The sequence below is a fragment of the Schistocerca gregaria genome, chromosome 8 (genome assembly GCF_023897955.1).
Source record: "Schistocerca gregaria isolate iqSchGreg1 chromosome 8, iqSchGreg1.2, whole genome shotgun sequence".
Taxonomy (NCBI): Eukaryota; Metazoa; Arthropoda; class Insecta; order Orthoptera; family Acrididae; genus Schistocerca; species Schistocerca gregaria.
The window spans coordinates 98,949,467-99,021,555 of record NC_064927.1 but is presented as its reverse complement, the minus strand read 5'-3'; the positions used below and the strand labels follow the sequence as shown (position 1 = coordinate 99,021,555).

Sequence of the window (72,089 nt, the reverse complement as noted above, 5' to 3'; positions counted from 1 at the left end):
GCGCACTTTACACAGCGCGGGTCCAACCTGCAGTTTCGGCTGCCATGGTGAAACCTCTGGCACCGGTAGCATTGTTGTGGCCCTTCCTTCCTGCTGTAGGATTCTATAACGCATGTTGTGTAGAGGAGCCTATTTACCTTATAGATTTCGCCTGCGTTCTGTCCCCTGACAATGGTGACGATATAGATCGGCTTTTTAACCAGTGTTGGCACACCGTTTATGTCCTTCCACTCTTTCATTTGGATGACGCTCTGGACATTAAAGTTAAGGTCTTTGAGCGCATCGTGAATCTGTACTGGCTCTATAAAACTAGGGAGTTTCTTAATTACTACTTTCTGGAACTTTGACGGCTCCAGGTCGTAAGTGTGGTATTGGATACCCCGAATCGCCAGGTTGGTCAAGACATGCTGATAGTCCTCAGCATTGTCCAGTTGGTATTTTACTGTATCGCCCCTATAGGCGCACTGGATTTTGCTTTTGAGCCCGGGCTCTACTTCTTTTACAAAATCTATATAATCCTTTGTGCGGTAACTTATAATAGGAGGGATGCGAGTCTTTTTGCCCTGGGGTTTAGATGTCCCAGGACGGGGAGCGTCGGAAGCATCTTGTGGGAGTGCTTCAAACCTATTAGCTGTGGGGACAGTCACCACATCCATTTCTTCAGCGTCATCAGGTGGTAGAGGAGCAGCAAGTGCTGCAGCCTCGTCCTGCAAGGCCTGCCTTTTGCTGCTGACCGCAGACGTAGACCCTGGTTCGCCTGCGTCCTCGTGTTGTTTGTGTTTACGTGTCTGTCTGTGTTGTGGCATGATTAGGCTGTGGTAGCCCTTATAAGGGCTGCCACAGCGGTCTGGGGTGGTTAACTGCTCAGGGGCAGTAAGCTGAGACTTCTGGCACAAGGAAAAACCACCAGGCACCACGCAATGACTATCAGATGCACCTTCGTTAACACCGCAGGGTGTCCAGTGCAGAGCTGACCCTATGGTACACGACCGCGGGTTACCGGGCAGCGCCACGGGCCCTGGATCGGAAAAATCCCTATACTCGGAGGATGCAGGGAGGATGCCCCGCCGCGTGATGTCGTGGCAGTGGGAAAAACACGACAATTTTGCTGGCTACATATTCAATGAGCAGTGGCAGCCTCGAAGAAATTCCCACGTCGAGTCTCGGCGTATCGCATCGCACAAAGACGACGGCAAGTACACGAGCGTCCAAGCGAGTCGGCGTCTCAGCACGGAATGGCGGCCGGCGGCACCGGCGGCGGCACCCGCCGCACAGTCGAATTAGCTGGGTTTTCCCCATGTTTTAGAAGAACCAGTGCCTTTTGCACTCTGTCTACTCCTCTTTTCTTTTGTGTTTCGGAGCTTTAACTTATTTGGTAATTATTTTGGGGTCTCCTTCCTAATGAGTGATGTAGGTAAGATATTTTTGTGAGGGGCTTAGATGGTGGTGTTTGTAAGGAGGTTGAACTTTGTTAGATCTAGATCCTAAAGATTCGGTTGATGGTTGTTTTTGGGGTTTTAATTTGGGGGTGGATTTCCCTGCCAAGGGTGTTGATGAGTTGGTATCGTGATGTGCGTGCAGCCTCATAAAAGTTGATTGATTTTTGTTGGATGATATGATAGATGGTGGGTTGTCCTAACATGTTTCGGATTTCTTCATTGCTGGTATAGCGGTTTGCTTCAGCTATGATGCGAAATGCTTTGTTTTGTAACGTTTCGATTTTTGTTAAATTTGTGTCAGCGGCCATACTCCATGCCTCCGATCCGTATAGTATAACCGGTAGGATAATTGCCTTCCATGTCTTGATTTTCGTTGCTGTCGTGAGACCCCTTCCTTTTAACAGGGGGTACAGCTGGAAGAGGCGTGCAGCGCCCTTGTTGCACGCCTCATTTAAATGCTGTTTGAATGTCAGGTGTTTATCCAATTTTAGGCCTAGGTACTGGACTGTCTCTCTCCACGGTAGATTTTGGTTGTTTACTGTTAAGTTCCTAAGTGGCTGTTTGCGTTTGGTTGTGAATATTATTGCCTGGCACTTGTCAGGGTTTATCTTCGTTTTCCAGATGTTGCACCATTTGATCATATCTTCTAAGTGTCGTTGCAGGCTGGCCACTATGTAATTTAAATTTCTGCCGCTGTGATATAGCGCTGTGTCATCTGCATACAGCGCTATATTTCCTCTTGGTGCTTTAGGTACATCGTTAGTATATAAGAGGTATAGGAGGGGACCAAGCACAGAACCCTGTGGTACCCCTGCTTCTATTGTTTTCGGTGCACTTTCAGCGCCTTCTATTGTTGAGTAAAACTTCCTGTTTGTGAGGAAGGATCTAATAATTTTTACTATGTGGGTTGGGATGTTTACTTGGAACATTTTGTAGAGCAAGCCGCCATGCCAAACTCGATCAAACGCCTTTTCAATATCTAGAAATATTGCAGCTGTGCTATGTCCTTGGGATTTCTCTGTACAGATGTGCTCTATCAGGCGAATGGCCTGATGTATGGTGCTATGTCCAGCACGAAAACCGAATTGCTCGGGGCAGAGGATGTTGTTTGTTTGGAGGTAGTGCAACAATGGCATCTGTATTAAGATTTCTAGGATTTTAGAGAGGTGGTTTAACAGGGAGATTGGCCGGTAGTTTTGTGGGAATAGATGGTTTTTATTGGGTTTAGGGATTGAGATGATTTTTGCAACCTTCCAGGCTGAAGGGAAATAGTTTATTTTTAGGCAGTTGTTTAGTATGGCTGTGAGATGTGATATAGCGGGTTCAGGAAGATTTTTGAGGAAGGGAGGTTTGATACTGTCGGGACCAGGGGCTTTGGAGTTGCCGATTCGCCTGATGAGAGCGCCAACTGCACGTTCGCTGACTGGGGTGAAGAAGGTGTCTTGTCTCTGTCGAAGTTTTCTGTTGAGATAGCGGCGGACCCTTCTTTCGTTCCTCTCTACTTCCTCTTCGTCTTCATCCGCTATGTTTTCTCTGAATTGGCGCTCGAGCGTGCTCGACATGGCGTCTGCCTTTTCCTCTGGCGAGTACACGATACCATTTTCTCCGTGTAGAGGATTGATGGCCTTCCGGGGTTGCCTTCTGGCTCTAATTTTGCTCCAGAGGTGGTCCGGGTTTGTGTTTGCCTCCTGCAGGCTTCTTTCCCAGCGGGAATTTCTGAGCATTTGCAGTCTCTGCCGTATTTCTCTGGCCATCCTTTCCATGTTTCTCCTGTCTTGAGGATCTCGAAATCGTTGCCAGAGCTTTCGGATTCTCTTCTTGTCCGCAATGAGCTGGGCCAGGTCAGGTGGTAAATCGCCTCTTCCTTGCTCATGTGTGATCTTTATCGTTGCGATTTTGCTACATGAGGACACTATATGGGTGAATTCTTGAATAGCTTGGTCGATGTCCTTTTTACGGGGCATCTCTGGAGCAATGTTAGGTATGTGGTGGGCGATGAGCGTCTTGTAGCGCTCCCAGTTGGTATGGTATGTAACTCTCCTTCTCGTCTCCGGACCATCCCGATCGTCCTCGAATCTAAGGATAACCGGGTTATGATCCGAGTCAAGGGCATTCACTACTTCAGTTGTTATGGCCAGAGAGATGTTCTTGTGTAGGTAGACGTCCAGTATATCTGGCCGGCATCTGGAGTCGTAGTGGAAGTGAGTGGGCTCTTCTGGAGCGACTATTTCAATGTCTGGATCATTGTCCAGGTATCTTAAGAGTGTTCTACCACTGGTGTTCGTGGTGCGGCAACCCCAGGCTCTGTGCTTTGAGTTTAGGTCCCCCCCTATAATGACTCTGTGGTTTCCGTTTAATAAGGCGTCTAGATCTATGGTAGGGATGTTATGGTGAGGTGGATTGTATGCAGCGATGAGATGGGTGACGTGGCCTTCTATGAGGAGTTCGATTCCGGTTGCTTCTACGACTTGGAGCTGAGGCAGAGTTATTCTTTGATGGCATATCCTCTGTTTTACAAGGATTGCTGTCCCACCACCTGGGCGGTTTGGCCGGTCTGTTCTGTGTGTGACGTAGTTACGGATCTGGAAATTTTGGTTTGGGGTCAGATGGGTTTCATTAATGAGAGCTATGTCCACTCCATGTTCCTCCAAGAAGAGTTCCAGCTCGTGTCGTTGTTGGTAAATGCCATTGGCGTTCCAAATGGTTATTTGTGGGTGTTTGCTTCTATCCTCCACTGCAGAAGATTGGCAAGATGGTGGTGAAAAGCAGGGTGAATTTTGTCATCATGTCTGGGGCGGCCATGATCTGTGTGAAGGCGTCTTTTAGTTTGCCAAATATGACTCTGAAGTTTATTTTGGTTAGTGACTTGAGGAAGTCCCAGATTTGTTCCAAGATTTGCTTTGGTTCAGCATCTTGTGTCTGTTCTTGTGTCTGCTCACAGGTTTGTGGGGTGGATTGAGTTTCTTGTTCTGGGGTGGAGTTTGCTGTGCTCCCGTTTTCGTCTGTTTGCTCGGTCGGTTGCTCAGGTGTGGTGGTATTCGCCTGAAGAGTGGTTGTTTCCGTCGTTTCTGCCGTGTTACTGGTTGGGAGAGCAGCTTCTTCTTTTGCCTGATGTTGGGTGGATTTTCTTTGCTCTTGATTTGGGTTTGGGGGTAGTATTGTGGCTTTCGTCTGTGTAGTGCAGGTTTGCAGGGGTAGGGGAAGAACTGATGACGATGATGTGCTTTGAGCTATTGGTGGGGGGGCCATTTTCACATTTGCTTTCGCTTGCTGCTTCACGACTTCTGGTCTTGATTGTGGGCGCGATTGTGGGTGGGGTCTGATGGTGGGTGTGCAGATTGAGGTGGAAGCCTTTACTATTTGCGCCATCGTTTTAACTCCTTGGGGTGAAGTTTCATGAGCTTCGATTTGTGTCCCTGGCGGGTTTTCTTCTACTCTGGGTGGCAGAGGGCGGTATCTCTCCTCTGCTAGGCTTGGAGGCATAGGTGGGGTTTGGGGTCTGTTGTTGCTTATCCCCTGGTGAGCGATGGTTGGTGGTCTTTGCTGTCTTGAGGTGGGGACTTGGTGTTCCCTTGCAGTAGCTGCTGTACGTTGGGCTCGCGATTCGGCGATTTTGAGTCTAACTGGACATCCCCTGAATGAAGCTGGATGGTTTCCAGAGCAGTTTGCACAGACTAGTGGGTCACTAGGCTTCCTGGTGCAGGCGCTGGAGAGATGGGGACCGGCGCATTTTACACATCTTGGTGTTAGATCACATTGTTTTGCGCCATGGCCAAACCTCTGGCAGAGATAACATTGGGTAGGGCCACTTGGTTTCCGAAATCTTTCGACTGAAACCGTCATGTGCAGTAGTCTGTCGAGTTTAAAGATTTTCTGTGCATCTGCAGTGTTTGGCAGGTTTATTTGAAAATTTGCCATTTTATTTCGGGGTTGTGGGATGACGTCGCCCGTTTCTGTGGTGATGGTAACTGGTTTTGCCATCTGGTATACCTCCTTGACTGGGAAGCCTTTGGCAATAAGTGCTTCTTTAACTTCTTCTGTAGTCCAGTGGGGTGTGAGGCGTTTGATGACTACTTTTAGTGTGCCTCTCGGGTCATCGCTGTAAGTGAAAAATTCAAACTTTCGTTTTCGGAATTCTTGTTTTAGATAGAGAAAGTCTTCTGCGTTGGTCGCCTGGTAGACTATATGGTCCCCTTTGTACGTTGTGCTAAGAGCACCAGTTAGTTTGCTCTGAATTTGTCCTATTAGGGTGGTGTACCCTTTAGTTTCATATACCGTTATTGGTGGAACTCTTCTTCCTCGTTTTTGTAGTGGTCGTGAGGTTTGTGTGGTTCCTGTCCTTGTGTTTGGTGAAGGCGGCATGGATGGAGATTTTACCAACTGTTCAGGGGCGCTTGCTGGTTGTGTGGCTTGCAAACTTATTCCTTTTGGTTTAAGTGGTGCGCTCACTTTGGTGGTAATAACAGCTGTCTCTTTCGATTGCTTAGTTTGTGGCTGGGTTGCCTGCTGATTTGCCTTCGTGGGTGCACCTGTTGGCCTGTGGGTCGATTCTTTTGGTGTTATGGTAGCGCTACCGGTCCTTGATGGTTGTCTTGAGTCTGTAGTCGTGTTCTTTTGCGCTGCCTGCTCTGGTGCCGGCTTTGGTATGCCAGTGGCGCTTGATGATTCTTCTGAGTTGTATTTTAGGAGCCTGCGACTGCGTCGTGGGACCTTATACAGCGGTGAGTCGTGGGTCTCACCCTCTGAAGCCGAGTCGGCGTCGGTATCAATGACGAGACTGCACCCGCCGCACGCCGCCGCCGCACCTTTACCAGCTCGCCCTGCTGCGGCCGCCGACCAATGGGGCGCGCGCGCAACCGGCCGCCGCACCCGAGCCCATAAAGGACCCCCACCCCGCCGGCGCCGGCACGCACTCCGCTGCTCGACTCGCTGCGGCTCGCACCGTTTGGGGCGTTGTGCTTTTCTTTCTCGCTTCTTTCGAAACTAGCCCATCGCCATGTCCGGACGCGGAAAGGGAGGCAAAGTCAAGGGCAAGTCAAAGTCCCGCTCAAGCAGGGCTGGGCTCCAGTTCCCGGTCGGCAGAATCCACCGCCTCCTGCGCAAGGGAAACTACGCCGAGCGCGTCGGCGCCGGGGCGCCCGTCTACCTCGCCGCCGTCATGGAGTACCTCGCGGCTGAGGTGCTCGAGCTGGCCGGAAACGCGGCCCGCGACAACAAGAAGACGCGCATCATCCCGCGCCACCTGCAGCTCGCCATACGCAACGACGAGGAGCTCAACAAGCTCTTGTCGGGCGTCACCATCGCACAGGGAGGTGTCCTGCCCAACATCCAGGCCGTCCTGCTGCCAAAGAAGACCGAGAAGAAGGCCTAAAAGAGAGACAGCGCAATCGGCAACCGCCGCGTGCTCCCTTGGCACGCAGCGCGCCATTTGCCGCCTCGGCTCAAAAACAAAACACAATCGGCCCTTTTCAGGGCCACCACACAAACCTACGTCCAAAGCAGAATTCCAGTCGTTCGTCGCACCACTTTTTTTTTTTTCTCTCTCTCTCTCTTTCTGTGTACGGTTTTTCCTTCTTACACACACAGGCGCCGCCATCTTGTACACACGTACTTGGCCACCTCCTCCACTCCACTCCACGCACGCACAGTCTCGCGACCATTAACCAGCACACGTGGCGCACAACAACACACCTCAAAAATAACCCCTCGGCACTCAGCCGCGCCGCAACACACAGCCCATCCACCGACAAGAAGCATACAAGCAAAGAGGGAGGGGAAGGAAGGAAGGAAGGAGCTCACACAACGCAAGGGCACGCTTCCTTCCCTCCCAACCGCACCGCACACCACGTCAAAAAAACTCCAAACAAAACTAAAAGGCCAAGTAGACTAAAAAGGAAAAGAAAAACCAGCAACACAGACTCTTTCGCACTTTTCAACTTCCGAACACTGTGGTGGCCCTGAAAAGGGCCGTTTTTCAATCTCTCTTTCCTTCCTTCGGTCTCACACCGCCTAACCGCCGAAACCGTACAGGGTGCGCCCCTGCCTCTTCAGGGCGTACACCACGTCCATGGCCGTCACAGTCTTGCGCTTGGCGTGCTCAGTGTACGTCACCGCGTCGCGGATCACGTTCTCCAGGAACACCTTCAGCACTCCGCGCGTCTCCTCGTAGATCAGACCAGAGATGCGCTTCACGCCGCCCCTGCGCGCCAGGCGGCGGATCGCGGGCTTCGTGATGCCCTGGATGTTGTCGCGCAACACCTTGCGGTGCCGCTTGGCGCCACCCTTGCCGAGCCCCTTTCCTCCCTTGCCGCGGCCTGTCATTCTTCTTCTTCAAGCGTCTCAACCACAATAATATAAAAAAACAGAAAGCAAGGCAAGCTCCTCACCCGGCGCTAGCGAGTCGGCTACGGTTGTGGCGCCCAGCGCGCGCGCCGCCCCCCTATATAGACTCTGGGGCCCCGCGGCCCGCCCTCCCCTCCCCCCACCACCGCGCACCGAGGGCATATAAGCGCAGCACCGGGGCGAGTCAGCGATGCCGCGCGGAACGGACGTGCGTGCCGAGCGCCCCGCTCCCGAGGCCGCAAATGCTCCTACGACCGCTCCAGCGGACAGGGCCGCGTCCCTGCACGCTACCGGGGTCGAGTCGAGTACGTCAGTGGCGCTACCGAGCGTGACTGATAGTACTCCTCCCCCACCGAGCGTTGACGGCAGCAGTCTAAGCAGTGACAACGCGTACCGTGTCACCCGTGAAAGTGAGACGGTTCTCACAATCTCTCGCGAGTGTTGTGCACCGATTCAGCAACCGTTGGAGACGCCAGTGGACGTGCCCATCACACAGCAGGACAGTGATGAAGCTCTGCAGCTCCTTGTAGGACTCATGCCACAGGCAGCCGCTGCACCCCTCGGCGATGACACCGAGAACGAGGAAGACGAGATGCAGACGGAGCAGGCACAGGCTGACTCCCAAACAACGTCGTCGCGAGCCTCGAGGAAGAGGCAAAATTCGGACGACAACGCCTCAGCCCCGGATGCGCGCAAATTCCGCAAGGAAAGCGCGCACAACAATCCGAAAACGGGGACAGGAACGCGCCGCCGCACACGCGCCTCCAGAGTGGACAGGGACGGCTTCACAAAACCTACGAAAACCGCAAGAGCCACGCGACTACCGTCAACTGCACCAGTAGGCACGAGCAACAGTTTTGATGCTCTCAGCGACTCGGAAGACGAGGAACTGACATTGCCGCCACCGCAGCAGCGACGCACGCCGCCGCCGCTAGTGATCAAGTTTGATGGACATTTTCGCGAGTTTCAAAACGCGCTTAATCTACTAATTGGCAAGGACAATTACAGTGTGAATGTGTCAGGCGAAGACCTACACAAAGTGAAGGTGCAAACAACAGAGCACTTCATGAAGGTCAGCGAGGAGTGCACTAGGCGGGGCTGGAATTTTTACACTTTCAGCCACAACAGGAAGAAGCCATTAAAGGTTGTCTTCCGCAAGATTCCTCGCACCTTAAAACCGGCGGAGGTTAAAGAAGACCTGGAACAAATGGGCTTCTGCGTCGAGGAGGTCATCAAAATGAGACAATTCACCAAAGGACGCAAGCCGTTGTTCCTGGTAATAGCGAACAACACCGCGGAGAATCGGAAACTTTTCCAGCTAAAGCGAATCGGCAACCTGGAAGTGTGTGCGGAAGTGCTACGCAACAAAGAGGCGTACACACAGTGTTACCGATGCCTTGAACTCGGGCACTCCACGAAGTACTGTGGAATGCCTGAATTCTGTGTAAAGTGCGGCGAACAACACGCCACAGTAGGGTGCGAGAAGACGGGTGAACCGCACAAAGACTTTACCCCTAAGTGCAAGCTCTGCGGCCAAAGTCATTGCGCTAATTACAGAGGTTGCCCGAAGCATAAAGCGTTCGCGGCTCGCGCCCGCGGAGGCGCAACTCAGCAGCGGCAAGAGTCGGCAGGAACGTCGCGCCCACGTGGAGCCCCAGCTCCTGACCACAGCCGGACAAAGAGGAGACGCCGCCGCCGAGGCCGCACATCCGGTGGAACACATTCCAGAGCGGGCGTTGACCCGTCCCAGCCGCGCGGGAGCCCCAACGCTCACAACAAGGTACGGCAGCAGACACAAAGCACTGCCTCGACAGCTCCGCCCACCGCTGCTCTGCAGGGACGCGTCCGCCATGCAGCGGCCACTGCAGCAACCCAATGGCAGCAGGAACACGCACGCCATCCAGCAGCGCCCGCAGTATCGAAACAGGCCGCAGCCCCGCCGACGCCGCCACAGCGCGCGGCGCCATTGGCGGCTCAGCGGCAGGTAGCACCGCCTGTTACGCCTCAGCCCCGGCCAGCAGCACCACCGACCGCGCCTCGCCGCGCAGGAGCGGTCCAATCAGCGCCGCCCGCCCCGGACCACGGCAGCATGGCTGACTTCCCCGAACCGCGATGGCGCCGGCAGCGGCCAACCACGGAGCAGCCTACTCCCGCAGCCCTCGCCAGCACCGGGCAGCAAGATGGCGGCCAGAACGCTAGAAGCGGCCATGTTGTCGGCCCCCGACAAGATGGCGGAAGCGGCCATGTTGTCGGCCCCCGACAAGATGGCGGAAGTGGCCATGTAGTCGGCCCCCGACAAGATGGCGACCGCGTCGACCAACTGCTCGACGCAATGCACCTAATGATGGCTCGCATGACCGAGCTGATGGCCGCAGTACAACAGGTACTCGCCGTAGCTGCATCCTCCGCCCATCATGCCTGAACACCAAAGGGACATGAGGATCTGCGTGTTCAACGCCAATGGCCTGAGGACGCAGGACGGCGAATTCCGGCAGTTTCTGCGCGACGAAGATATAGACGTCTGCCTCGTCGCGGAAACTCACCTAAAGCCTGGAGTACGGGTCGGCGTGGCCAACTACGCCTGCCACCGGTACGATAGACCGACAGCAGGGGGCGGGACGGCCATATACGTCCGGCGCTCCATAAAACAGCACCGAGTTCCCGTGCCAGAACTCACGTCGACGGAAGCAGTCGCCGTCGCTGTCGATACTGGGCACGGCAGAATCACGTTCTGCGCCGTCTACAGGCCGCCGCGCGGACAGCTAGACATCGTGGACGCCAACAAACTCCTGTCCCTCCCAGGCAACCTAATACTGGGAGGAGACTGGAACGCTAAACACGCAGCCTGGAATAGCCGCGTCACGAACACCAGCGGCAGAAGGCTACTACGCGTGATCGAGCGCCACGATGCGGTCGCGGTGGGGCCGCACGACGCAACCATTTTTCCATCACGGGGGCGTGAGGACGTGCTGGATTTCGTCATCATGAAAGGCATCCGGCAGCAGGTGGCGGCAAGCACACGGACGGCACTCTCGTCCGACCATCTGCCAGTCATCGTCACGCTTCACACCGACGTCACACCAGTACAACGTAGAGGACTCGATCTCAGGGGAATCAACTGGGACGAGTACCGTGCGAACGTCGCAGAAGCGCTCACGACAATGCCTGACGTCGACGCCGAAGGTACAGAGGCTGCACTCCAACACCTATCCCAGGCCATCACGGATGCAGCTGCGTCAGCAACACCCGCGAGGCGCCTCGAGGAAGAGCACCGTCCCCGCATGCTTCCGCGTCACATCCGGGACGCCATAGCCGCCAAGAACAGGCTTCAACGGGAATGGCAGCTCACAAAAGACCCCAGGACAAAACGAGAGCTGAACAGGATGCGCCGCCACATCAGAGCCGACGTAGACGCGCACCGAAACTCTGAATGGGCTACCAAAATAGGCCAGCTCGACATCGAGGACGGGACGGCGTGGAAAACCGTGAAAAGCTTCCTGCGCCGCACGCAGCCCATCCCGCCCCTGCAAGTGGGTAACAGGACAGTAAGCGAACCGGACGCCAAGGCCAACGCACTGGCGGACGCGTTCGCTGCAAACTTTACTGTTATAGAGGAGCCCATCGACGAGGAGCACGTCCGATTAGTCGCAGACCGCCTCCCAGTATTCCTTCGCGCACGTGCTGACGACGACGAGATACAGCCCGTCTCGCCGGAAGAAGTACAACTAGAGCTTCGCCGCCTTCAGCGCAAAAAAGCAGGCGGACCAGACAATGTCACCAACGTATTGCTGAAGCAGCTTCCCGACATCGCAGCGCAACACCTAGCGGCGATCTTCAACGGGATTCTGCGCACCAGCTCGTACCCTGCCTGTTGGAAGCATGCGGAGGTAGTTGCCCTCCCCAAGCCAGGGAAGGACACTCGCTTGGCGAAAAACTACCGACCGATCAGCCTCCTTCCAGCAGCATCAAAGGTGTTCGAGAGGCTGTACCTAGTCCGCCTGCTGGCCCACATAAACGCTGAAGGACTTCTTCCCGACGAGCAGTTCGGGTTTCGTCGTGAACACGCGACGACACACCAGCTGCTGCGCCTGACGGAGGAAGCGTTCGGAGCCGTTGACCGACGTAAGTATTTCGGCGCTCTTTTGCTGGACGTGTCTCGTGCCTTCGACTCAGTGTGGCATGACGGCCTCCTGTACAAGCTACTTGTGCAGGGGGTACCTGTGTCGCACGTGAGGCTCCTGCAGAGCTATCTGCAGGAAAGGACGTTTCACGTCCGTGCAGCCAGTGGAACTTCCACGGAGCGCCGAATACTTGCGGGTGTACCTCAAGGCTCGGTCATCGGCCCGACGCTGTACTCCCTCTATACAGCCGACCTGCCACGCGCAAACCGCGTCCAGACGGCACTGTACGCAGACGACACGGCGATCTACACCACCAGCTGGAGCGTCGACGTACTCCAGCGACGACTACAGGCGGCCACCGACGAGCTCACAGAGTGGGCAAAGAAGTGGCGCCTGGCATACAACGGCGAGAAGAGTCAGGCGATCTTAATCACAGTCCGCCCTATCCGCCGCGACGCGCCAACAGTCTCGGTGTGTGGAGTACCAGTAGCATGGAACCACACCGCCAAGTACCTGGGCGTTACATTAGACCGACGGCTCACCTGGCGGCAACACGTGGAGGACATCAGAGGCAAGGCACTGGGTAGATTGAGGCTGCTCTACCCAGTGCTAAACCCCACAACAACGCTGCCGGAAGACGTCGGCCTTACCCTGTACAAGGCCGCCATACGACCGCTGCTGGAGTACGCCGCGGTCGTGTGGGGAAACACGGCCGACACCAACCTGAAGCGCCTTCAGACGATACAGAACAGGGCGCTACGACTGGCACTACACCTGCCAAAGGACTTCCCCACTGACGAGCTCCACAACGTCGCCGACGTCAAGCCTCTGCGTCAGAGGTTCAAGGACGCTGCGACAACATTCTATGGAAAAGCCGAGAGGTCGACCAACCAACTGGTCAGAGAACTCGGCAACAGACCACACTGGCGGGCGTCTCTTCGCTGGCCAGACCTGCTGCGTGTGTAAAACCATGCAGCAACCATAAACTCATAGTCCCCAGTGCAGGACAGCATAGACACTCAAACGCCTATCCTATAAACTAAACCTATCTTAATGTAGGAAAAATAGCGAAAGGCTATTAAAACCTACACCCATTACACGTGGAACACAGGAGTGAATGTTCCACACATGCATGCACGCTGGGCGCGGGCCCGTTGTCAAGGCAGCACCGGACGCCGTCGCGCACGCATATCCTCCACGCCGCATCCGCATCCGCAGTAGCCATGGCCCGGACAAAGCAAACGGCCCGCAAGTCCACCGGCGGAAAGGCGCCGCGCAAACAGCTCGCCACCAAGGCGGCGAGGAAGAGCGCGCCCGCCACCGGCGGCGTCAAGAAGCCCCACCGCTACAGGCCGGGCACCGTCGCCCTGCGAGAAATCAGGCGCTACCAGAAGAGCACAGAGCTGCTCATCCGCAAGCTGCCATTCCAGCGCCTAGTGCGCGAGATCGCCCAGGACTTCAAGACCGACCTGCGCTTCCAGAGCTCCGCAGTCATGGCCCTGCAGGAGGCCAGCGAGGCCTACCTCGTCGGCCTCTTCGAAGACACCAACCTGTGCGCAATCCACGCCAAGCGAGTCACCATCATGCCCAAGGACATCCAGCTCGCGCGCCGCATCCGCGGCGAGCGCGCCTAAACCCGCACACCGCCAAACAAACAAAACGGCCCTTTTCAGGGCCACTAACGTCTCTCCGTCGCGAGCAAAACTTTGTCGGTCGCAACGACTAGTTCCCCACTCACTCTCCAGTCCAGTCGTCCCACCCCCGGCCCGGCCCGGCGCCGCCGTTTCCAAAAAAAAAAAGCACCGCACCGGCCGAACCAAGTCGCAAGCGTCAATAGCGCCACCCACACAGGCCACGGCACAAAACGTGACGCCCGGAAAGCAAAGCAAAGCAAAAAAGACTATTCCAAAACCACCACCAAGACAAACAAACAAACGCGGCGCAAAATAAATAGGTAAAAAATAATAAAAGTAAAATACACTTTGTGTAACACCAACCGCGCGCCGCCGCCCACGCCCGCCAACGACCCCACAATCCAACCACCGCGGCACGCAAACACCATCCACACATGAAACAAACAAACGCCAGCAAGCAAGACAGACAGACAACAAGGCAACCGACCGACCACGACACGACAATCAACACCTTCCCGACGTGCTTTGATGGCCCTGAGAAGGGCCGTTTTTGTTTTTGTCCGGGACCGCGCGACAGCCTCTGGTTGCGCGCCGGCCACCAGGCGACGGTGTCAACCGCCAACCCTTCCCTGCCCTTTTTACATCTTCTTCTTGGGCGAAGCCTTCGCCTTAGACGGCGTCGCCGTCGCCTTCTTCGGGCGCGGCGCCTTCGGCTTCTTCGTCGGAACCTTGGCGGCCTTCTTCGCCTTCGACGGCGACTTGGCCTTGGCCGGCTTGGCCGCAGCCGCCTTCTTCGCACCCGCGGGAGCGGCCGACGCCGCAGACGCCTTCTTGGCGGCGCCCGCCTTCCGACCGGTCGCCGCCTTCACGCCGCCAGCCTTCTTTGCGCCGGCCGCACGGGCCCCCTTCTTCTCCTTGCTGGCCGGAGCGGCGCGCTTCTTCTTCGCACCACCGCCGCCACCACGAGCCTTGCCGCCCTCGGCCGCCCCGCCGCCGGCGCCGGCAAGCTTGAAAGAGCCCAACGCGCCCTTCCCCTTCGTCTGCACCAGCTCGCCAGCCACGACGGCCGACTTGAGGTACTTCTTGATAAAGGGCGCCAGCTTCTCCGCGTCCAGCTTGTAGTGCGCGGCAATGTACTTCTTGATCGCCTGCAGCGACGACCCGCCGCGCTCCTTCAGACTCTTGATGGCGGCCGTCACCATCTCAGAGGTGCGCGGGTGCGCAGGCTTGGCGCGCGGCTTCTTCGCAGACGACGCAGACTTGGCCTTCTTCGTAGTGCCGGTGGCGGCGGGTGCCGCGGCAGTCTCGTTCGTAGCCGCCTGGTCTGCCATCTTTTGCTTGTTCTCTTTTCTTTTTTCCCCTTGGTTTCGCTTCCTTCTCTCCTTCGACGACGCACAACAGCGAGGGGCGCGCAGCAGAGAATAGCCGCGCACGCGCCTGGCCCAGCCAGTGTCGCGGGCGGGCGCGGACGGCCGAGAGAGCGGCCGCCACTCGGCGCGCCGCCGCGCCGCCGCGCCGCGCCTCCCGCGCTTGCTACCGCCCAACGTCCGACAGCCTGCGCGGAGCAGCCCCCAACCTGCGCCGCAACCACCCGCGCCATTCAAACCACCGAGGATGGGGCTACACACACCGACACCACGGTCGCCAACCAGTCGCCGCGGCGGCGCCGCAAACCACGGCCAAACTGCAGCCACCGCGCGCCACAGCCTGGGTCGGCCCGCCGAGAATCGCCGCCCCCGCCCAAATGCCGCCCCCACAGCCCCAGCCGACGACCCGCCACAATGGCCAAACCTTCGTCAAAACTCCCACACCGTCGCCGCGGCAGCCCGGCCACCGCGGCCGGCGCCACAGCCACACGAGCCGAGTCGTGCGGCGATGACGGCCGTGCACAAACGCACCTCCGCCGCCCCATCGCCTTCCGCCGTTTTCCCGATCGGCCCGCAGCCGTCGGGCCACGGCCGCGGGCCGTCCTCCTCCTCTCGCCTCGCCCGCCAACACCCACAGCCCTTCCAACACATTTTTCTTTTCTTTTTTCTTTTTTTTTTACTTTTTTACGATCGCCGCCTGCGCAACATGGCACCGGCCGACGGAGCGCCAACCCCCCCGCCACAGGCGAAAACAAAACAACGATAAACAAACAAACAAAATAAATTACCAGCCAGCCCCAACTACAGACACACCGAATCTGCCCTCACAGCCGACCTTACACGCCTCAACGTCAAAACAAAGGTGGTTTCTTTCTTTCAACGGTTACCTTACCTTAGCTTACGTCAGGTTAGGCTAAGAAGGCGTCAGGGTTAGGTTAAGCGTTGACGTGACGTCACGTCTTAACGTAGGCGTTAAGCTAAGGTTGCGGTCACGTACGTTAGGTTAAGGCGACTTGGGGGTTGGCCTAAGAGCTTAGGTTAGGTTACGTTAGTTTAGGTGGCTGCGTTAAGGGGCTTAAAGAAGTTTAGGAGGTTAAGGCGTCGAGGCGGCCGCACCCCCTTAGCTGCTGCGGCTCGGCCACGCCACGCCACGCTTTGGGGTTTCATAAGGTCGCGCGGCGGGTCGTCGGCACGCCGCAAAGGACAAAACTGCAAGACGACGTCGAAAAACAAACAACAGGTAAAAAATAAATAAGTAAAAATAAACGACGCCGACAGGCGGGGATCAGCAGAACAAGCAGATTCCGGAGAGCGAACGAGACACACACACACGCACGCACACACACAAACCCCCCCGAGCCGAGAGAGCACAGAGCACCACCACGTGTCGGCCTCCGCTCACCCGACTCGGCTGGGCTGGGCTGGGCTGGGCTGGGCTGGCGGCCGGGCCGGATGCACGTACACGTACGGCTACAGCCACTACCCGTACACAGCCGCTCTTCACGCAACACCAGCCAAATGGCGCGCCCGCGGCTCGTCGCGGTCGCCGTCGCGGTCGCAACGCCACGCCGGCACACTTTCGGCACCACCGTTTTCGCGCGCACCGCAAACAAAACGCAGCCGACACACACAGAGAGAAAAAAAAAAACACAGAGCGCGAGACGGGCGGCGGCGCACCTTTCGCCAGCCGGCAGGCAATCGACTCGCCCAGTACGACAAACGCGCACGCCACCCCACCCACCAACCAACCAACCAGTCGTCGTCGTCGTCGTCGTCCCGAAATCAAACAAACTCTCAAAAGCACAGCCCCTGCTGCCAACGGACGCAGGCGCCACGCAGCTCCCTTCCCGCCACACTCGATTCGCAGCGCAACTCACCCGGCACACCGTCAAACGACGGGCTGGGCTCGCCGCATCGCCGCAACCTACACACCTTCCACGCCACGACGCACAGCCCCACCAGACGCCCGTGCCGCAACGACACTACTGCACTACCACTACCGCACTACTCCTCTCGCCCTTGCCATACACGACACAACACGCCAAAAAATGAAAATCCAAATACAAACAAAAACACCGCCCCCACGACCCAAACACATGCACGGCGCGCCAACACACGCGAGGCAAGGCACGCAGCAAACGGCGTCCCCTCCGCGTCGCGCCATCAACCTACACACACAAGGCAACCAACAACAGCCAGCCAGCCAGCCCGCCCCACTCTCACGCCGCAAAAACAGAAAACACACCGAAACCGCCAAACGCCGCACATTCGCGCTTCGCACTTACCACACACCTCTCGGCATCCGTTTCGCACACAACGACGCGACGCACAATACATCATCACGGGCTACGCACGCACACCGCGACCCACTTTTTTACGACGCCCTCGGCAGAGCACACGTGCCCACGCCCACACACAGTCGACACAACGACGCAGCGCGCAGCAGACGCGGCCGCAACACGTACCTCCCCGACGACGCGCCAACACCGCCAGCCACTGCTCACTCGCCCAAGCAACCCGTGCACACAACTGCCACACGCGTCCACCACGCCGCCGCCAACCACCCGCCCGCCAGGGGGCGCTCACGTCCGCGACAACAGCGCGGCACCGCCGGACCGGGCCGGGCCGGGCCGAACCGAGCCGAGCCGCCGCCTCCTCTCCACTCGGCACGCCACGTCCTGCTTGCAAAACACATGGCTCGTCCCTCTGTACACACAACGCGCCTGCCTGCGGTCGCCGCCGGCATCTATCTACCTGCGCATCGGAGCCAGGCCGGCAAGCCCACACTTAAATAATGCACTTCACCAGCCAAACAAACCCACTCTTCCTTTCTTTGCACAGCGCATGCAACAGCAGCCCCAGGAGCCGGGCCCGCCGCCAGCGTCTCCTCCTCCTCTGGGCACAGCCAGCCAGCCGTTCCCACCGCCCCGCCCCTGCTCTGCAGAACAAGAAAAAACGAAAAAGTACCAACACACGCACCCAAAGCGTAAGCCAGACAAGACCAGCCTCTCCAAGGCCACACACACGCAAAAAAACAAAAAAACAAAAACACTACAACAGAATAAAATGAAAAAGAAAAAGCAAGCTGTCGCCTCGCCCCCGCCCGTCCCCCCACCCCACCACATTCGCCCCCTCCGCTTGTTTTCCTTTCTACAATTTCCCTCTTTTCCACCCAATATCCCGCCGCGGTTTACGGGCACCGGCCGATTTTGCGCCCGCCCACATGTGTGCCTACTCCCCACCACCATTCCCTCCGCAGCCCGCAGCCCGCAGCCCGCAGCCCGCTTTTCCCCCCCTCCCTGCCCACACCACACCACACCACACCACACCACACCGACGGTGCTGACGTCGACACGCACCCAAGACAGGGGCCACGACCGTCTTTTTTCCTGGGCCCATCCCCGCACCGCACCTCCTTCCAATCAACGCTGTGGCGCCTGTGTCCGCGCGAGACGCGTGCGCGCCGCCTCTCTCAACATCCGTCCGCCGTCCGCCGGCCGGCCCGTTTTTCGGCCCCCAGGCCATCCGTCAACCACCACTGCCACTGCCCCTGCCCCTGCCCGCCCCGCACCACACCACACACCGCTGCTTGCCCCGGCCGTTGCCACCAAAGGCGCCAACCGCAGCCCGCGCGCGCCAGAAACTACAGGGACCCAGCCGACCGACGAAAATCAGAGCAATTGGCCGGGAGGATCAAAAAGAGAGGTCCGAAAACCACCGTAGCGAGGCGTGGGAGGAAACGTTACGAGAAGCAGAAAGGGACCAGGAAAAATTCTGGAAATTTCTTAAAACTCGTAAACTAAACACGAAACATCTACATCTACATGGGGAAGGAACGACCCCACAGACCGAGCTGAAGCACTGGCGGATTCACTAGAAAGGCAATTCCAAGCACCAGAAGCGGTAGATGACGAAACTGATGACCACCAGGAAATGGTACTCAGAAGGGTAAAACCGCATCCTAAGTGCCCCGATCAGAACATCTTTCACAATCCAATAAACGCAGAAACCCCGTATCTTATCACATCACAAACATACACACATCCTAAGAAGGCATCAGGCCCAGATTCCATCAAACCGCAACTACTACATCACCTACCTCCAGCAACTATCAATTATCTATCTAACATCAATATATAATGCTTGCTTCAGACTAAACTACTTGGAAACAGGCCCGAGTCATCACATTACCAAAGCCAAACAAGGACTTATTATTTCCGCAAAACTATAGGCCAACTTCCTTGGAAAGGTCCTCGGAAAGCTCATTCAAACTGAACTGAAGAAATTCAATTCTTAAAGGATAACAACATAATCATCCCACAACAATTCCGATTCCGCGAAGAACACAGCACCACCCACCAGGTGACCAGACTAGTCGAGCACATATGTCAGGCCAGAAACATTAGACACAGTACTGGAGCAGTCCTGCTTGACATTGGAAAAGCATTCGGATAACGCCTTATCTACAAGCTCCACCAGTACAACTGCCCCATCCACATTATTGCTTCTTTTCTCCGCAACAGAGCATTCTATGTCCATGTACCAGGAGCGGCAAGTAACACTAGATCCATAGAGGCTGGAGTCCCGCAAGGCTCAGTGCTGGGGCCCATTCTCTACTCAATATACACAAACAAACAGCTGGGAGGACACTTGTCACTATTTGCAGACGACACTGCAGTCTACCGCAGCAGTTCTAACCTGCAATATAGAGTCACAAAAATAGAGCAACACCTACAATCCATCCAGAAATGGGCTAACCAATGGAAACAAAAGAAAAAAACAATAAACGCGGAGAAAACCCAAGCAATACAATACGATTCACATTCAAAAAGAATACCTCCTAACCTGCATATACGCCTCAGAAATAACAATCTTCCATGGTCAGGCGCAATAAAGTATCTAGGCATCAAGCTGGACAAGAGGTTGACATTTAAAGACCATGTTACACACGTTTGTAACAAGGCTGCAGCAGCAATATTCAGACTGTACCCAATCATCAAAGGAAACAGAATAAATATGCGCGCCAAAAAGAAAATCTTCAAAACCGTCATAGGAACCAGCCATCACTTACGGCTCTGAAAATCTGGTCAATGGCCGCAGACACCAACATAACAAGAGTAAAAAAAAAGGGTGCACAACAAATACTTCAGAATTGCTGCTGATGCCGGCCGGTACCAGACAAACCGAGACATATACACAAACCATAACATACTCAAAATCCCGGAAATCATCCAAAGAAAAATCCATAAAGTTTTTTTTTTTTCCACCAAACCACGGATTCGAACCACCCACTCATCAGAAATCTGGGACAAAATCCACCCGACCCAAGAACGACATTTCCCATCACGACAAAACACCACAAACTACAACATACCATGATAAACAAAAATAAAATACAAACACCATAACACTCACTCAAACAACAAACATCTACACACACCCAAGAGACCCTATCATCCCATCATTTTGTTACCCAACATAATCAGACAGAAGGCAGGGATCAAGGACAGATCCGGTCCTTCGAGTACAGGGGGTAAAAAAATACCCATCAGACCAGCTCGCTCTCTCTCTCTCTCTCTCTCTCTCTCTCTCTCTCTCTCTCTCTCTCTCTCTCTCTCCGTGCCGACGCTGCCCCGCACACGCGTTCGCGTTCGCGTTCGGCCGACACCACACGACAGGTCTTTGGGGCCCGGCCACTGCGCACACGCACGCCTCCTCCTCTTCCTTAGTTCTTTTTCGCTTTTCTTTTCTCCCCCGCCCCCCGCTCTCACCGCCACATCATCCCGCAACCCTTGGGGGATGTTTCCCAACATCAACGCGCCCCAATTCCACTCTCTGCCCGTGCCGCACTCTCCACTTTGCTTCTCCCCGTCCCCTACACACACGACTACCGAAACCCCGGTTGACACACCTTCTCGTAGGACAGGGGTGCGTGCGTGCGTGCGTGCGTGCGTGCGTGCGTGCGTTGTCTTGACGGTGACAGCAACAGCAACGGATCCGTCCATCCCATTCCCCCCCCACTCGGTAAAGAACCATGTTCAACCCACACTACACAACAAGGGGGGCACACACGAACGCGAAAGAAAGGGCAGGGCAGGGCAGGGCAGGGCAGGGCAGGGCAACTATCTCGTACACATTCTTCCTCAGAACCCACATATCACATCAACGAACGGCAGGCCAATTGCGGACTCAGCCGTGTCAGGCAAATCCAACCCAACCAACACCTCCCACGGAAACCCTGACACTGATCCAGCAGTACGTCCACATACATCGCCACACCAAATACGGGTGACGAGTGAGCAACAAATGGAACAATACACAACAAGGCTGACCTAATAAAAACTGCACGTCACGTCATACCTTCCAGACAGACGCAGTTCCGACGGGACGGCGGAACCGTATACGTACCTTTCAGCCACAACAACCGACCGACTGGACACGCCCGCGTCTCCAGCCAGCCAACCACCAGGGCCACACAGCCCGCAAGTTTCAGCGTCAACACTTCTTAACGTACGTTGCAAACTTTTCAAAACATTGCCCCACACACACACCACGAAAAGCGTCAACCTCTCTCACACTGGATACACTCAACACTTTTTGTCGGCGGAGCTTGAGGCCAACGGTTGACACACCCCCACCGGCCACACAGGTTTCCCTTTGAAAATTGCAGTGACGGAGGAGACGCGGCATTACGAGAGGGTTGTTTCCGAGAGCGCGAGCTGGACGGAGCTGCGGCGCCGCCGCCGAGGGGTAATGAACGCACGCGATGCCGCATGACAGCCCATCACCCAAAGTTTCACCCACAACTGCACAGGTCGCACCCCCTTTTCGCGCCATACTAGTGTCGATCGTCAATTACAGCTCACGGTGTTCGCATTTGCCACTTGACGGGGGGGAAAAGAAAACAAAACAAAACAAACATCTGACACGCCATGTGTTTCTCTCTCTCTGTTATATCTAGGTCATTGGGCAGCCACTGTAAAAAAAAAAAAAAAAAAATATTTTTACGACATGGTTGGGTAAGTGATTTAAAGACAACAATTGTGGGTCACACACCATAGACCATTTCGATAGTGTTCTTGTTCTTCTCTTTTTCCTTTTTTTATCGCTCAATTGAAATAAAACCTGGGGATGATGCAATGCTGCGATATGGCACAACCGTCGTCCATTGTACACAACTCGGGAACAAAAAGAAACCAATTCAGGGAACGTTCGTTCCTTCACAACGTTTCTTTCAACGCACTTGGTCTTTACCATCCTGTATATTCAACACACATTTCCTTTCATCAAACTAGGGCATTTCCATAACAGTTTGTTTCCGTTTCTGTGAGCACAATACTGCTTCTTCGACGTCATTTCACCATCTTAACTAGAGACAGACAACAAAATAGGAAAACAGCCTTGAGAACCCCGTCCACCAAATTTCAGTTAGCACGGCATCCAAGATTCTTTTCCGGGGAGTGCAGTGCAGCTGACGCTGCTCAGACCATATACCGTCGCCAGTCTCACTCAACTCTTGCGCATTCCATTCTACGCTACGTGACAATGCAAAAATGAATGAATCAAACCCGCCCAGAGAGCGTCTTGTGCGAGGGGACACACGATATAGAGAACAACAAAACACACAGGGGACACCACCACAGTTGGAGAGAACGTTTCCACCACGGCAGCCGCGCCGTTACGCGCTTTTTTTTTTTTTTTTTTCCTCCCCCCCACTGCACACCTCCGACACCACGGGAACGTTCACCGTCCCGTTGCCCTACACTGGCGTTTCTTTTCAACCCCCCACCCTATTCCTCGCTCCCCGGACATTTGACCGATCACAAAGTGCAACCTCTCATTACCGTCGGGTGCCCCTCTTCATCCCCGGGGCGCCAACAACAAAACAAAAACACCACCGACGCCGTCGTCTCGCGTCACCTCACTCAACTGAGCGGAAAATACACGTACATCCAGAATGACGACACCGCCTCCACAAACAAAAACCAGACGTCAGGTCGAAAGAGGGCACCGTACGTCGTGGCGCGTGGTCTCCTAACTCACCTCGCGCGTACAAATACAATACAATGCAATGCGTGTCACCTCACGTTCACACACACCTCCACGCTCCACTTTTACGTCGCCCAACCAACCAACTAACTTAACGCACCCGCTCGGCGTAGAAGCAGCTGTAGGCGGCAACGTGTTTCTCACCCTCGCCACCAACGGTGTGACATCCGACAGTCGCGGTTTGCTTTCCGTGCCACACCTCCGGCCATACCATACAAAGGGGACAAAAAAAAATATATCAAACAAGCCAACTCCAGCGATCCGCCCCCCTAACACCAACACGTCTCGAAACACCCACGCCCACGACCCGGCTGTGGCTAAAGTGCGTATCCCAACGTCACACCAAAACCAAAGGCGCCGGCGCCGCACCACACCACAAGCTACAGCTACAGCTGTGCCGCCCGTCCACCCGCTCACAACAACAACAACAACAACAACAACAACAATTCCGCCCTTCCCGCAAAGGCATTTTGGTGGCCCTGAAAAGGGCCGTTTTTTTTTTCTTTTCTTCGCCGCGCCGCGGACGAGCCTCCCATTTCCAAGAGCCACCTCCTTACTTGGAGCTCGTGTACTTGGTCACCGCCTTCGTGCCCTCGCTCACCGCATGCTTGGCCAGCTCGCCAGGCAGCAAGAGCCGCACAGCGGTCTGGATCTCGCGGGACGTGATGGTCGAGCGCTTGTTGTAGTGCGCCAGGCGAGAAGCCTCGGCCGCAATGCGCTCGAAAATGTCGTTCACGAAGCTGTTCATGATGCTCATCGCCTTCGAAGAGATGCCCGTGTCAGGGTGCACCTGCTTCAGCACCTTGTAGATGTAGATGGCATAGCTCTCCTTCCTCTTGCGCTTCTTCTTCTTGTCGCCCTTCGAAATGTTCTTCTGCGCCTTGCCAGCCTTCTTGGCGGCTTTCCCGCTAGTCTTGGGCGGCATCACGAACAAACAGGCAGGCAGGCACGCGCAGTCAGTCAGTCAGTCAGGCGCTCCGCTCCAGTCAGCGTCTCCCCACACAGTGGCACCCGCCGCACGCCGCCGCCGCACCTTTACCAGCTCGCCCTGCTGCGGCCGCCGACCAATGGGGCGCGCGCGCAACCGGCCGCCGCACCCGAGCCCATAAAGGACCCCCACCCCGCCGGCGCCGGCACGCACACGACGCACGCACGACGCATACACGACACGCGAGTGCTGTTCGAGATGTCGTTGAGAGAGGTTGCTTTACCTGCGAAGGGTGTGGCGGATCGCCGCCCGTCGGGGCCAGCTCGGGCGACTGAGCTGATCCCGGTGGCGGCCCCATCCGGCCCCCCACTTATGACGAACCGGCTTACGACAACTGACCACGACAGGAATGACTCTTCGGATTCTGATGTGCTCTCTCGTGATCGAGTGTTCATCCTTATGAACAAACTCGCTCACGGGGGTTCCTACCCGGGTCGAAAGGACGACGAGGCGACTATACTCGCCTTCTGTCACATTCGGAAGGGTGCCACTCTGCCGTACACGAGGCAGCAAGTGTCGGGTGTGCCACCGAGAGCCCCGCCGGTTGAATCGCGCGAGTCTGCGGTCCCGGCGGTGGCGGCCTCGGCGGGAGTTGCGCCGCTGGCCTCGACCGCTGAAGAGGTCGATGTGCCCCCGGCTGCACCCCTGGTCTCCGAGACACGAGAAGAGCCCGTGGCTACGCTAGCTGCGGCCGCCGAGATGCAGGATATCGACCTGCCTGACGCAAATTTGGCTGAGGCCATTGCCGAGTCAGAGCGCCGTGACACTGACTCTGACGCTGCCCGTGCGCCCAGAAAGCGCCGGGCTATGACGCATGACGACTCCGACACTCCCTCTCAGACGTCCGACACAGCGAGGCCGCGGAAGAAGGCCTCGAGGGCTTCCCGCCCTTCCACCACGGAGTCTGGGACGACTATCGCGGGCTCCTCCGCGAGCGCCGCCTCGCCGAGACCGACGAAGACGCGGCGGCCCACTCGTCCACCTGCCACCTCCCGGCAGCCGGATGAGGATGGTTTTGTCGCCCCTCCCAGGCGGCGCACTGCCAGGGCTGCTGCGCTGCAGCAACCGACGCCGCTGCCGACCGCCAACGCGGGGGCCAGTGTGGACGCGACTGAAGATGGTGCCGCGCCTCCTGTGTCGGCCCAAAAGAAGCCCCCGCCCATCGTCATCCAATGGGCGGGAGGGTACAAGGAGTTCCAGCAAAAACTAGACAGGGCGGCCACGTCCGCCACTGTCAAGACTGCTGGCCGTGACCTCTACAAGGTCACGGTGTCCTCCAACGAGGAGTACCGCGCGGTGATGGACACCATCTCCAGAGATGGCCTCCCGTGCTACACGCACCCCTCTGAGCCGCTCAAACTTCTGAAGGTGGTGTTCCGCCACCTTCCACTCAAGTTTGGGGCGGACTATCTTAGAGAAGAACTCGAAGACATGGGCTTCGGCGTCCGGTCCACCGGACTGATGAAGTCCCCGCGCACGCACCGCGACATGCCACTGTACCAGGTTGTCCTCGTCGACAACCTGGAAAATCGGAAGATTTTCCAGGTGCAGCGAGTCGGCCGGGTCAGGGTCGCGGTGGAACCTCTCCGAGCCAAAGGCAAGAGGGCCCAGTGCTTTTCCTGCCAGAGGCTCGACCATGTCTCCCGCTACTGCTCTATGTTGCCCCGCTGCGTCAAATGCGCGGGACAGCACGAGAGCAAGTCTTGCGGACTTGCCAAGGAAGAGAAGCCGACGTGCTGCAACTGCTGTTCGGCCTTTAAAAGGGGCCGAAACCACCGGAGCGGAGGGGCTGCTCCCTCTCGTCAGGTGCACCCATCCACCAGCTTTGCTGCCGCCACCAAGGGCGGACCATCAACCGCCACCGCCCGACGTTCGGAACTGGCGGCGGGCGAGACGAGGCACCCGGCCGCGCCGTCCCCGGCTTCGCCCGGGGGGGAGGCCAACCCAACACCCACGCGGAGCGCGTGGGTTGCCGCCCCGCGCAGGCGTCGCCGGCGCGCGGGCCGGGCCACCCATGCCGCTGCACGCCGGACTGCCGATGACACACTGCCGCAACAGACGACAGCACCTCGTGCTACGCCGCAACCGGCTGCCGACGCTTCGCGGCAGTCGTCTACTACGGAGTTGCCGCAACCGGCCTCCCCAGTGGCGGAGGCCGCCCCAGCGGCCAACGCCGCCCCCTCGGCCACCGATGCAGCCGAGCTCCGTTCGCTCTTGCGGTCGTTGAGCCAGCTGCTAGAGCAGCTACCGGTGCTCGTCACCGCGGTCACGTCGGCCCTTCAGGCCGGCGTTGCAACCCCGCCGCGTCATGGATAATCGCCACATCCATGGCCTCACCGTTTGCGCTTTCAACGCAAACAGTTTGGTCCCCCAACAAGGGGAATTCAGGGAGTTCTTGCGCGACGAGGCAATTGACATCTGCCTCGTGTGCGAGACCTTTCTGAAGCCGGGGATACATGTCAAGGTGGCCAACTATCGGTGCTACCGCACCGACAGGTTGACGCATGGCGGGGGGACGGCTATTTATATCAAGGCGTCCCTCAAGCACCATGACGTCCCGCTTCCGCCCCTCACTGCAGTGGAGGCCACTGGGGTGGCTGTCACCACGACGGCAGGGGTGATCACCTTCGTTGCGGCCTACAGGCCGCCGAGGGGACTGCTTCAGGAGGCCGACATCGACGCCCTGCTGGCTCTGCGCGGGAAAGTCTTCATTGCGGGTGACTTGAATGCCAAGCACACGCAGTGGAACTCCCGCGTTACCAATGCCAGCGGCCGCCGACTCCTCCGCGCCACACAGCGGCATGGCGCGATAGTACTGGGGCCTTATGATCACACTGTCTTCCCCCATCGAGGCCAGTCAGATGTGCTCGACATCGCCGTACTCAAAGGTGTTGGGCACTTCACTTCGGCCACCGTTCGATGTGCCATGTCGTCCGATCACCTCCCGGTGGTCTTCGACATGGACGTCATCGGTGCATGTCTGCCGTCCGTCCGCCGCAACTTCCGTGGCATCGACGAGACGCGCTTCCGTGACGAGGTCCTTGCCCGACTCGAGGGCGCGCCAGATCCCGCTGTGCATGGGGCTGAAGAAGCGTTAGCCTTCTTCACGCGGCACACACTAGCTGCGGCGGAGGCGGCCACCCCCAGGCGGCCGGACCGGCCGCGAGACATGTCGCGCCAACTCCCGCCGCCTATCCTGGAGGCGATAACAAACAAGAATCGCCTCTTCCGGGAGTGGCAGCTCACACGGCAGCCAGAAACGAAGCGCCGCCTCAACAGGGCGCGACGCGAGATTCGGGCAGCCATCGATGAACATCGGAATCGGGACTGGGCGGGCTTGGTGGCCACCCTAACTACGACGGATGGTAGTGCCTGGCGGACCGCCAAGCGCTTCCTTCGTCGTCGCCAGCGAGTCCCGCCTCTCCATGCGGGCGCGGACGTTGTCTGCGAGCCGGATGCTAAAGCCAGCATCCTCGCGGACACGTTCGCAGAAAATTTTCGTCCTGTTGATGGTGTGCTCGATCCCGATCATGTTCGTCTGGTGGAGGATCGCCTGCCGGTCTTCCTCGCTGCAAGGGAGGCTGACGATGTGATCGAGGAGATAACACCCGAGGAAGTGGACCTGCAGCTCCGTCGCCTCAATCCGAGGAAGGCGGGTGGCACCGATGGTGTCACCAACCACCTGTTGAGGATGATACCGCCGGAGGTACACCAATCTCTGGCGGACATCTTTAACAGTATCCTCCGCACTGGGACCTTCCCTTCCGCATGGAAACATGCGGAAGTGGTTGCCATCCCCAAGAGCGGCAAGGATCCGCGACTGGCAGCGCACTACAGGCCGATCAGTCTGCTCCCGTCCCTCTCAAAAGTGTTTGAGAGGTTGTACGTGGAGCGGCTGCTGCGCATCGTGACAGAGCAGCAACTCCTTCCCGAGGAGCAGTTTGGTTTCCGGCGGGGCCACTCTACCACACAGCAGCTGTTGCGCCTCGTGGAGCAGGCGATGCGTGCGCTGGAGACGCGAGAGTACCTCGGGGCGGTACTTCTCGACGTCTCCAAAGCCTTCGACTGCGTGTGGCACGACGGCCTCGTGTACAAACTTTTTGTGCACGGGGTCCCGACGTCGCACGTGGTCCTGCTGCGCTCGTATCTCTCGGGGCGCACTTTCCACGTCCGAGCTGATGAGGGCACATCCACCGACCGGCAGATTCGGGCGGGAGTGCCGCAGGGGTCGGTCCTCGGTCCCCTGCTGTACTCCCTGTACACCGCCGACGCCCCGCGGGTGGCACGCGTGGAGTTGGCGCTTTATGCTGACGACACGGCGCTGTTCACCCGCAGCATGAACGCGGCCGAGATGCGCCGCCGCCTCCAGCTCGGATGTGACGTCCTGGGTGCCTGGTCCACGAAATGGCGCCTTAAGTTTAACGCTGCGAAGAGCCAGGCTGTCATCTTTAGCAGAAGGATGATGCCACCGGACCTACCGCCGGTCACGATCATGGGGGGCCCCATTCCATGGTTGCGGACCGGCAAATATCTCGGGGTGACATTGGACAGACACCTGACGTGGCTGCCACACATCCGCGACGTCAGAGGGCGGGCAGTGGGGCGCCTTCGTGCGCTTTACCCATTCCTCAATCCCTCATCGACGCTTCCTCCACGCCATGGCCTCACCATGTATCTGTCCCTCGTCCGACCGGTACTGGAATATGCGGCCGTGGTGTGGGGTAACGCGGCAGCGACACACATTGCGACGCTTCAACGCGTGCAAAATAGGGCGCTACGACTTGCGCTCCACAAGCCGCCTCGCTACCCAGCAAGGCTGCTCCATGAGGAAGCGGGCATCCCTTTCCTACGGGATCGCTTCCGGCAAATCGCCAGGGTGTTCTACAGCGATGCAGAACACTCTGCCAGTCGCCTGATTCGTGGTCTGGGCCGCCAGGTCCACCACAGGCCAACGACTCGATGGCCAGATCTCCTGCGAGAGTAATTTCTCTCGCTGCACGATGTCGGTAACAAATATGGCGTCGCAATGACTGACGCCTAGTGAGGACAGCTCACTCTGTTAGGAATAAAAGCACCCTGAAGATGTCACTGCAGGAACAGCAGCACCGCTGCTTAACCTGCCCCTACACCTGGCATATGAAGCCAGCGTTTTACAGCGAGCGAGCGAGCGAGGCGCCGGCACGCACTCCGCTGCTCGACTCGCTGCGGCTCGCACCGTTTGGGGCGTTGTGCTTTTCTTTCTCGCTTCTTTCGAAACTAGCCCATCGCCATGTCCGGACGCGGAAAGGGAGGCAAAGTCAAGGGCAAGTCAAAGTCCCGCTCAAGCAGGGCTGGGCTCCAGTTCCCGGTCGGCAGAATCCACCGCCTCCTGCGCAAGGGAAACTACGCCGAGCGCGTCGGCGCCGGGGCGCCCGTCTACCTCGCCGCCGTCATGGAGTACCTCGCGGCTGAGGTGCTCGAGCTGGCCGGAAACGCGGCCCGCGACAACAAGAAGACGCGCATCATCCCGCGCCACCTGCAGCTCGCCATACGCAACGACGAGGAGCTCAACAAGCTCTTGTCGGGCGTCACCATCGCACAGGGAGGTGTCCTGCCCAACATCCAGGCCGTCCTGCTGCCAAAGAAGACCGAGAAGAAGGCCTAAAAGAGAGACAGCGCAATCGGCAACCGCCGCGTGCTCCCTTGGCACGCAGCGCGCCATTTGCCGCCTCGGCTCAAAAACAAAACACAATCGGCCCTTTTCAGGGCCACCACACAAACCTACGTCCAAAGCAGAATTCCAGTCGTTCGTCGCACCACTTTTTTTTTTTCTCTCTCTCTCTCTTTCTGTGTACGGTTTTTCCTTCTTACACACACAGGCGCCGCCATCTTGTACACACGTACTTGGCCACCTCCTCCACTCCACTCCACGCACGCACAGTCTCGCGACCATTAACCAGCACACGTGGCGCACAACAACACACCTCAAAAATAACCCCTCGGCACTCAGCCGCGCCGCAACACACAGCCCATCCACCGACAAGAAGCATACAAGCAAAGAGGGAGGGGAAGGAAGGAAGGAAGGAGCTCACACAACGCAAGGGCACGCTTCCTTCCCTCCCAACCGCACCGCACACCACGTCAAAAAAACTCCAAACAAAACTAAAAGGCCAAGTAGACTAAAAAGGAAAAGAAAAACCAGCAACACAGACTCTTTCGCACTTTTCAACTTCCGAACACTGTGGTGGCCCTGAAAAGGGCCGTTTTTCAATCTCTCTTTCCTTCCTTCGGTCTCACACCGCCTAACCGCCGAAACCGTACAGGGTGCGCCCCTGCCTCTTCAGGGCGTACACCACGTCCATGGCCGTCACAGTCTTGCGCTTGGCGTGCTCAGTGTACGTCACCGCGTCGCGGATCACGTTCTCCAGGAACACCTTCAGCACTCCGCGCGTCTCCTCGTAGATCAGACCAGAGATGCGCTTCACGCCGCCCCTGCGCGCCAGGCGGCGGATCGCGGGCTTCGTGATGCCCTGGATGTTGTCGCGCAACACCTTGCGGTGCCGCTTGGCGCCACCCTTGCCGAGCCCCTTTCCTCCCTTGCCGCGGCCTGTCATTCTTCTTCTTCAAGCGTCTCAACCACAATAATATAAAAAAACAGAAAGCAAGGCAAGCTCCTCACCCGGCGCTAGCGAGTCGGCTACGGTTGTGGCGCCCAGCGCGCGCGCCGCCCCCCTATATAGACTCTGGGGCCCCGCGGCCCGCCCTCCCCTCCCCCCCACCACCGCGCACCGAGGGCATATAAGCGCAGCACCGGGGCGCGCGGGCCCCATTCCGAGCTGCGATGTCGAACCAATCGAACGCATGTACAGGAGCTGAGGGTGTGGCGGATCGCCGCCAGGCGGAGCTTGCTTCGTCGGCGGCCCCATCCGGCCCCCCACTGAAGACAACCCGGCGCATTCACCCGGCTCACGAATTGGACGATTCTCCGGTTCTTCCAGCTGCAGAAGGAAGTGCTGCGTCCCCCGGCGGCGAACTGCCGCCGTCGCAGCCTACACTGGACGTCACAACTGGGCGATGCGGCATCGATTCAGGAATCGATGAAGCCGCCCTTAGGGAGTTAGATAGGGCAAATGGCGCGTCAGGGCCCCCTTCACGTGGGACCAGCCCGCGCGCGCCGAGGCAAAGGCAGTGTTCCACGAGTGTCCCCCGCCCCTCGCCCGCCCCACTCGATATGCCAGACATTTCCGATGCCGTCTGCGTCTCTGAGTCGGACAGTGACTCCGTCACTGGCTACATCGACGACAGCGACATCGCGGAGGGCCTAGAGGAGAGTCTTATCGCCCTCCGCGACGCCGCGGAAGAGGAGGGACTGCCCTGTGACCCCGCTCTGCGGGCGCGGATTCTCTTCCCTAACGCCGCTGCCGCTGACGCCGACGGCGACGCCATGCAATGCGAGATGGAGTCGCGTAAGAGGAAACCAGCGGCCGCCTCTTCCGACTCCGAAGCTGCCCCCTCCGAGGCCGCTCGTGGGAAGAAGCAGAAGGCCGCCGCCGACGCTGAGGGCTTCGCCGTCCCCAGGAAGACGGCACCCCCGCCGCCGCATTGTCAAGACGCCGGTCCTCCCGGTGCACAATCAATTTGCGGCGCTTTCCGACGGTGCGGCGGACTCCTCTCCACCCCCTCCACCCCCATCCACAACTCCCCACCCCAATCCTACCCGTCCCCCTCCCCTCACAATCGAATATGCGGAGTCCTACAAATCCCTGCACGACCTGCTCATTCACGTCACTGACTCCGATTTCCGAGTGAAGACGATTGGCGAAAACTTGTACCGCCTCTATCTCCAGACGCCTGTTGACCTCCAGAAGGTCTACCACGTCCTTGGGTCCCACAGCATCGGCTACAGCACCCCCCCTGAGAGGTCCAAACGGATTAGGGTTGTCGTCCGCGGGCTCCCCTTTAAATATACGGACGACGACCTCCGGGAAGCGCTGACAGCTTTCAATATTACTCCTGCTGTCATTTCCCGAGTAGTCTCCCCCCGCACTAAACTCCCCACCCCCCTTTTCTTCGTCTCAGCCGACGATACCCCAGCCAACCAAGTCCTTATGCACCTGACCTCCATTGACAATTGCACGGTCACCATGGAGAAGCCCCGTTCCAGGCGCCTCATTCTAATATGCTACCGGTGCCAGGGCCTGGCGCACTTTGCGAGTAATTGTACTCGTGCGGTGCGCTGTGTCAAGTGCGCCGGCGGCCACGCCTCCTCCACTTGCGTCAAACCCCGCGAGGTCCCCCCTACCTGTGCTCGCTGTAATGGGGCGCACACGGGCAACTACTTGGGTTGTCCGGCAGTCAAAGCCCACCGCGCCAATCTGCGTCGCTCCGTCGCCCCTCCAACGATGGACCGTCGTGGACTTACTTATGCGACTGCCCTTGGTCGGTCGGAACCCTCCCCCGCCCATACCCCCCGCCCCCCCCGTTTCCCACGATCATACCACCCTGCCCCGCCCCCACTCCTCTCTATCCCCATCCCCCCTCCTGACTCCCACACCCCCTGTCCCTACCCCCAACACTCCGTATCCACCCCAATTCCCCCCCCACCCCCTCCCCTCCTTCCTCACGTCCATCCCGGTCCTTCCCCGCACCCTCCACCCTCCTCCCCTGTCCACCCGGTCTTTGGTGACCTCATTTCCAGTGTTGTGGAGGCATTGACCTCTGCACTCACTGGGGCACTAGACACCATCCTCACCTCCATTCCCCAGCAGATTGCTACTGCCCTTTCCCATTCCATCTCCCCCATCACCACCGCCCTCCCCACCACCCAACATGGCCATTAGACTCCATGGCCTTACCGTACTAATCTGGAATGCCAATGGCATCTACCGCCAGCAAGGTGAGTTTCGGCAGTTCCTCCTTGATGAGGGGGTAGACATCTGTCTTGTTGCCGAAACCCACCTTAAACCTGGGGTGAACGCCAGGGTACCAAACTTCTGCTGCTACCGGTCAGACCGGCCGACAGCACGAGGCGGCACGGCAGTATACGTGCGTGCCTCCCTCCGCCACCACCCCCGTCACCCTCCCTGCCCTTGCCACAATAGAGGCCACTGGTGTCGTGGTGCACACCGTGCGTGGCCCCATCACCTTTGTGGCGCTTTACAGGCCGCCCCACCGCGGCGTTCTCCACGGCCCTGACTTTGCTCAGGTCCTGTCACTTGGCCACTCCCTCTTCGTTGGGGGCGACTGTAATGCCAAGCATGCCGCCTGGCACAGTCGCCTAACCAACAACGATGGCCGTCGCCTCCTCCGTGTGGTGGAAGCCCACGCCGCCCATGTTGTTGCCCCCCTTCGACCCCACCATCTTCCCGACAAATGGCCCTCCTGACGTCCTTGACATTGCATTGGTTAAAGGACTCCCCCTCCCTATCACTGCCACTACCCGTGCTGCCCTTGCCTCCGACCACGTCCCAGTAATTTGCACGGTCGACCTTGTCGGCTCCCTAGTGCCACCACGTGACACCTTGGACCTCCGTGGCATCGACTGGGCGTCTTATCGGAGACGGGTCGAGGCAGCACTCCCTACCATACCCGACGCCGCCAGGGTGGGGGCTGACCTCACCCTCGCACAGTTCACGGACGCCGCCATCACTGCTGCAGTTGCAGCAACGCCTCCACATCCCTCGCGCCCTCCGACCCATGTGCGCCCTCTCCCCCTAGCCCTCCGCGCACTCATCACCGAGAAAAACAGGGTCATCCGCGAATGGCAAAGAACACGAGACCCTGCCACTAAGCGCCGGATAAATCGCATGCAGCGGGAGATCCGTGCTGCCATTCAGACCCACCGCAGTCAGGACTGGGAGCGAAAAATCTCCGCCCTTGACCTGAGCGATGCATTCGCATGGCGCCTGGTCTCCCGCATCATCCACAAACGCCCGCAAATTCCCCCCCTCCTGGTCGGCGCTGAGGCTGTGTGCGATCCTGATGCTAAGGCCAATGCCTTGGCTGATGTGTTCGCACGCAGCTTCACCCCTGTCACCGACCCCGTTGACCCCGACCATATCCAAATGGTCACCGCACGAGTCCACCAGTTCCTCACCGCCCAGGATCCAGAAGACCATATCACCCCCGTCACAGATGAGGAGATTGCCCGGGAGCTTAAGTCCCTCCACTCCCGAAAAGCCGGTGGCCCAGACAGACTCACCAATCAGCTTCTCAAGCAGCTTCCCCCAGCCTCTGTTCCCGTCCTTACTTCTACTTTCAATTCCATCCTCTCCTCTAGGCAGTTTCCTTCCATGTGGAAACACGCGGAGGTGATTGCCATCCCCAAACCTGGGAAAGACCCTCGATCCCCTTCCAGCTATCGTCCCATCAGCCTCCTTCCCGCCCTCTCCAAGCTGTTTGAGAGGCTGTATCTCAAACGTGTCCTGATCCACGTCGCTCGGGAGCGGGTACTCCCCGACGTTCAGTTTGGCTTCCGGCGAGGACACTCCACCACCCACCAACTCCTCCGTCTTGTTGAGGAAGCACTGGAGGCCATTGAGCGTCGGGAGTACTTCGGGGCCGTCTTCCTCGATGTCTCCCGGGCGTTCGATTCTGTCTGGCACGAGGGGCTACTTTACAAGCTCTTCGGGCACGGCTTCTCCATCTCCCATGTGCGCCTCATCGCCACCTACTTAGAAGGTCGTACATTCCATGTCCGGATCCCGGGAGGTACCTCCACCAGGCGTCGTATCAGGGCGGGTGTTCCACAGGGGAGCGTGCTCGGCCCTGTTCTATACAGTCTGTTCACAGCTGACACGCCCACCGTGCCTCGTGTGCATCTCGCCCTGTATGCGGATGATACCGCGGTTTTTGCTCGCTCCCGGAGCAAGGCGCTCCTCCGGCAGAAACTACAACAGGCCATCGACTCTGTTGTCGATTATGCCAAACGTTGGCGCCTGGCCTTCAACCCGGCAAAGACGCAGGCACTCATCATTTGTCGGCGGCGGTGGCCGGTCGCCTATCCCCCTGTCACTGTGCTCGGCAACCCCGCCCCCTGGGCCAGAACAGCTATGTACCTGGGGGTCACCCTGGATAGGGCCCTCACCTGGCGTCCCCACATAGAGGCCATCCGGCGGAAGGCCTTGGGGCGCATCGGCCAACTCTACCCTTTTATGAACCCTACCTCTACCCTTCCCATTCCTCTTGCCCTCCTCCTCTACACATCCCTCATCCGCCCCCTCCTGGAGTATGCCTCGGTTGTGTGGGGCAATGCCGCGCCTACACATCTCCACCGCCTGCAGACGGTACAGAATCGTGCCCTTCGAATTGCCCTTCGCCTCCCTTACCGTTTCCCAACCCGTGAACTTCACCTCCTTGCCAATATCCCCCTCCTTCAAGACCGTGTCCGATCCTCCGCCATCTCCTTCTATGACCAATCCCGTCATTCCCCCAATCCACTCATTGTCTCTCTTGGCACCCGCCTCCATCGCCTGGCCACCACTCGCTGGCCCGACCTCCTTTCCCGCCCCCCCTGACACCTCCCATCCACCCCCCCGTCCTGTTACTTCTTCCTCTTCCTACCACTTCTCCTTTTTTGTCACCCCATCCTGAAATATCTGCCGCCACCGTCATCGCCGTCGCCAAGAAGATCTGGCCAGGACGAAGGCCTTTCGTTTTCTTCATCCTCTTCCTGTCATCTTTCACTATTCTTTCGTCTGTCACTCAACGTTTCTTTTCCGGCTAGTCAATGGAGCCGTTTGTTTTCCTCTATCTCTCACTATTCCTTTTACTGTTCTGTCACCTGTTACTGTTAATTACCGTGCAACGGCCAGTCAATTGGGCCTTTCGTTTTCCTGCTTCTCTAACTATCCCTCTCACTATTCTTTCATCTTATAAAAAAAAAAAAAAAAAAAAAAAAAAAAAAACCAAAATGCACAACGTCAAGCAAACCATACCGCCAAGTCCACTTCTTCACCACCCGTCAAGAGGAAGGCGAAGCGCGCCAGCGCTAGTACTTCCTACACGAGTCGAGGGACCACCCTCTCCTGTGCAGCGTGGCGTGGCGTGGCGTGGCGTGGCGCGCGGGCCCGTTGTCAAGGCAGCACCGGACGCCGTCGCGCACGCATATCCTCCACGCCGCATCCGCATCCGCAGTAGCCATGGCCCGGACAAAGCAAACGGCCCGCAAGTCCACCGGCGGAAAGGCGCCGCGCAAACAGCTCGCCACCAAGGCGGCGAGGAAGAGCGCGCCCGCCACCGGCGGCGTCAAGAAGCCCCACCGCTACAGGCCGGGCACCGTCGCCCTGCGAGAAATCAGGCGCTACCAGAAGAGCACAGAGCTGCTCATCCGCAAGCTGCCATTCCAGCGCCTAGTGCGCGAGATCGCCCAGGACTTCAAGACCGACCTGCGCTTCCAGAGCTCCGCAGTCATGGCCCTGCAGGAGGCCAGCGAGGCCTACCTCGTCGGCCTCTTCGAAGACACCAACCTGTGCGCAATCCACGCCAAGCGAGTCACCATCATGCCCAAGGACATCCAGCTCGCGCGCCGCATCCGCGGCGAGCGCGCCTAAACCCGCACACCGCCAAACAAACAAAACGGCCCTTTTCAGGGCCACTAACGTCTCTCCGTCGCGAGCAAAACTTTGTCGGTCGCAACGACTAGTTCCCCACTCACTCTCCAGTCCAGTCGTCCCACCCCCGGCCCGGCCCGGCGCCGCCGTTTCCAAAAAAAAAAAGCACCGCACCGGCCGAACCAAGTCGCAAGCGTCAATAGCGCCACCCACACAGGCCACGGCACAAAACGTGACGCCCGGAAAGCAAAGCAAAGCAAAAAAGACTATTCCAAAACCACCACCAAGACAAACAAACAAACGCGGCGCAAAATAAATAGGTAAAAAATAATAAAAGTAAAATACACTTTGTGTAACACCAACCGCGCGCCGCCGCCCACGCCCGCCAACGACCCCACAATCCAACCACCGCGGCACGCAAACACCATCCACACATGAAACAAACAAACGCCAGCAAGCAAGACAGACAGACAACAAGGCAACCGACCGACCACGACACAACAATCAACACCTTCCCGACGTGCTTTGATGGCCCTGAGAAGGGCCGTTTTTGTTTTTGTCCGGGACCGCGCGACAGCCTCTGGTTGCGCGCCGGCCACCAGGCGACGGTGTCAACCGCCAACCCTTCCCTGCCCTTTTTACTTCTTCTTCTTGGGCGAAGCCTTCGCCTTAGACGGCGTCGCCGTCGCCTTCTTCGGGCGCGGCGCCTTCGGCTTCTTCGTCGGAACCTTGGCGGCCTTCTTCGCCTTCGACGGCGACTTGGCCTTGGCCGGCTTGGCCGCAGCCGCCTTCTTCGCACCCGCGGGAGCGGCCGACGCCGCAGACGCCTTCTTGGCGGCGCCCGCCTTCCGACCGGTCGCCGCCTTCACGCCGCCAGCCTTCTTTGCGCCGGCCGCACGGGCCCCCTTCTTCTCCTTGCTGGCCGGAGCGGCGCGCTTCTTCTTCGCACCACCGCCGCCACCACGAGCCTTGCCGCCCTCGGCCGCCCCGCCGCCGGCGCCGGCAAGCTTGAAAGAGCCCGACGCGCCCTTCCCCTTCGTCTGCACCAGCTCGCCAGCCACGACGGCCGACTTGAGGTACTTCTTGATAAAGGGCGCCAGCTTCTCCGCGTCCAGCTTGTAGTGCGCGGCAATGTACTTCTTGATCGCCTGCAGCGACGACCCGCCGCGCTCCTTCAGACTCTTGATGGCGGCCGTCACCATCTCAGAGGTGCGCGGGTGCGCAGGCTTGGCGCGCGGCTTCTTCGCAGACGACGCAGACTTGGCCTTCTTCGTAGTGCCGGTGGCGGCGGGTGCCGCGGCAGTCTCGTTCGTAGCCGCCTGGTCTGCCATCTTTTGCTTGTTCTCTTTTCTTTTTTCCCCTTGGTTTCGCTTCCTTCTCTCCTTCGACGACGCACAACAGCGAGGGGCGCGCAGCAGAGAATAGCCGCGCACGCGCCTGGCCCAGCCAGTGTCGCGGGCGGGCGCGGACGGCCGAGAGAGCGGCCGCCACTCGGCGCGCCGCCGCGCCGCCGCGCCGCGCCTCCCGCGCTTGCTACCGCCCAACGTCCGACAGCCTGCGCGGAGCAGCCCCCAACCTGCGCCGCAACCACCCGCGCCATTCAAACCACCGAGGATGGGGCTACACACACCGACACCACGGTCGCCAACCAGTCGCCGCGGCGGCGCCGCAAACCACGGCCAAACTGCAGCCACCGCGCGCCACAGCCTGGGTCGGCCCGCCGAGAATCGCCGCCCCCGCCCAAATGCCGCCCCCACAGCCCCAGCCGACGACCCGCCACAATGGCCAAACCTTCGTCAAAACTCCCACACCGTCGCCGCGGCAGCCCGGCCACCGCGGCCGGCGCCACAGCCACACGAGCCGAGTCGTGCGGCGATGACGGCCGTGCACAAACGCACCTCCGCCGCCCCATCGCCTTCCGCCGTTTTCCCGATCGGCCCGCAGCCGTCGGGCCACGGCCGCGGGCCGTCCTCCTCCTCTCGCCTCGCCCGCCAACACCCACAGCCCTTCCAACACATTTTTCTTTTCTTTTTTCTTTTTTTTTTTACTTTTTTACGATCGCCGCCTGCGCAACATGGCACCGGCCGACGGAGCGCCAACCCCCCCGCCACAGGCGAAAACAAAACAACGATAAACAAACAAACAAAATAAATTACCAGCCAGCCCCAACTACAGACACACCGAATCTGCCCTCACAGCCGACCTTACACGCCTCAACGTCAAAACAAAGGTGGTTTCTTTCTTTCAACGGTTACCTTACCTTAGGTTACGTCAGGTTAGGCTAAGAAGGCGTCAGGGTTAGGTTAAGCGTTGACGTGACGTCACGTCTTAACGTAGGCGTTAAGCTAAGGTTGCGGTCACGTACGTTAGGTTAAGGCGACTTGGGGGTTGGCCTAAGAGCTTAGGTTAGGTTACGTTAGTTTAGGTGGCTGCGTTAAGGGGCTTAAAGAAGTTTAGGAGGTTAAGGCGTCGAGGCGGCCGCACCCCCTTAGCTGCTGCGGCTCGGCCACGCCACGCCACGCTTTGGGGTTTCATAAGGTCGCGCGGCGGGTCGTCGGCACGCCGCAAAGGACAAAACTGCAAGACGACGTCGAAAAACAAACAACAGGTAAAAAATAAATAAGTAAAAATAAACGACGCCGACAGGCGGGGATCAGCAGAACAAGCAGATTCCGGAGAGCGAACGAGACACACACACACGCACGCACACACACAAACCCCCCCGAGCCGAGAGAGCACAGAGCACCACCACGTGTCGGCCTCCGCTCACCCGACTCGGCTGGGCTGGGCTGGGCTGGGCTGGGCTGGCGGCCGGGCCGGATGCACGTACACGTACGGCTACAGCCACTACCCGTACACAGCCGCTCTTCACGCAACACCAGCCAAATGGCGCGCCCGCGGCTCGTCGCGGTCGCCGTCGCGGTCGCAACGCCACGCCGGCACACTTTCGGCACCACCGTTTTCGCGCGCACTGCAAACAAAACGCAGCCGACACACACAGAGAGAAAAAAAAAAAAACACAGAGCGCGAGACGGGCGGCGGCGCACCTTTCGCCAGCCGGCAGGCAATCGACTCGCCCAGTACGACAAACGCGCACGCCACCCCACCCACCAACCAACCAACCAGTCGTCGTCGTCGTCGTCGTCCCGAAATCAAACAAACTCTCAAAAGCACAGCCCCTGCTGCCAACGGACGCAGGCGCCACGCAGCTCCCTTCCCGCCACACTCGATTCGCAGCGCAACTCACCCGGCACACCGTCAAACGACGGGCTGGGCTCGCCGCATCGCCGCAACCTACACACCTTCCCCGCCACGACGCACAGCCCCACCAGACGCCCGTGCCGCAACGACACTACTGCACTACCACTACCGCACTACTCCTCTCGCCCTTGCCATACACGACACAACACGCCAAAAAATGAAAATCCAAATACAAACAAAAACACCGCCCCCACGACCCAAACACATGCACGGCGCGCCAACACACGCGAGGCAAGGCACGCAGCAAACGGCGTCCCCTCCGCGTCGCGCCATCAACCTACACACACAAGGCAACCAACAACAGCCAGCCAGCCAGCCCGCCCCACTCTCACGCCGCAAAAACAGAAAACACACCGAAACCGCCAAACGCCGCACATTCGCGCTTCGCACTTACCACACACCTCTCGGCATCCGTTTCGCACACAACGACGCGACGCACAATACATCATCACGGGCTACGCACGCACACCGCGACCCACTTTTTTACGACGCCCTCGGCAGAGCACACGTGCCCACGCCCACACACAGTCGACACAACGACGCAGCGCGCAGCAGACGCGGCCGCAACACGTACCTCCCCGACGACGCGCCAACACCGCCAGCCACTGCTCACTCGCCCAAGCAACCCGTGCACACAACTGCCACACGCGTCCACCACGCCGCCGCCAACCACCCGCCCGCCAGGGGGCGCTCACGTCCGCGACAACAGCGCGGCACCGCCGGACCGGGCCGGGCCGGGCCGAACCGAGCCGAGCCGCCGCCTCCTCTCCACTCGGCACGCCACGTCCTGCTTGCAAAACACATGGCTCGTCCCTCTGTACACACAACGCGCCTGCCTGCGGTCGCCGCCGGCATCTATCTACCTGCGCATCGGAGCCAGGCCGGCAAGCCCACACTTAAATAATGCACTTCACCAGCCAAACAAACCCACTCTTCCTTTCTTTGCACAGCGCATGCAACAGCAGCCCCAGGAGCCGGGCCCGCCGCCAGCGTCTCCTCCTCCTCTGGGCACAGCCAGCCAGCCGTTCCCACCGCCCCGCCCCTGCTCTGCAGAACAAGAAAAAACGAAAAAGTACCAACACACGCACCCAAAGCGTAAGCCAGACAAGACCAGCCTCTCCAAGGCCACACACACGCAAAAAAACAAAAAAACAAAAACACTACAACAGAATAAAATGAAAAAGAAAAAGCAAGCTGTCGCCTCGCCCCCGCCCGTCCCCCCACCCCACCACATTCGCCCCCTCCGCTTGTTTTCCTTTCTACAATTTCCCTCTTTTCCACCCAATATCCCGCCGCGGTTTACGGGCACCGGCCGATTTTGCGCCCGCCCACATGTGTGCCTACTCCCCACCACCATTCCCTCCGCAGCCCGCAGCCCGCAGCCCGCAGCCCGCTTTTCCCCCCCTCCCTGCCCACACCACACCACACCACACCACACCACACCGACGGTGCTGACGTCGACACGCACCCAAGACAGGGGCCACGACCGTCTTTTTTCCTGGGCCCATCCCCGCACCGCACCTCCTTCCAATCAACGCTGTGGCGCCTGTGTCCGCGCGAGACGCGTGCGCGCCGCCTCTCTCAACATCCGTCCGCCGTCCGCCGGCCGGCCCGTTTTTCGGCCCCCAGGCCATCCGTCAACCACCACTGCCACTGCCCCTGCCCCTGCCCGCCCCGCACCACACCACACACCGCTGCTTGCCCCGGCCGTTGCCACCAAAGGCGCCAACCGCAGCCCGCGCGCGCCAGAAACTACAGGGACCCAGCCGACCGACGAAAATCAGAGCAATTGGCCGGGAGGATCAAAAAGAGAGGTCCGAAAACCACCGTAGCGAGGCGTGGGAGGAAACGTTACGAGAAGCAGAAAGGGACCAGGAAAAATTCTGGAAATTTCTTAAAACTCGTAAACTAAACACGAAACATCTACATCTACATGGGGAAGGAACGACCCCACAGACCGAGCTGAAGCACTGGCGGATTCACTAGAAAGGCAATTCCAAGCACCAGAAGCGGTAGATGACGAAACTGATGACCACCAGGAAATGGTACTCAGAAGGGTAAAACCGCATCCTAAGTGCCCCGATCAGAACATCTTTCACAATCCAATAAACGCAGAAACCCCGTATCTTATCACATCACAAACATACACACATCCTAAGAAGGCATCAGGCCCAGATTCCATCAAACCGCAACTACTACATCACCTACCTCCAGCAACTATCAATTATCTATCTAACATCAATATATAATGCTTGCTTCAGACTAAACTACTTGGAAACAGGCCCGAGTCATCACATTACCAAAGCCAAACAAGGACTTATTATTTCCGCAAAACTATAGGCCAACTTCCTTGGAAAGGTCCTCGGAAAGCTCATTCAAACTGAACTGAAGAAATTCAATTCTTAAAGGATAACAACATAATCATCCCACAACAATTCCGATTCCGCGAAGAACACAGCACCACCCACCAGGTGACCAGACTAGTCGAGCACATATGTCAGGCCAGAAACATTAGACACAGTACTGGAGCAGTCCTGCTTGACATTGGAAAAGCATTCGGATAACGCCTTATCTACAAGCTCCACCAGTACAACTGCCCCATCCACATTATTGCTTCTTTTCTCCGCAACAGAGCATTCTATGTCCATGTACCAGGAGCGGCAAGTAACACTAGATCCATAGAGGCTGGAGTCCCGCAAGGCTCAGTGCTGGGGCCCATTCTCTACTCAATATACACAAACAAACAGCTGGGAGGACACTTGTCACTATTTGCAGACGACACTGCAGTCTACCGCAGCAGTTCTAACCTGCAATATAGAGTCACAAAAATAGAGCAACACCTACAATCCATCCAGAAATGGGCTAACCAAAAAAAAAAAAAAAAACAATAAACGCGGAGAAAACCCAAGCAATACAATACGATTCACATTCAAAAAGAATACCTCCTAACCTGCATATACGCCTCAGAAATAACAATCTTCCATGGTCAGGCACAATAAAGTATCTAGGCATCAAGCTGGACAAGAGGTTGACATTTAGAGACCATGTTACACACGTTTGTAACAAGGCTGCAGCAGCAATATTCAGACTGTACCCAATCATCAAAGGAAACAGAATAAATATGCGCGCCAAAAAGAAAATCTTCAAAACCGTCATAGGAACCAGCCATCACTTACGGCTCTGAAAATCTGGTCAATGGCCGCAGACACCAACATAACAAGAGTAAAAAAAAAGGGTGCACAACAAATACTTCAGAATTGCTGCTGATGCCGGCCGGTACCAGACAAACCGAGACATATACACAAACCATAACATACTCAAAATCCCGGAAATCATCCAAAGAAAAATCCATAAAGTTTTTTTTTTTTTCCACCAAACCACGGATTCGAACCACCCACTCATCAGAAATCTGGGACAAAATCCACCCGACCCAAGAACGACATTTCCCATCACGACAAAACACCACAAACTACAACATACCATGATAAACAAAAATAAAATACAAACACCATAACACTCACTCAAACAACAAACATCTACACACACCCAAGAGACCCTATCATCCCATCATTTTGTTACCCAACATAATCAGACAGAAGGCAGGGATCAAGGACAGATCCGGTCCTTCGAGTACAGGGGGTAAAAAAATACCCATCAGACCAGCTCGCTCTCTCTCTCTCTCTCTCTCTCTCTCTCTCTCTCTCTCTCTCTCTCTCTCTCTCTCCGTGCCGACGCTGCCCCGCACATGCGTTCGCGTTCGCGTTCGGCCGACACCACACGACAGGTCTTTGGGGCCCCGCCACTGCGCACACGCACGCCTCCTCCTCTTCCTTAGTTCTTTTTCGCTTTTCTTTTCTCCCCCGCCCCCCGCTCTCACCGCCACATCATCCCGCTACCCTTGGGGGATGTTTCCCAACATCAACGCGCCCCAATTCCACTCTCTGCCCGTGCCGCACTCTCCACTTTGCTTCTCCCCGTCCCCTACACACACGACTACCGAAACCCCGGTTGACACACCTTCTCGTAGGACAGGGGTGCGTGCGTGCGTGCGTGCGTGCGTGCGTTGTCTTGACGGTGACAGCAACAGCAACGGATCCGTCCATCCCATTCCCCCCCCACTCGGTAAAGAACCATGTTCAACCCACACTACACAACAAGGGGGGCACACACGAACGCGAAAGAAAGGGCAGGGCAGGGCAGGGCAGGGCAGGGCAGGGCAACTATCTCGTACACATTCTTCCTCAGAACCCACATATCACATCAACGAACGGCAGGCCAATTGCGGACTCAGCCGTGTCAGGCAAATCCAACCCAACCAACACCTCCCACGGAAACCCTGACACTGATCCAGCAGTACGTCCACATACATCGCCACACCAAATACGGGTGACGAGTGAGCAACAAATGGAACAATACACAACAAGGCTGACCTAATAAAAACTGCACGTCACGTCATACCTTCCAGACAGACGCAGTTCCGACGGGACGGCGGAACCGTATACGTACCTTTCAGCCACAACAACCGACCGACTGGACACGCCCCCGTCTCCAGCCAGCCAACCACCAGGGCCACACAGCCCGCAAGTTTCAGCGTCAACACTTCTTAACGTACGTTGCAAACTTTTCAAAACATTGCCCCACACACACACCACGAAAAGCGTCAACCTCTCTCACACTGGATACACTCAACACTTTTTGTCGGCGGAGCTTGAGGCCAACGGTTGACACACCCCCACCGGCCACACAGGTTTCCCTTTGAAAATTGCAGTGACGGAGGAGACGCGGCATTACGAGAGGGTTGTTTCCGAGAGCGCGAGCTGGACGGAGCTGCGGCGCCGCCGCCGAGGGGTAATGAACGCACGCGATGCCGCATGACAGCCCATCACCCAAAGTTTCACCCACAACTGCACAGGTCGCACCCCCTTTTCGCGCCATACTAGTGTCGATCGTCAATTACAGCTCACGGTGTTCGCATTTGCCACTTGACGGGGGGGAAAAGAAAACAAAACAAAACAAACATCTGACACGCCATGTGTTTCTCTCTCTCTGTTATATCTAGGTCATTGGGCAGCCACTGTAAAAAAAAAAAAAAAAAATATTTTTACGACATGGTTGGGTAAGTGATTTAAAGACAACAATTGTGGGTCACACACCATAGACCATTTCGATAGTGTTCTTGTTCTTCTCTTTTTCCTTTTTTTATCGCTCAATTGAAATAAAACCTGGGGATGATGCAATGCTGCGATATGGCACAACCGTCGTCCATTGTACACAACTCGGGAACAAAAAGAAACCAATTCAGGGAACGTTCGTTCCTTCACAACGTTTCTTTCAACGCACTTGGTCTTTACCATCCTGTATATTCAACACACATTTCCTTTCATCAAACTAGGGCATTTCCATAACAGTTTGTTTCCGTTTCTGTGAGCACAATACTGCTTCTTCGACGTCATTTCACCATCTTAACTAGAGACAGACAACAAAATAGGAAAACAGCCTTGAGAACCCCGTCCACCAAATTTCAGTTAGCACGGCATCCAAGATTCTTTTCCGGGGAGTGCAGTGCAGCTGACGCTGCTCAGACCATATACCGTCGCCAGTCTCACTCAACTCTTGCGCATTCCATTCTACGCTACGTGACAATGCAAAAATGAATGAATCAAACCCGCCCAGAGAGCGTCTTGTGCGAGGGGACACACGATATAGAGAACAACAAAACACACAGGGGACACCACCACAGTTGGAGAGAACGTTTCCACCACGGCAGCCGCGCCGTTACGCGCTTTTTTTTTTTTTTTTTTTTTTCCTCCCCCCCACTGCACACCTCCGACACCACGGGAACGTTCACCGTCCCGTTGCCCTACACTGGCGTTTCTTTTCAACCCCCCACCCTATTCCTCGCTCCCCGGACATTCGACCGATCACAAAGTGCAACCTCTCGTTACCGTCGGGTGCCCCTCTTCATCCCCGGGGCGCCAACAACAAAACAAAAACACCACCGACGCCGTCGTCTCGCGTCACCTCACTCAACTGAGCGGAAAATACACGTACATCCAGAATGACGACACCGCCTCCACAAACAAAAACCAGACGTCAGGTCGAAAGAGGGCACCGTACGTCGTGGCGCGTGGTCTCCTAACTCACCTCGCGCGTACAAATACAATACAATGCAATGCGTGTCACCTCACGTTCACACACACCTCCACGCTCCACTTTTACGTCGCCCAACCAACCAACTAACCTAACGCACCCGCTCGGCGTAGAAGCAGCTGTAGGCGGCAACGTGTTTCTCACCCTCGCCACCAACGGTGTGACATCCGACAGTCGCGGTTTGCTTTCCGTTCCACACCTCCGGCCATACCATACAAAGGGGACAAAAAAAAATATATCAAACAAGCCAACTCCAGCGATCCGCCCCCCTAACACCAACACGTCTCGAAACACCCACGCCCACGACCCGGCTGTGGCTAAAGTGCGTATCCCAACGTCACACCAAAACCAAAGGCGCCGGCGCCGCACCACACCACAAGCTACAGCTACAGCTGTGCCGCCCGTCCACCCGCTCACAACAACAACAACAACAACAACAATTCCGCCCTTCCCGCAAAGGCATTTTGGTGGCCCTGAAAAGGGCCGTTTTTTTTTTCTTTTCTTCGCCGCGCCGCGGACGAGCCTCCCATTTCCAAGAGCCACCTCCTTACTTGGAGCTCGTGTACTTGGTCACCGCCTTCGTGCCCTCGCTCACCGCGTGCTTGGCCAGCTCGCCAGGCAGCAAGAGCCGCACAGCGGTCTGGATCTCGCGGGACGTGATGGTCGAGCGCTTGTTGTAGTGCGCCAGGCGAGAAGCCTCGGCCGCAATGCGCTCGAAAATGTCGTTCACGAAGCTGTTCATGATGCTCATCGCCTTCGAAGAGATGCCCGTGTCAGGGTGCACCTGCTTCAGCACCTTGTAGATGTAGATGGCATAGCTCTCCTTCCTCTTGCGCTTCTTCTTCTTGTCGCCCTTCGAAATGTTCTTCTGCGCCTTGCCAGCCTTCTTGGCGGCTTTCCCGCTAGTCTTGGGCGGCATCACGAACAAACAGGCAGGCAGGCAGGCAGGCAGGCAGGCACGCGCAGTCAGTCAGTCAGTCAGGCGCTCCGCTCCAGTCAGCGTCTCCCCACACAGTGGCACCCGCCGCACGCCGCCGCCGCACCTTTACCAGCTCGCCCTGCTGCGGCCGCCGACCAATGGGGCGCGCGCGCAACCGGCCGCCGCACCCGAGCCCATAAAGGACCCCCACCCCGCCGGCGCCGGCACGCACTCCGCTGCTCGACTCGCTGCGACTCGCACCGTTTGGGGCGTTGTGCTTTTCTTTCTCGCTTCTTTCGAAACTAGCCCATCGCCATGTCCGGACGTGGAAAGGGAGGCAAAGTCAAGGGCAAGTCAAAGTCCCGCTCAAGCAGGGCTGGGCTCCAGTTCCCGGTCGGCAGAATCCACCGCCTCCTGCGCAAGGGAAACTACGCCGAGCGCGTCGGCGCCGGGGCGCCCGTCTACCTCGCCGCCGTCATGGAGTACCTCGCGGCTGAGGTGCTCGAGCTGGCCGGAAACGCGGCCCGCGACAACAAGAAGACGCGCATCATCCCGCGCCACCTGCAGCTCGCCATACGCAACGACGAGGAGCTCAACAAGCTCTTGTCGGGCGTCACCATCGCACAGGGAGGTGTCCTGCCCAACATCCAGGCCGTCCTGCTGCCAAAGAAGACCGAGAAGAAGGCCTAAAAGAGAGACAGCGCAATCGGCAACCGCCGCGTGCTCCCTTGGCACGCAGCGCGCCATTTGCCGCCTCGGCTCAAAAACAAAACACAATCGGCCCTTTTCAGGGCCACCACACAAACCTACGTCCAAAGCAGAATTCCAGTCGTTCGTCGCACCACTTTTTTTTTTTTCTCTCTCTCTCTCTTTCTGTGTACGGTTTTTCCTTCTTACACACACAGGCGCCGCCATCTTGTACACACGTACTTGGCCACCTCCTCCACTCCACTCCACGCACGCACAGTCTCGCGACCATTAACCAGCACACGTGGCGCACAACAACACACCTCAAAAATAACCCCTCGGCACTCAGCCGCGCCGCAACACACAGCCCATCCACCGACAAGAAGCATACAAGCAAAGAGGGAGGGGAAGGAAGGAAGGAAGGAGCTCACACAACGCAAGGGCACGCTTCCTTCCCTCCCAACCGCACCGCACACCACGTCAAAAAAACTCCAAACAAAACTAAAAGGCCAAGTAGACTAAAAAGGAAAAGAAAAACCAGCAACACAGACTCTTTCGCACTTTTCAACTTCCGAACACTGTGGTGGCCCTGAAAAGGGCCGTTTTTCAATCTCTCTTTCCTTCCTTCGGTCTCACACCGCCTAACCGCCGAAACCGTACAGGGTGCGCCCCTGCCTCTTCAGGGCGTACACCACGTCCATGGCCGTCACAGTCTTGCGCTTGGCGTGCTCAGTGTACGTCACCGCGTCGCGGATCACGTTCTCCAGGAACACCTTCAGCACTCCGCGCGTCTCCTCGTAGATCAGACCAGAGATGCGCTTCACGCCGCCCCTGCGCGCCAGGCGGCGGATCGCGGGCTTCGTGATGCCCTGGATGTTGTCGCGCAACACCTTGCGGTGCCGCTTGGCGCCACCCTTGCCGAGCCCCTTTCCTCCCTTGCCGCGGCCTGTCATTCTTCTTCTTCAAGCGTCTCAACCACAATAATATAAAAAAACAGAAAGCAAGGCAAGCTCCTCACCCGGCGCTAGCGAGTCGGCTACGGTTGTGGCGCCCAGCGCGCGCGCCGCCCCCCTATATAGACTCTGGGGCCCCGCGGCCCGCCCTCCCCTCCCCCCACCACCGCGCACCGAGGGCATATAAGCGCAGCACCGGGGCGCGCGGGCCCAGTCGAGACGTGGGTGCCGACCGGAGCGGACCGTGTGCCGCGCAGCAGGAAGAGTCGACCGAGCGCAGCGCCGCGTACCCACCCCATCCCCTCCACTGGACCGAGGGAGACACTGCAGCCGTCGCGGAACATAGCGCCAGCCCATGCGGTGACCAGCCGCCTCCATCAACACCAAAGAACGAGAAGGCAGAATAGCAGAATAGTGCCCCCGCACCTCCCACATCAAGGTGCAATCCAAGAGAGCAATATTTGTCGTGTCGGTCTGTCTGAGTAATCAGGCAGACAAGCAAAAGTGTCGTGTTCGTCTACCTAGCGTAAGCGGGTAGACAAGCAAAATTGTCGATACACTAGCGTCGCACGGCAGCCAGCGCTGCCTCCTCCCACCAGAGTAGGGAAATTTCCGTACCAGGGCCGGGGGCTTTCCTCGCACTTGCGCAAATAGCAACTGGCGAGGCTTGCCACGTAACCCGCGTGCGTGTAGTGAACACCGACCTGACTCGTGGATACTAACTGTGACAACGAAACGAGGCAGAGTCGGAACCCCCGACGTGCGACCACACTGAACAAACACAACACAACACAATGGAAACGGCCGACAATGTGAGGCGAAACGGGAGTACTTCCTGTGCAACCTCACGACCTACAACACCAGACTACCACGACACCGTAGCGTCCCATGGAAAGCTACAAGCTGCTTCAGCATCCAGCAGCACCACACAGCAAACATCTCCCCACAATCCCTGGCATGATGTAGGGCCCAGGGGGAAAGTAATCCGCCAACCACCACGTCCGACGACAACTGAGGGGCAGGACCAGCCACCACGCCGCCGGACACCAGAGCCGGACTACAACAACGCGGAGTCGCCACTGTCTCCCACGCCGTCATCACCAGCCAGCGGAAGACTAACTATAGACACACGGAGCCCACCACCAGATATGACCAATTACATTACCACAACATATGAAGCCACCCAACTCCCGGAATCATATACACAACACAAACTGGCCAACTTCTATAAACAATATATATCCAGAGATATTAGGGAGGCCACTAAGTATATAAAGATGACACAATACGGGAAAGCGTACATCAGGATATTTATGGGCGGGATTGCAGGACGACTACAATCGGATTTCAGAAAACACGGGAACACGAAGACTGTAATAAGGGAACTGCCACCTAGGGAGAACACAGGGGATCGGCCCCAACAGCGACAACCCCCAGCGCTAAGCGTCGTAATTAAAAGAATACCTCACGACGTAGAGGAAGGGGAGGTACTCCAGCAACTTAAAGACCAGGGGCTGCAAGTAAATAAAGTGTGGCGAATGCGATCCCGTAAAAGAGACGGAGCACCCACACAAAACTTCCGTGTCATCTCTAGAGATAAGAACACTATAGACACCATGTTAAACAAAGGCGTAGTCATAGACTACGCACACAAAGAGGCAGAACCCTCCCACCTCCCACCCCCCATCGCGGCCCAATGTGGAAAATGCCTGGCATACGACCACACAACAGACAAGTGCACTAGCGGACAACCAAAGTGCCCAAAATGCGGTGGGAACCACCCACTGGCGCAATGCACCGACAGCAACGCGGTAAAATGCGCGAATTGCACAGGTGCGCACTCTGCGCTGTCTTATAAATGCCCCCAAAGACCCAAAGTGGTAACCAACACAGAGATACAGGCTCCCATAAGGTCGGCGGACGAGCGCACACTCATCCCAATAGAGGAGGATATATTTCGACAGCAAGCACTCCTAACCGACGACTTTATAAGAGTCACAACACTCGTACTAATGAACCTCTTCCAAAACAGGAAAGATGAAGTGGTAAAAGCGGTGGGGCAGGCAGTCGACCAAATACTGGAAAAGAAAATACATATAACACAGTCTGGAAACAAAATGCACGTCAGCATCAAAGATAACTGGCAGCCAGAAAAACATCTACACGAAACGGACATAACACAAGCACACACATAAGACACACAAAACAAACTACACCACAGATCCCTGGGAGCAGACATGGCTACACAAAATGAACAAAGGAAGACCAACCTGCTCTTCGTAAATATACAAGGAGCAGGAAAGAAAAAACAAATATTACAACACACACTACACGAAAAAAACATACATATTGCATGCCTCAATGAAACATGGCTCACACCAACAAAAAACTTCCACATACCACACTACACATGCTACAGGCGAGACAGAGACAACGCACATGGAGGAGTAGCAACCCTGATCCGTAGCACCATACCTGCAACAGAAATCCCTCTCCCAGCAGATCACAGGAACGTAGAAGCACTACTAATCAAAATTAAGGGACACGACGGACGACCAGTTATCATAGTAAACATCTACAACCCGCCAGGTACGCCTCTACCGACGAGGTTTATACGATACATCATGACACTGGGGCGATATATACTCCTGGGCGACTTGAACGCTAGACACCCGATGCTAGGAGACAGAACATGTAACGTCAATGGGCAAACACTGTATGACCTACTACTAACAGAACCAATAATGAGACTACCAATATACCAACAAACTTTCGTGGGACACAGAGGAATCTCAGCCCCTGACCATGTGCTCCACAACCCCCAACTCGATAACAGCATCACAGACTACACGATAGGCGACTCAATGACCAGTGACCACCTGCCAATAATATTCTCAACAGACATCACGATCCCCCCTGATCCCTCCCCAAACAGACGGACCATTAGACTACATGCGAAAGCAGACTGGGATAAATATAAAGACATCCTAACACGTGAACTATCCATCCCAATAGCCATAACAGATGACCAAGACCTACAACAGGTAACTACAAGACTAGTTAACACCTTCAGACAAGCCATAGACGAAGCCATACCACAGAAAACAGTAGACAACTGGAAACCCTCCATCCCACAAGAAGCCCTAGACCTCATAAGACAAAAGAAACGACTCTACAGAGAGATCAGACAAACTGACAACCCAGAACTAAAACTAGTCTGGAACAGACTCAATGCACGCATCAAAAGACTTATATCTGAACACAAACAAAGACAATGGGACCAAACCTGCAGCGAACTAAACTACAGACAAGGTGGACGCTACTGGAAAAGATTCCGAACACTAACAGGACAGAAACAAAAGACGGGCATCACCCTAATCGACAATAACGAACCAATGACTAATAAAAAAGAACAAGCAAACCTATTCAGGAAGGTGTTGCAGGAAGTGTACACATTCCCCCAAGACCCAAAATTCAATCACGACTATAGACGATTTGTAGACCAAAGACTGCAAGAAATCCTCAACACACCAACAACCGAAACCGAAGACGACCAAGACTTAATAGGGCCAATAACACACGAGGAAATAGCAAATGCCATTTTCTCAGGGAAAAACTCGGCACCAGGGGAAAACGACATCCGACGCATACACCTACAGAAAGCACCACTACACATACTGACTCCGACACTAGCAATAATCTTCAACTACTGCCTGACAAACGAGACCATCCCCGACACATGGAAGACGAGCAAAACTATAATGCTACCAAAACCGGACAAACCACGCACAGACCCGAAATCGTACCGACCGATCTCTCTGATAGACGTCACAGGAAAGACATATGAACGAATCATCACAGACAGACTCAAAAAATACACAGAAAACAAAGACCTACTCCCCACGACACAATCCGGATTCCGACCCAACCACTCGACAAACGACCCCCTATTTAAACTGACCAACGACGTGACAAAAGGGTACAACACAGGCAAATGCACGCTCGCCGTTTTCCTCGACATCGAGCGTGCCTTTGATAAGTTGTGGCATCGGGGTCTACTGTTCAAATTGTCGCAACTGGGAATACCAGCCACAATGATAAGAACAATAAACGCATACATTACCAACAGAACATGCAGGGTGCACGTAGGAGACCAATGTTCAGACCCTTTTACACCACAAGCAGGCGTACCCCAAGGAGGAATACTGTCACCGCTACTGTACACGCTGTACACTGCAGACATACCAAAAACTACGACACCTGACGAGACAGTAGCAATGTATGCAGATGATACTGCATACTGGTGCACTGGACTGAGAACGACTGCAATCCAACGAAAGACGGGACTATATCTCCGAAAACTTGAGGCATGGATGGCAAAATGGCGGATAAAGCCAAATCCGACCAAAACCCAAACAATACTTTTCAGACACAGAAACATGACGAAACGACGAACACAATCACAAGATGACATCCGACTAACTCTATGGGACACACAGCTAAGACTAAGTAAAACAGCCAAATACCTAGGGGTGCACCTGGACGACCACATGAACTGGAAAACACACCTGACGCACCTACTAGACAAAATCAGAAACAGACAAAACCTAATAAGACTTATCCAAGGGCGTTTCCGCGGATGTGACAATAAGACGGCGATACATACATACAAGACATTCATCAGACCTCTAATAGAATATGCGACAGCACCCCTAGGAGGCATCTCCAAAACAATCGCAAACCGACTTTACAGCACTGAAAGACGACTACTCCGAAGCATACAAAGACTGCCACCACTAACCCCTAGCAACGACGTATACCGAATCACTAAAATAGAACCCTTACAGACAAGACTTGCCCGACTCAGAGGGAACTACGGTAAACACATTCTACAAAGACGCCCCGACATGGAAGACCTAATCACTACTAGACCGCCGACCAAAAGAATACCCAAACGTAAATACATAGTACCAGCGTGTACAGTGGCACACAATACAACTAAATCATTCCCAGAAACCGCCCCAACCATGGAACCTATAACACAAAACGTGCCACAACACCCTCATCTAGACGAACGACAAGAACAGTAAAACACACATACAAATAGAAATGGAAAACAAAACACACAACGACACAGCAAAACACCTGACATACACACACACAAGCACACACACACGAACAAGTACGTCGACTGCCTGCACAACAGCACAGCTAACACAACATACAATAAGTATTACCTAGTTAGTATGGAACCACCAAGTAGATATATATATACATAAATAAAAATATCATTAAGAAAAATGTACCAATGTACACACTAACTGTATATTTAGATTAAGATTTAGATTAAGATCCTTAGAATAAGATAGTAACAATAAGCATATAATTGAATATAAGGAATTGTAAAAGGAAAAAAAAAAAAACAACGAAAATGCACTTTTGTTAACGAACTGCAAAAAAACTATGAACTGTTAAATAAAGAAATTAATGTAAACCCAATAAAAGTATGGCTGAAAAGGGCATTGCAAGCCTTAAAGCAGCCCGCTCCTCCCCATCAGGGAGGAGAATGAAAAGTGCAAAAAAAAAAAAAAAAAAAAAAAAAAAAGCGCGCGGGCCCGTTGTCAAGGCAGCACCGGACGCCGTCGCGCACGCATATCCTCCACGCCGCATCCGCAGTAGCCATGGCCCGGACAAAGCAAACGGCCCGCAAGTCCACCGGCGGAAAGGCGCCGCGCAAACAGCTCGCCACCAAGGCGGCGAGGAAGAGCGCGCCCGCCACCGGCGGCGTCAAGAAGCCCCACCGCTACAGGCCGGGCACCGTCGCCCTGCGAGAAATCAGGCGCTACCAGAAGAGCACAGAGCTGCTCATCCGCAAGCTGCCATTCCAGCGCCTAGTGCGCGAGATCGCCCAGGACTTCAAGACCGACCTGCGCTTCCAGAGCTCCGCAGTCATGGCCCTGCAGGAGGCCAGCGAGGCCTACCTCGTCGGCCTCTTCGAAGACACCAACCTGTGCGCAATCCACGCCAAGCGAGTCACCATCATGCCCAAGGACATCCAGCTCGCGCGCCGCATCCGCGGCGAGCGCGCCTAAACCCGCACACCGCCAAACAAACAAAACGGCCCTTTTCAGGGCCACTAACGTCTCTCCGTCGCGAGCAAAACTTTGTCGGTCGCAACGACTAGTTCCCCACTCACTCTCCAGTCCAGTCGTCCCACCCCCGGCCCGGCCCGGCGCCGCCGTTTCCAAAAAAAAAAAGCACCGCACCGGCCGAACCAAGTCGCAAGCGTCAATAGCGCCACCCACACAGGCCACGGCACAAAACGTGACGCCCGGAAAGCAAAGCAAAGCAAAAAAGACTATTCCAAAACCACCACCAAGACAAACAAACAAACGCGGCGCAAAATAAATAGGTAAAAAATAATAAAAGTAAAATACACTTTGTGTAACACCAACCGCGCGCCGCCGCCCACGCCCGCCAACGACCCCACAATCCAACCACCGCGGCACGCAAACACCATCCACACATGAAACAAACAAACGCCAGCAAGCAAGACAGACAGACAACAAGGCAACCGACCGACCACGACACGACAATCAACACCTTCCCGACGTGCTTTGATGGCCCTGAGAAGGGCCGTTTTTGTTTTTGTCCGGGACCGCGCGACAGCCTCTGGTTGCGCGCCGGCCACCAGGCGACGGTGTCAACCGCCAACCCTTCCCTGCCCTTTTTACTTCTTCTTCTTGGGCGAAGCCTTCGCCTTAGACGGCGTCGCCGTCGCCTTCTTCGGGCGCGGCGCCTTCGGCTTCTTCGTCGGAACCTTGGCGGCCTTCTTCGCCTTCGACGGCGACTTGGCCTTGGCCGGCTTGGCCGCAGCCGCCTTCTTCGCACCCGCGGGAGCGGCCGACGCCGCAGACGCCTTCTTGGCGGCGCCCGCCTTCCGACCGGTCGCCGCCTTCACGCCGCCAGCCTTCTTTGCGCCGGCCGCACGGGCCCCCTTCTTCTCCTTGCTGGCCGGAGCGGCGCGCTTCTTCTTCGCACCACCGCCGCCACCACGAGCCTTGCCGCCCTCGGCCGCCCCGCCGCCGGCGCCGGCAAGCTTGAAAGAGCCCGACGCGCCCTTCCCCTTCGTCTGCACCAGCTCGCCAGCCACGACGGCCGACTTGAGGTACTTCTTGATAAAGGGCGCCAGCTTCTCCGCGTCCAGCTTGTAGTGCGCGGCAATGTACTTCTTGATCGCCTGCAGCGACGACCCGCCGCGCTCCTTCAGACTCTTGATGGCGGCCGTCACCATCTCAGAGGTGCGCGGGTGCGCAGGCTTGGCGCGCGGCTTCTTCGCAGACGACGCAGACTTGGCCTTCTTCGTAGTGCCGGTGGCGGCGGGTGCCGCGGCAGTCTCGTTCGTAGCCGCCTGGTCTGCCATCTTTTGCTTGTTCTCTTTTCTTTTTTCCCCTTGGTTTCGCTTCCTTCTCTCCTTCGACGACGCACAACAGCGAGGGGCGCGCAGCAGAGAATAGCCGCGCACGCGCCTGGCCCAGCCAGTGTCGCGGGCGGGCGCGGACGGCCGAGAGAGCGGCCGCCACTCGGCGCGCCGCCGCGCCGCCGCGCCGCGCCTCCCGCGCTTGCTACCGCCCAACGTCCGACAGCCTGCGCGGAGCAGCCCCCAACCTGCGCCGCAACCACCCGCGCCATTCAAACCACCGAGGATGGGGCTACACACACCGACACCACGGTCGCCAACCAGTCGCCGCGGCGGCGCCGCAAACCACGGCCAAACTGCAGCCACCGCGCGCCACAGCCTGGGTCGGCCCGCCGAGAATCGCCGCCCCCGCCCAAATGCCGCCCCCACAGCCCCAGCCGACGACCCGCCACAATGGCCAAACCTTCGTCAAAACTCCCACACCGTCGCCGCGGCAGCCCGGCCACCGCGGCCGGCGCCACAGCCACACGAGCCGAGTCGTGCGGCGATGACGGCCGTGCACAAACGCACCTCCGCCGCCCCATCGCCTTCCGCCGTTTTCCCGATCGGCCCGCAGCCGTCGGGCCACGGCCGCGGGCCGTCCTCCTCCTCTCGCCTCGCCCGCCAACACCCACAGCCCTTCCAACACATTTTTCTTTTCTTTTTTCTTTTTTTTTACTTTTTTACGATCGCCGCCTGCGCAACATGGCACCGGCCGACGGAGCGCCAACCCCCCCGCCACAGGCGAAAACAAAACAACGATAAACAAACAAACAAAATAAATTACCAGCCAGCCCCAACTACAGACACACCGAATCTGCCCTCACAGCCGACCTTACACGCCTCAACGTCAAAACAAAGGTGGTTTCTTTCTTTCAACGGTTACCTTACCTTAGGTTACGTCAGGTTAGGCTAAGAAGGCGTCAGGGTTAGGTTAAGCGTTGACGTGACGTCACGTCTTAACGTAGGCGTTAAGCTAAGGTTGCGGTCACGTACGTTAGGTTAAGGCGACTTGGGGGTTGGCCTAAGAGCTTAGGTTAGGTTACGTTAGTTTAGGTGGCTGCGTTAAGGGGCTTAAAGAAGTTTAGGAGGTTAAGGCGTCGAGGCGGCCGCACCCCCTTAGCTGCTGCGGCTCGGCCACGCCACGCCACGCTTTGGGGTTTCATAAGGTCGCGCGGCGGGTCGTCGGCACGCCGCAAAGGACAAAACTGCAAGACGACGTCGAAAAACAAACAACAGGTAAAAAATAAATAAGTAAAAATAAACGACGCCGACAGGCGGGGATCAGCAGAACAAGCAGATTCCGGAGAGCGAACGAGACACACACACACGCACGCACACACACAAACCCCCCCGAGCCGAGAGAGCACAGAGCACCACCACGTGTCGGCCTCCGCTCACCCGACTCGGCTGGGCTGGGCTGGGCTGGGCTGGGCTGGCGGCCGGGCCGGATGCACGTACACGTACGGCTACAGCCACTACCCGTACACAGCCGCTCTTCACGCAACACCAGCCAAATGGCGCGCCCGCGGCTCGTCGCGGTCGCCGTCGCGGTCGCAACGCCACGCCGGCACACTTTCGGCACCACCGTTTTCGCGCGCACCGCAAACAAAACGCAGCCGACACACACAGAGAGAAAAAAAAAACACAGAGCGCGAGACGGGCGGCGGCGCACCTTTCGCCAGCCGGCAGGCAATCGACTCGCCCAGTACGACAAACGCGCACGCCACCCCACCCACCAACCAACCAACCAGTCGTCGTCGTCGTCGTCGTCCCGAAATCAAACAAACTCTCAAAAGCACAGCCCCTGCTGCCAACGGACGCAGGCGCCACGCAGCTCCCTTCCCGCCACACTCGATTCGCAGCGCAACTCACCCGGCACACCGTCAAACGACGGGCTGGGCTCGCCGCATCGCCGCAACCTACACACCTTCCCCGCCACGACGCACAGCCCCACCAGACGCCCGTGCCGCAACGACACTACTGCACTACCACTACCGCACTACTCCTCTCGCCCTTGCCATACACGACACAACACGCCAAAAAATGAAAATCCAAATACAAACAAAAACACCGCCCCCACGACCCAAACACATGCACGGCGCGCCAACACACGCGAGGCAAGGCACGCAGCAAACGGCGTCCCCTCCGCGTCGCGCCATCAACCTACACACACAAGGCAACCAACAACAGCCAGCCTGCCAGCCCGCCCCACTCTCACGCCGCAAAAACAGAAAACACACCGAAACCGCCAAACGCCGCACATTCGCGCTTCGCACTTACCACACACCTCTCGGCATCCGTTTCGCACACAACGACGCGACGCACAATACATCATCACGGGCTACGCACGCACACCGCGACCCACTTTTTTACGACGCCCTCGGCAGAGCACACGTGCCCACGCCCACACACAGTCGACACAACGACGCAGCGCGCAGCAGACGCGGCCGCAACACGTACCTCCCCGACGACGCGCCAACACCGCCAGCCACTGCTCACTCGCCCAAGCAACCCGTGCACACAACTGCCACACGCGTCCACCACGCCGCCGCCAACCACCCGCCCGCCAGGGGGCGCTCACGTCCGCGACAACAGCGCGGCACCGCCGGACCGGGCCGGGCCGGGCCGAACCGAGCCGAGCCGCCGCCTCCTCTCCACTCGGCACGCCACGTCCTGCTTGCAAAACACATGGCTCGTCCCTCTGTACACACAACGCGCCTGCCTGCGGTCGCCGCCGGCATCTATCTACCTGCGCATCGGAGCCAGGCCGGCAAGCCCACACTTAAATAATGCACTTCACCAGCCAAACAAACCCACTCTTCCTTTCTTTGCACAGCGCATGCAACAGCAGCCCCAGGAGCCGGGCCCGCCGCCAGCGTCTCCTCCTCCTCTGGGCACAGCCAGCCAGCCGTTCCCACCGCCCCGCCCCTGCTCTGCAGAACAAGAAAAAACGAAAAAGTACCAACACACGCACCCAAAGCGTAAGCCAGACAAGACCAGCCTCTCCAAGGCCACACACACGCAAAAAAACAAAAAAACAAAAACACTACAACAGAATAAAATGAAAAAGAAAAAGCAAGCTGTCGCCTCGCCCCCGCCCGTCCCCCCACCCCACCACATTCGCCCCCTCCGCTTGTTTTCCTTTCTACAATTTCCCTCTTTTCCACCCAATATCCCGCCGCGGTTTACGGGCACCGGCCGATTTTGCGCCCGCCCACATGTGTGCCTACTCCCCACCACCATTCCCTCCGCAGCCCGCAGCCCGCAGCCCGCAGCCCGCTTTTCCCCCCCTCCCTGCCCACACCACACCACACCACACCACACCACACCGACGGTGCTGACGTCGACACGCACCCAAGACAGGGGCCACGACCGTCTTTTTTCCTGGGCCCATCCCCGCACCGCACCTCCTTCCAATCAACGCTGTGGCGCCTGTGTCCGCGCGAGACGCGTGCGCGCCGCCTCTCTCAACATCCGTCCGCCGTCCGCCGGCCGGCCCGTTTTTCGGCCCCCAGGCCATCCGTCAACCACCACTGCCACTGCCCCTGCCCCTGCCCGCCCCGCACCACACCACACACCGCTGCTTGCCCCGGCCGTTGCCACCAAAGGCGCCAACCGCAGCCCGCGCGCGCCAGAAACTACAGGGACCCAGCCGACCGACGAAAATCAGAGCAATTGGCCGGGAGGATCAAAAAGAGAGGTCCGAAAACCACCGTAGCGAGGCGTGGGAGGAAACGTTACGAGAAGCAGAAAGGGACCAGGAAAAATTCTGGAAATTTCTTAAAACTCGTAAACTAAACACGAAACATCTACATCTACATGGGGAAGGAACGACCCCACAGACCGAGCTGAAGCACTGGCGGATTCACTAGAAAGGCAATTCCAAGCACCAGAAGCGGTAGATGACGAAACTGATGACCACCAGGAAATGGTACTCAGAAGGGTAAAACCGCATCCTAAGTGCCCCGATCAGAACATCTTTCACAATCCAATAAACGCAGAAACCCCGTATCTTATCACATCACAAACATACACACATCCTAAGAAGGCATCAGGCCCAGATTCCATCAAACCGCAACTACTACATCACCTACCTCCAGCAACTATCAATTATCTATCTAACATCAATATATAATGCTTGCTTCAGACTAAACTACTTGGAAACAGGCCCGAGTCATCACATTACCAAAGCCAAACAAGGACTTATTATTTCCGCAAAACTATAGGCCAACTTCCTTGGAAAGGTCCTCGGAAAGCTCATTCAAACTGAACTGAAGAAATTCAATTCTTAAAGGATAACAACATAATCATCCCACAACAATTCCGATTCCGCGAAGAACACAGCACCACCCACCAGGTGACCAGACTAGTCGAGCACATATGTCAGGCCAGAAACATTAGACACAGTACTGGAGCAGTCCTGCTTGACATTGGAAAAGCATTCGGATAACGCCTTATCTACAAGCTCCACCAGTACAACTGCCCCATCCACATTATTGCTTCTTTTCTCCGCAACAGAGCATTCTATGTCCATGTACCAGGAGCGGCAAGTAACACTAGATCCATAGAGGCTGGAGTCCCGCAAGGCTCAGTGCTGGGGCCCATTCTCTACTCAATATACACAAACAAACAGCTGGGAGGACACTTGTCACTATTTGCAGACGACACTGCAGTCTACCGCAGCAGTTCTAACCTGCAATATAGAGTCACAAAAATAGAGCAACACCTACAATCCATCCAGAAATGGGCTAACCAAAAAAAAAAAAAAAACAATAAACGCGGAGAAAACCCAAGCAATACAATACGATTCACATTCAAAAAGAATACCTCCTAACCTGCATATACGCCTCAGAAATAACAATCTTCCATGGTCAGGCACAATAAAGTATCTAGGCATCAAGCTGGACAAGAGGTTGACATTTAGAGACCATGTTACACACGTTTGTAACAAGGCTGCAGCAGCAATATTCAGACTGTACCCAATCATCAAAGGAAACAGAATAAATATGCGCGCCAAAAAGAAAATCTTCAAAACCGTCATAGGAACCAGCCATCACTTACGGCTCTGAAAATCTGGTCAATGGCCGCAGACACCAACATAACAAGAGTAAAAAAAAAGGGTGCACAACAAATACTTCAGAATTGCTGCTGATGCCGGCCGGTACCAGACAAACCGAGACATATACACAAACCATAACATACTCAAAATCCCGGAAATCATCCAAAGAAAAATCCATAAAGTTTTTTTTTTTTTTCCACCAAACCACGGATTCGAACCACCCACTCATCAGAAATCTGGGACAAAATCCACCCGACCCAAGAACGACATTTCCCATCACGACAAAACACCACAAACTACAACATACCATGATAAACAAAAATAAAATACAAACACCATAACACTCACTCAAACAACAAACATCTACACACACCCAAGAGACCCTATCATCCCATCATTTTGTTACCCAACATAATCAGACAGAAGGCAGGGATCAAGGACAGATCCGGTCCTTCGAGTACAGGGGGTAAAAAAATACCCATCAGACCAGCTCGCTCTCTCTCTCTCTCTCTCTCTCTCTCTCTCTCTCTCTCTCTCCGTGCCGACGCTGCCCCGCACACGCGTTCGCGTTCGCGTTCGGCCGACACCACACGACAGGTCTTTGGGGCCCCGCCACTGCGCACACGCACGCCTCCTCCTCTTCCTTAGTTCTTTTTCGCTTTTCTTTTCTCCCCCGCCCCCCGCTCTCACCGCCACATCATCCCGCAACCCTTGGGGGATGTTTCCCAACATCAACGCGCCCCAATTCCACTCTCTGCCCGTGCCGCACTCTCCACTTTGCTTCTCCCCGTCCCCTACACACACGACTACCGAAACCCCGGTTGACACACCTTCTCGTAGGACAGGGGTGCGTGCGTGCGTGCGTGCGTGCGTGCGTTGTCTTGACGGTGACAGCAACAGCAACGGATCCGTCCATCCCATTCCCCCCCCACTCGGTAAAGAACCATGTTCAACCCACACTACACAACAAGGGGGGCACACACGAACGCGAAAGAAAGGGCAGGGCAGGGCAGGGCAGGGCAGGGCAGGGCAACTATCTCGTACACATTCTTCCTCAGAACCCACATATCACATCAACGAACGGCAGGCCAATTGCGGACTCAGCCGTGTCAGGCAAATCCAACCCAACCAACACCTCCCACGGAAACCCTGACACTGATCCAGCAGTACGTCCACATACATCGCCACACCAAATACGGGTGACGAGTGAGCAACAAATGGAACAATACACAACAAGGCTGACCTAATAAAAACTGCACGTCACGTCATACCTTCCAGACAGACGCAGTTCCGACGGGACGGCGGAACCGTATACGTACCTTTCAGCCACAACAACCGACCGACTGGACACGCCCGCGTCTCCAGCCAGCCAACCACCAGGGCCACACAGCCCGCAAGTTTCAGCGTCAACACTTCTTAACGTACGTTGCAAACTTTTCAAAACATTGCCCCACACACACACCACGAAAAGCGTCAACCTCTCTCACACTGGATACACTCAACACTTTTTGTCGGCGGAGCTTGAGGCCAACGGTTGACACACCCCCACCGGCCACACAGGTTTCCCTTTGAAAATTGCAGTGACGGAGGAGACGCGGCATTACGAGAGGGTTGTTTCCGAGAGCGCGAGCTGGACGGAGCTGCGGCGCCGCCGCCGAGGGGTAATGAACGCACGCGATGCCGCATGACAGCCCATCACCCAAAGTTTCACCCACAACTGCACAGGTCGCACCCCCTTTTCGCGCCATACTAGTGTCGATCGTCAATTACAGCTCACGGTGTTCGCATTTGCCACTTGACGGGGGGGGAAAAGAAAACAAAACAAAACAAACATCTGACACGCCATGTGTTTCTCTCTCTCTGTTATATCTAGGTCATTGGGCAGCCACTGTAAAAAAAAAAAAAAAAAAATATTTTTACGACATGGTTGGGTAAGTGATTTAAAGACAACAATTGTGGGTCACACACCATAGACCATTTCGATAGTGTTCTTGTTCTTCTCTTTTTCCTTTTTTTATCGCTCAATTGAAATAAAACCTGGGGATGATGCAATGCTGCGATATGGCACAACCGTCGTCCATTGTACACAACTCGGGAACAAAAAGAAACCAATTCAGGGAACGTTCGTTCCTTCACAACGTTTCTTTCAACGCACTTGGTCTTTACCATCCTGTATATTCAACACACATTTCCTTTCATCAAACTAGGGCATTTCCATAACAGTTTGTTTCCGTTTCTGTGAGCACAATACTGCTTCTTCGACGTCATTTCACCATCTTAACTAGAGACAGACAACAAAATAGGAAAACAGCCTTGAGAACCCCGTCCACCAAATTTCAGTTAGCACGGCATCCAAGATTCTTTTCCGGGGAGTGCAGTGCAGCTGACGCTGCTCAGACCATATACCGTCGCCAGTCTCACTCAACTCTTGCGCATTCCATTCTACGCTACGTGACAATGCAAAAATGAATGAATCAAACCCGCCCAGAGAGCGTCTTGTGCGAGGGGACACACGATATAGAGAACAACAAAACACACAGGGGACACCACCACAGTTGGAGAGAACGTTTCCACCACGGCAGCCGCGCCGTTACGCGCTTTTTTTTTTTTTTTTTTTTCCTCCCCCCCACTGCACACCTCCGACACCACGGGAACGTTCACCGTCCCGTTGCCCTACACTGGCGTTTCTTTTCAACCCCCCACCCTATTCCTCGCTCCCCGGACATTCGACCGATCACAAAGTGCAACCTCTCGTTACCGTCGGGTGCCCCTCTTCATCCCCGGGGCGCCAACAACAAAACAAAAACACCACCGACGCCGTCGTCTCGCGTCACCTCACTCAACTGAGCGGAAAATACACGTACATCCAGAATGACGACACCGCCTCCACAAACAAAAACCAGACGTCAGACGTCAGGTCGAAAGAGGGCACCGTACGTCGTGGCGCGTGGTCTCCTAACTCACCTCGCGCGTACAAATACAATACAATGCAATGCGTGTCACCTCACGTTCACACACACCTCCACGCTCCACTTTTACGTCGCCCAACCAACCAACTAACTTAACGCACCCGCTCGGCGTAGAAGCAGCTGTAGGCGGCAACGTGTTTCTCACCCTCGCCACCAACGGTGTGACATCCGACAGTCGCGGTTTGCTTTCCGTTCCACACCTCCGGCCATACCATACAAAGGGGACAAAAAAAATATATCAAACAAGCCAACTCCAGCGATCCGCCCCCCTAACACCAACACGTCTCGAAACACCCACGCCCACGACCCGGCTGTGGCTAAAGTGCGTATCCCAACGTCACACCAAAACCAAAGGCGCCGGCGCCGCACCACACCACAAGCTACAGCTACAGCTGTGCCGCCCGTCCACCCGCTCACAACAACAACAACAACAACAACAACAACAATTCCGCCCTTCCCGCAAAGGCATTTTGGTGGCCCTGAAAAGGGCCGTTTTTTTTTTCTTTTCTTCGCCGCGCCGCGGACGAGCCTCCCATTTCCAAGAGCCACCTCCTTACTTGGAGCTCGTGTACTTGGTCACCGCCTTCGTGCCCTCGCTCACCGCGTGCTTGGCCAGCTCGCCAGGCAGCAAGAGCCGCACAGCGGTCTGGATCTCGCGGGACGTGATGGTCGAGCGCTTGTTGTAGTGCGCCAGGCGAGAAGCCTCGGCCGCAATGCGCTCGAAAATGTCGTTCACGAAGCTGTTCATGATGCTCATCGCCTTCGAAGAGATGCCCGTGTCAGGGTGCACCTGCTTCAGCACCTTGTAGATGTAGATGGCATAGCTCTCCTTCCTCTTGCGCTTCTTCTTCTTGTCGCCCTTCGAAATGTTCTTCTGCGCCTTGCCAGCCTTCTTGGCGGCTTTCCCGCTAGTCTTGGGCGGCATCACGAACAAACAGGCAGGCAGGCAGGCAGGCAGGCAGGCACGCGCAGTCAGTCAGTCAGTCAGGCGCTCCGCTCCAGTCAGCGTCTCCCCACACAGTGGCACCCGCCGGCGTTGCTCATGTCTGGGCATCTGCCCATGTGGTATTTAAAGGTCCTGTGGCTTTTGCCTTAATGCCTTCTGTCTCAACTAGGGTTTCTAGAATCATGGTTTTGTTTGGTTTTAACATTTTTTTTGTAGTTATTTTCTTTGTGTTTTTTTTTGTGTATTTTGTTTATGTTTTACTGTGACTTAGTACCTAAAGTGTCTGGTTAGTGTGTTTTTAGGATGTTTGTAGTTAATGTGTAGTGGGTCAGATCCCAAGCTAGTGATGGTCTCGTATGGTGAGTTTTCTGCGTTTGTGTAGAAAGACTGTGTTCTTTGCTGGATGACTGTGGTGATTGTCGGTGTGTTTGTGTCTAAGTGAATGAGTGTGTTAGGTACGAACCAGGGTGCGTCTGTGATTATCCTGAGAGCCTTGTTTTGAAGTATTTGTACTTTTCTAAGGTGAGTGTCTGCGGCCATGCCCCAGATCTCACAGCCATAAAGTATTGCAGGAAGGACCACCATCTTCCAGATTTTTAGCTTTACTTCGGTGGTCAGTCCGTTGCCCTTCAGCAATGGATATAACTGGTAGAGCCTAGCCGAACCCCGATTACATACGTCAGCTATGTGTCCATTCCATAGAAGTTTGCTGTCTATTTTCAGACCAAGGTACTTTACTGTGTCACTCCAGGGAAGGTCCCTTCCATCGATGGAGAGTTGACGGTTGGGTGGCCTTCTCCTGGTTGTGAACATAATTGCATTGCACTTGGTTGGGTTTACTTTGATTTTCCAGAAGTTGCACCATTGCGTGATCTGGTCAAGGTGCCTCTGGATGTTTAGGACGATGTAATTGGGGTTCGGGTGGCTGGCGTAAATAGCTGTGTCATCGGCAAAGAGGGCTAGATGGGTGCTGTCCCGCTTTGGTATGTCATTTGTGTACAAACTATACAGGATGGGTCCCAGGACAGAACCCTGGGGCACTCCTGCCTCGATTGTCTTAATACTACTCTTAAATCTATCCATATACACAAAGAATTTTCTATTGCTTAAGAACGAGTGGAGGATTTTCAGCAGATGCTGGGGACAGTCATACTGGTGGAGCTTATAAATTAGGCCGTCGTGCCAGACACGATCGAAGGCCTTCTCTATGTCTAAGAAGACTGCCCCTGTACTGTGCCTGTTTGCCCTAGCCTTGCAGATCTGCTCCACCACCCGGGTGGCCTGTGAGATTGTGCTGTGTCCGGCACGAAAACCAAACTGCTCAGGGATGGTGATATTCCTTTCGGTGAGGAAGGTTTGGAGTGGCTTCAGGATTTGTTGCTCGAGGACTTTGCCTAGTATGCATAGGAGGGATATGGGTCTGTAATTCTGGGGAAAGAGGGGATTTTTATCAGGTTTGGGAAGTGTGATGACTTTGGCTATCTTCCATGCCGATGGGAAGTGGTTGTGTTTCAGGCAGGCGTTGAGGATGTTGGTTAGGTAAAGGAAAGCTGAGTCGGGAAGGTGTTTGAGCTGTAGTGGCTTTATGCCGTCGGGGCCCGGGGATTTGGAGTTACCGATCCCGTTTATGGTTGAGCAGACTGTTTGGCAGGACACAGGCTCAAATACGGTCTCGGGGCGTCTTCTCAGGATTCCTGGGACTGTGCGGATTACTGTCTCTTCGTGCTCGTCGGCGTCTTCGTCGTCAATTATGTTTTCACGAAACTGTAGCTCTAGCGAGTTGGCCATAGCTTCTGCTTTTTCAGGGGGATCATAGACAAGCCCATTTTCTCCGTGGAGCGGTTTGATGGATTTTGTCGTCTCCTTACGCGACTTTACGATTCGCCAAAATTTCTGTGGGTTGTCTTGTGTTTCCCGTAGTGTCTGCTCCCAGCGTGCGCTTCTGTACTCTTGCAGGTGGACCCTCACTTCTTGAGCAAGGCTGCTCGCTATGCGCCTGTCTATGGGGTCTCTGTAGGCCTGCCAACGTTTCCTGAAGCGGCGTTTAGTGCGAAGCAGCTCTTGTATTTCCTCTGGCAGGTCTTGGCGCCTGTTCAGGTGTCTAGTCCTAGTGGTTGTTTGCCTGCTACAGACTTTTAAAATGTCGGTAAAGTGCTCCACTGCATTATCTATGTCCCTTCGGTTATTGAGCCTAGCGGGTTCTGTGGTGTGAAGGTCAACGAGAGTCTTGTATTCGTTCCAGTCAGTTTCGTAAGTGTAGAAGGCCTTGTCCGCTCCTTTGTGTCTGGCACCAGCTAGCTCTAGGCCTACGGGGTTGTGGTCAGAGTCGAGATCATTGAACACTACTGGGTTTAGTGCCCAGTGGAAGTTTTTAGTCACAAATATATCCAAGATGTCCGGACGGACAGTTTCATTTGTGTGGAAATGGGTCGGTTCGTCGGGGGCGACGATGCTGACCTCATTATGATTTAGGATATAGTTGTGCAGTGCCCTACCACAGGCGTTGCTGGCCCTACAACCCCAGGCTCGATTTTTGGCATTCAAGTCTCCACCGAGTATGACTTTGGGACCTAAGTTTAAAAGTGAATCTATGTCGTTAGTGGGGATGTTCCTACCAGGAGGGTGATAGACTGCGACTAGTATTACAAGGCCTTGTTCTGTTTTGATTTCAATTGCGCTTGCTTCAACTCTCTCGAGTTGGGGCAAGTCGACTAACCTATGGGGTAACCTATTTTTAACTAGTACTAGTGTGCCGCCTCCAGGGCGGTTTACCCTATCATTCCTATACATACTGAAATTTCTTATAGCTAAGGTCTGTTGTGGGCGCAGGTGTGTCTCTGATATGAGCGCTACATCGACACCATTGTCATCGAGAAAGTACTCCAGCGTTTGCTTCTGATTCGAAATGCCGTTGGCATTCCAGTTTATTATGAAGAGTGATCTTCTTTGATTACGGTCCATCAAAGAAAGACAGGATAGATGACGCTATTATTAACAGCTTTGATAGTTTGTCTGGGACTGCTTGAACTTGCTCCACCGTTGATTTGATGGTGCTGATTATTTTGGGTATGTTAAAGGAGCCCAGCACACTGGCGAGCCCGTGCAGTTGAGTCAGTGTATCGTCAGCTGCAGCTGGGTTGCCCGGCGGGAGGCTCCAGGCCGACTGCGCGCGGCCAGCGGCCGGCAGTGTGTGCCTCGCCGGAGCGGCGAGGGAGTGGGGGGTGGTGGCTGAGGTGGAGGGGGTAGCAGCAGGCTGCCTTGCGGCAGTCGCCGCCTGACCTTGTTGCTGAGCGCGTCCGCGCGAGTTTAATATGGGGAAGTTCTTGGGGCTGATAGCAGGGGCTGGATTTGCTTTCCCAGCTTCCGCTTTTGGTTTGTTCTGCATGGATTGTGTTACAGCGATCCACGTGGGGCATTTTTTGTAGCTAGCAGGGTGTTTGCCCTGGCAGTGAACACATGTTGCGTCAGCCTGCCTGGGCTTTTTGCACAGAGAGGTAAGGTGTGGGCCTGCGCACTTTACACAGCGCGGGTCCAACCTGCAGTTTCGGCTGCCATGGTGAAACCTCTGGCACCGGTAGCATTGTTGTGGCCCTTCCTTCCTCCTGTAGGATTCTATAACGCATGTTGTGTAAAGGAGCCTATTTACCTTATAGATTTCGCCTGCGTTCTGTCCCCTGACAATGGTGGCGATATAGATCGGCTTTTTAACCAGTGTTGGCACACCGTTTATGTCCTTCCACTCTTTCATTTGGATGACGCTCTGGACATTAAAGTTAAGGTCTTTGAGCGCATCGTGAATTTGTACTGGCTCTATAAAACTGGGGAGTTTCTTAATTACTACTTTCTGGAACTTTGACGGCTCCAGGTCGTAAGTGTGGTATTGGATACCCCGAATCGCCAGGTTGGTCAAGACATGCTGATAGTCCTCAGCATTGTCCAGTTGGTATTTTACTGTATCGCCCCTATAGGCGCACTGGATTTTGCTTTTGAGCCCGGGCTCTACTTCTTTTACAAAATCTATGTAATCCTTTGTGCGGTAACTTATAATAGGAGGGATGCGAGTCTTTTTGCCCTGGGGTTTAGATGTCCCAGGACGGGGAGCGTCGGAAGCATCTTGTGGGAGTGCTTCAAACCTATTAGCTGTGGGGACAGTCACCACATCCATTTCTTCAGCGTCATCAGGTGGTAGAGGAGCAGCAAGTGCTGCAGCCTCGTCCTGCAAGGCCTGCCTTTTGCTGCTGACCGCAGACGTAGACCCTGGTTCGCCTGCGTCCTCGTGTTGTTTGTGTTTACGTGTCTGTCTGTGTTGTGGCATGATTAGGCTGTGGTAGCCCTTATAAGGGCTGCCACAGCGGTCTGGGGTGGTTAACTGCTCAGGGGCAGTAAGCTGAGACTTCTGGCACAAGGAAAAACCACCAGGCACCACGCAATGACTATCAGATGCACCTTCGTTAACACCGCAGGGTGTCCAGTGCAGAGCTGACCCTATGGTACACGACCGCGGGTTACCGGGCAGCGCCACGGGCCCTGGATCGGAAAAATCCCTATACTCGGAGGATGCAGGGAGGATGCCCCGCCGCGTGATGTCGTGGCAGTGGGAAAAACACGACAATTTTGCTGGCTACATACTCAATGAGCAGTGGCAACCTCGAAGAAATTCCCACGTCGAATATCGGCGTGTCGCACAAAGACGGCGGCAAGTACACGAGCGTCCGAGCGAGTCGGCGTCTCAGCACGGAATCGGCGCACCCGCCGCACGCCGCCGCCGCACCTTTACCAGCTCGCCCTGCTGCGGCCGCCGACCAATGGGGCGCGCGCGCAACCGGCCGCCGCACCCGAGCCCATAAAGGACCCCCACCCCGCCGGCGCCGGCACGCACTCCGCTGCTCGACTCGCTGCGGCTCGCACCGTTTGGGGCGTTGTGCTTTTCTTTCTCGCTTCTTTCGAAACTAGCCCATCGCCATGTCCGGACGCGGAAAGGGAGGCAAAGTCAAGGGCAAGTCAAAGTCCCGCTCAAGCAGGGCTGGGCTCCAGTTCCCGGTCGGCAGAATCCACCGCCTCCTGCGCAAGGGAAACTACGCCGAGCGCGTCGGCGCCGGGGCGCCCGTCTACCTCGCCGCCGTCATGGAGTACCTCGCGGCTGAGGTGCTCGAGCTGGCCGGAAACGCGGCCCGCGACAACAAGAAGACGCGCATCATCCCGCGCCACCTGCAGCTCGCCATACGCAACGACGAGGAGCTCAACAAGCTCTTGTCGGGCGTCACCATCGCACAGGGAGGTGTCCTGCCCAACATCCAGGCCGTCCTGCTGCCAAAGAAGACCGAGAAGAAGGCCTAAAAGAGAGACAGCGCAATCGGCAACCGCCGCGTGCTCCCTTGGCACGCAGCGCGCCATTTGCCGCCTCGGCTCAAAAACAAAACACAATCGGCCCTTTTCAGGGCCACCACACAAACCTACGTCCAAAGCAGAATTCCAGTCGTTCGTCGCACCACTTTTTTTTTTTCTCTCTCTCTCTCTTTCTGTGTACGGTTTTTCCTTCTTACACACACAGGCGCCGCCATCTTGTACACACGTACTTGGCCACCTCCTCCACTCCACTCCACGCACGCACAGTCTCGCGACCATTAACCAGCACACGTGGCGCACAACAACACACCTCAAAAATAACCCCTCGGCACTCAGCCGCGCCGCAACACACAGCCCATCCACCGACAAGAAGCATACAAGCAAAGAGGGAGGGGAAGGAAGGAAGGAAGGAGCTCACACAACGCAAGGGCACGCTTCCTTCCCTCCCAACCGCACCGCACACCACGTCAAAAAAACTCCAAACAAAACTAAAAGGCCAAGTAGACTAAAAAGGAAAAGAAAAACCAGCAACACAGACTCTTTCGCACTTTTCAACTTCCGAACACTGTGGTGGCCCTGAAAAGGGCCGTTTTTCAATCTCTCTTTCCTTCCTTCGGTCTCACACCGCCTAACCGCCGAAACCGTACAGGGTGCGCCCCTGCCTCTTCAGGGCGTACACCACGTCCATGGCCGTCACAGTCTTGCGCTTGGCGTGCTCAGTGTACGTCACCGCGTCGCGGATCACGTTCTCCAGGAACACCTTCAGCACTCCGCGCGTCTCCTCGTAGATCAGACCAGAGATGCGCTTCACGCCGCCCCTGCGCGCCAGGCGGCGGATCGCGGGCTTCGTGATGCCCTGGATGTTGTCGCGCAACACCTTGCGGTGCCGCTTGGCGCCACCCTTGCCGAGCCCCTTTCCTCCCTTGCCGCGGCCTGTCATTCTTCTTCTTCAAGCGTCTCAACCAGAATAATATAAAAAAAAAAACAGAAAGCAAGGCAAGCTCCTCACCCGGCGCTAGCGAGTCGGCTACGGTTGTGGCGCCCAGCGCGCGCGCCGCCCCCCTATATAGACTCTGGGGCCCCGCGGCCCGCCCTCCCCTCCCCCCACCACCGCGCACCGAGGGCATATAAGCGCAGCACCGGGGCGCGCGGGCCCCGGGTCGAGGCAGCACTCCCTACCATACCAGACGCCGCCAGGGTGGGGGCTGACCTCACCCTCGCACAGTTCACGGACGCCGCCATCACTGCTGCAGTTGCAGCAACGCCTCCACATCCCCCGCGCCCTCCGACCCATGTGCGCCCTCTCCCCCTAGCCCTCCGCGCACTCATCACCGAGAAAAACAGGGTCATCCGCGAATGGCAAAGAACACGAGACCCTGCCACTAAGCGCCGGATAAATCGCATGCAGCGGGAGATCCGTGCTGCCATTCAGACCCACCGCAGTCAGGACTGGGAGCGAAAAATCTCCGCCCTTGACCTGAGCGATGCATCCGCATGGCGCCTGGTCTCCCGCATCATCCACAAACGCCCGCAAATTCCCCCCCTCCTGGTCGGCGCTGAGGCTGTGTGCGATCCTGATGCTAAGGCCAATGCCTTGGCTGATGTGTTCGCACGCAGCTTCACCCCTGTCACCGACCCCGTTGACCCCGACCATATCCAAATGGTCACCGCACGAGTCCACCAGTTCCTCACCGCCCAGGATCCAGAAGACCATATCACCCCCGTCACGGATGAGGAGATTGCCCGGGAGCTTAAGTCCCTCCACTCCCGAAAAGCCGGTGGCCCAGACAGACTCACCAATCAGCTTCTCAAGCAGCTTCCCCCAGCCTCTGTTCCCGTCCTTACTTCTACTTTCAATTCCATCCTC

General features: G+C 56.4%; 1 protein-coding gene across 1 annotated transcript; it reads left to right on the top strand.

Annotated features, from left to right (window-relative positions):
- The first annotated feature begins 24,138 nt into the window (after window positions 1-24,138).
- On the top strand, window positions 24,139-50,324 carry LOC126285040 (uncharacterized). The gene is made up of 4 exons (XM_049984363.1): window positions 24,139-25,268; window positions 25,704-26,146; window positions 30,918-31,531; window positions 50,274-50,324. The coding sequence occupies exons 1-4, from the start codon at window positions 24,139-24,141 to the stop codon at window positions 50,322-50,324; spliced, it is 2,238 nt and encodes a 745-aa protein (XP_049840320.1).
- Window positions 50,325-72,089: the final 21,765 nt, after the last annotated feature.

Excerpts from the sequence above, each read along its gene's own strand:
- LOC126285040 (XM_049984363.1), top strand. The coding sequence starts at position 24,139 with ATGTCGTTGAGAGAGGTTGCTTTACCTGCGAAGGGTGTGGCGGATCGC. Across the intron at positions 25,269-25,703 it reads ATCTCCAGAGATGGCCTCCC|GGGCCGAAACCACCGGAGCG; the intron begins GTGCTACACGCA and ends GGCCTTTAAAAG. Across the intron at positions 26,147-30,917 it reads CACCGATGCAGCCGAGCTCC|CTGCAGAAGGAAGTGCTGCG; the intron begins GTTCGCTCTTGC and ends CGGTTCTTCCAG.